The sequence below is a fragment of the Eulemur rufifrons genome, chromosome 2, assembly GCF_041146395.1.
Source record: "Eulemur rufifrons isolate Redbay chromosome 2, OSU_ERuf_1, whole genome shotgun sequence".
NCBI classification, from domain to species: Eukaryota; Metazoa; Chordata; class Mammalia; order Primates; family Lemuridae; genus Eulemur; species Eulemur rufifrons.
Genome location: NC_090984.1, coordinates 18,310,020 through 18,371,769, shown reverse-complemented (window position 1 = coordinate 18,371,769; position 61,750 = coordinate 18,310,020). Strand labels below are relative to the sequence as shown.

General features: G+C 58.8%; 2 protein-coding genes, 1 long non-coding RNA gene and 1 other non-coding gene across 9 annotated transcripts; all 4 read right to left on the bottom strand.

The window, feature by feature from the left end:
• Window positions 1-5,658: 5,658 nt before the first annotated feature.
• Window positions 5,659-15,459, bottom strand: MBD3 (methyl-CpG binding domain protein 3). 3 transcript variants are annotated; one of them, XM_069480930.1, is made up of 7 exons: window positions 15,400-15,459; window positions 10,313-10,472; window positions 9,969-10,106; window positions 9,316-9,406; window positions 8,652-8,829; window positions 6,499-6,699; window positions 5,659-6,214 (listed from the first exon to the last, which is right to left on the bottom strand). In XM_069480930.1, the coding sequence occupies exons 1-6, from the start codon at window positions 15,411-15,413 to the stop codon at window positions 6,504-6,506; spliced, it is 777 nt and encodes a 258-aa protein (XP_069337031.1). In that variant the 5' UTR covers window positions 15,414-15,459; the 3' UTR covers window positions 5,659-6,214; window positions 6,499-6,503. The 3 variants fall into 3 exon arrangements, with proteins under 3 accessions (XP_069337031.1, XP_069337029.1, XP_069337032.1); XM_069480928.1 differs by having other exon boundaries at window positions 15,304-15,452; XM_069480931.1 differs by lacking the exon at window positions 15,400-15,459 and having other exon boundaries at window positions 10,313-10,474.
• A 6,486-nt stretch (window positions 15,460-21,945) lies between these two features.
• On the bottom strand, window positions 21,946-23,800 carry LOC138373763 (uncharacterized). The gene is made up of 3 exons (XR_011231285.1): window positions 23,736-23,800; window positions 23,010-23,103; window positions 21,946-22,007 (listed from the first exon to the last, which is right to left on the bottom strand). It is a non-coding gene; the product is annotated as an uncharacterized lncRNA (long non-coding RNA).
• A 1,738-nt stretch (window positions 23,801-25,538) lies between these two features.
• TCF3 (transcription factor 3) lies at window positions 25,539-57,881 on the bottom strand. Of its 4 annotated transcripts, none has more exons than XM_069480924.1 (19): window positions 57,730-57,881; window positions 55,844-55,975; window positions 52,369-52,441; window positions 42,991-43,064; window positions 42,680-42,758; window positions 40,188-40,255; window positions 38,794-38,923; window positions 37,723-37,772; window positions 36,334-36,436; window positions 36,085-36,257; window positions 35,872-36,004; window positions 35,440-35,498; window positions 35,277-35,355; window positions 34,312-34,385; window positions 33,919-34,077; window positions 33,711-33,834; window positions 31,169-31,304; window positions 30,767-31,002; window positions 25,539-28,020 (listed from the first exon to the last, which is right to left on the bottom strand). In XM_069480924.1, exons 2-19 carry the CDS (start codon window positions 55,913-55,915, stop codon window positions 27,878-27,880), a joined length of 1,965 nt encoding a protein of 654 aa, XP_069337025.1. In that variant the 5' UTR covers window positions 55,916-55,975; window positions 57,730-57,881; the 3' UTR covers window positions 25,539-27,877. The 4 variants fall into 4 exon arrangements, with proteins under 4 accessions (XP_069337025.1, XP_069337027.1, XP_069337028.1 ...); XM_069480926.1 differs by lacking the exon at window positions 30,767-31,002 and adding an exon at window positions 28,345-28,571; XM_069480927.1 differs by lacking the exon at window positions 30,767-31,002 and adding an exon at window positions 28,345-28,568.
• Window positions 31,839-31,941, bottom strand: LOC138381102 (U6 spliceosomal RNA). Its single transcript, XR_011233041.1, has one exon. It is a non-coding gene; the product is annotated as a U6 spliceosomal RNA (small nuclear RNA).
• Window positions 57,882-61,750: the final 3,869 nt, after the last annotated feature.

The window sequence follows — 61,750 nt, the reverse complement described above, 5'->3', positions numbered from 1 at the left end:
ACTCTCTTCTGGGGGCCCCGCCTCCCATCCATGCTGTCTCTCCGCCACAGCTGTCCCTGCTCAACGTCCTTCACTTGCAATCACTTCTCTGCCCACTTATACCAGGCGGGGCTGGTCAGACCCAGGGAAAAGCCCTCAGCCTGCCTGGGTCATCCCTCTGTCCAGGGCCCTTACTCACCCTAAAATGTCTCTCCTGACCCCAGACCCACCAGTGCCACTTCCTCTCTTGAGGTCCTGGACTTCTCTTTGTGCACTCGAATGCTTGGAATTATTTATTAGTTTTTTTTTCTATTTTCTTTTAGAGATAGGGTCTGGCTATGCTGCCCAGGCTGGAGTGCAGTGGCTATTCACAGACGCTATCCCACCCCTGATCAGCACAGGAGCTTTGACCTACTCTGGTTCTGACCTGGGGCGGTTCACCCCTCCCTGGGCTGGTACACCCCTCCCTGGGCAGCCTGCTGGTCCCTTGCTCCTGGGGATCACCATATCAACCCTGAACTCAGTGCAGACATCCGCTCGGCACAGCACATGACAGCCCAGAGCTTGGGCTCAAGTGATCCTCCTGCCTCATCCTCTGGAGTAGCTGGGACGACAGACAGACCCGTGCCACCATGCCCAGCTGCCTGGAATTGTTAATTGCTTTGTAATAATGGATGCTTGGACCCCTCCTCATGGAACCGAGCTCTGGCAGGGCAGTTCTGGATCTGCTGGGCTCCACTGGGCTCCCAGGAAACACATAGTTTGGGATTGATGGGCCCCTGCCGTCTCTGGGTTCCAGCCACAGGCCTTGACTTTGTCTCCCCGCAGAGCAGAAACCTCCACCTTAGCTGGTATTCAAGGCCTGAGGCTGGGCATGACCTCCTCAAGTCCCCCTAGGGCTCCCCAAGCCATGCACCTGAGAGCACCTAGCGCCAGGCCTTTGCAGGTGGTGACCTGGTGGGTGGGCTGCCTGCAAGCTGGGGCGGAGGGAAGCATACAGATTCCGTGGTGAGTGCTGAGACATCGACGTGCAGGGACTCAGGATGGGAGAAGGGAGTGGGGAAGGGGTGGGGCACGGGGAGGAGAAAGGAAGAGCAACATCAGGGCTGTTGGTGGTGACAGATGGGGAAACTGAGGCCAGAGAGGGGCTTGCCTCGGGACGCATCTTTGTGGGCATTCATGTGCCCCTGACCCCACACTAGTCCCTGCGGAGCGGTGTTCACACAAGCTGGGTATTGGGTGGCTTGTGTCCTGGGCCTGCCCCTTTCTCCTCCCCGTCCCCACTCATGCCACTTCCCTCTGCTGGGCGAGGAAACTGGACTACAGAGAGGTCTGGGGGGCACGGCACCCAGCCCAGCTCATCCCAGCCCACCGCCACCATCTGGCAACACTGGGACACTGGGGGCATGGGTGGGGCAGGTGGGTCTGGTGGCTCAGCACCCACGTGTCCAGCCAACAGGAGTCTGGAACAAGAGAGGGCATAGGAGCTAAAAAAAACCCAGGAAGATTCAAAGCAGAGGAAATCTGGAACAATGTGAAGCAAAAAGACCAGAGCTGGGAACTGCAAGAGGAAAAGAGAAAACAGATTCCACGTTGGAGAGAGGAAAATGGAAGGAAGTTGTCAAAGAAATAATAGGAGGCACCTTCCAACCCATGAAGAAGCATGGAAAAAAAAAAAGAAAAGAAAAGAAATAATAGGCGGGGATGCCCAGGACTGTGGGACCAGAGTCTCCAACGAGCTAGGACCCTACAGCTTGTCCTGGGGACACATGTCTGGGATCCAGGGACCCCTAAATGCTTCCAGGTCACACTCCAGAGGATTAGGAGGGAGAACACCTCTGGTCCCAGGGAAGGTGATGGGGGATCCCCGAGTGTGTGTCAAGTGAGAGGGAAGAATCGTGTTTCAGGCTTTGAGGTTTTTCACTAATTAGCTTAGCGTACTGGAGGATGCGCTTCAGCAGAACAAGGGAGTCAGTCAGTAAATGAAGAAAGAAACAGGTTCTGCCCCAGGAATGTCCTGGGGAGGCCCGAGGGTGGTGGCGGAAAGTTTGGCTGTGATGAACTGTTGGGGGCATCTGCCATCAGGAGCAGAGGCAACTGCCAGTGTCAACATGCAATCAGGGATACGTGAACACTGGCCTGTTAATGTTTGCAAGGATTTATTGATAACGGCCCCTGCAGCCATGTATTTTTAAAGTCTTAGCTGGGCGCAGAGGCTCATGCCTCTAGCCCCAGCACTTTGGGAGGCCGAGGTGGGAGGATTACCTGAGGCTAAGAGTTCAAGACTAGCTAAGGCAACATAGCGAGACCTTGTCTCTACCAAAACAAATTTTAAAAATTAGCCTCACAGACACTAAATCTGCTGGTGCTTCTGCCTTGGACTAACAGCCTCCAGAAATGTGATATATAAATTTCTGTTGCTTCTAAGGCACCCAGTTTATGCTATTTTGTTATATCAGCCGGAACAGACTAAGACAACCCTAGAACAAAGTTTCTCCCCCTAAATACTATTTTCATCTATAGCTGGGTCTTTCTCTGGGGTGGGGCCATCCTGGGTGCTGCTGGGCCGTGTCCCTGCTCCCACCCACCTCATGCCAGGGGAACTCCTCCACCACGTGTCCCACACCCCATATTAGTTTCTGGTGACTGTTGTGACAAACTATCACAAACTGGGTGGTTTAAAGCAATGAGTATTTAGTTCTTCCCACTTCTGGAGCCCAGAAGTGGAAAATCAAGGGCCAGTTCCGTCGGAAGGCACCAGGGGAGGCTCCTTCCTGCCTCTTCCAGCATCCGGGGCTCCAGGTAGTTGCCTTGTGCCGCATTGTGGCAGTCTCAGCCTCCATCTCCACACGGCCTCTTTCCCTGAGTCTCTGTGTCCAAATGTCCCTCTTCCCACCGGGACGCGTCCTCCATTGTGAGCTCATGTTAACTTGATCATGTCTGCAGAGACTGTTTCCAAGTAAAATCTTGTCCACAGGTTCCAGGGTTTAGGACATGGACCTATCTTTGTGGGGGTGTGATTGAATCTGTGACACACCTCCAGGCATGGCAACCAAATGTGTCTCCAGGTGTGTCCGCTGGGTGCAGAAATGGCTTGTTTGGGAGCTGCTGGTGTAGTTGGTGGGTGCATGGTGGTCCGTGTAAGGTTCTTTTAACTCTGCAAATGTCGGAGACTTGTTTACAGTAGAATGTCGGAATAAAACGAGGAATCAGAGGTAGTTTGGGGAGCAGTGGTTTATGGGAGACATCGTGGGTCTGGGTCCTGCTGATAAGCTGTGGTTGGCATGTTATGTGTGGCCGGTATATGTTTGAAACCTTCTGTAATACAAAAATACATTTTAAGGCCAGGCGCACTGGCTCACACCTGTAACCCCAGCACTCTGGGAGACCAAGGTGGGAGGATCGCTTGAGACCAGGAGTTTAAGACCAGCCTGAGCAAGAGTGAGACCCCTTCTCTACTAAAAGTGGCACCTGTAGTCCCAGCTACTCAGGAGGCCAAGGTGGGAGAATCACTTGAGCCTAGGAGTTGGAGGCTGCAGTGAGCTGTGATGACCCCACTGCACTCCAGCTGCGGCAATAGAGCGAGACCCCGTCTCCGAAACACATAAATAAAAGAAGGCTGCTCTGCCTTCCTGGGGCCGGGGCACTGGGCATCTCAGGTAGTGTCTCGGATGCCCCTGAGCTGCTGGCACTGGGCAGGGACCCAGCTGGGGGGAAGGGTGCCACGGCCCGGCGGGCTCCTGGTCTGCAGGGAGATGGCAACACAAGAAGCCCTTGCTGGTGGTGCTGGAAAGTGCAAGGTCGCAAAGGCTGAGACATGGGGGGCTGTCAGTCAGGGGGTCCCCGAGCCAACAGCCCAGGAGCAGGGTTCTCCAGCTCCCCACCCCCACCACTCCTGGGGCGGATGGGACAGACAGTGGGGGGCGGGGGCCATGTGCTCCTGGGCTCAGCCTGGGGAACGGGGAGTCTGACAGAAGCCTGACTACCTGGGGCCCCACCCCCACCAGCCCACCTCCTGCCCGCATGTGGCCTCTGCCACTTCACTGCATCTCTGGGGCTGCTGGCGTCCCTGAGGTTTCAGGGAGGGAAGAAAGAATTTAGGAGAGACCCTGAAGCCTGGACAGTTGGCCACAGCCTAGGGTCTGGACTGGCCTTGAGTGCAGACAGCCCTGCAGCAGGGTGGGGGTCATTTCATTCTCAGGCCAGGCCCCGCCCTGTCTCAGGGCCACTAACACATCCTGAGGTCGGAGTGACTGTTTGGGGTCTCTCAGCGGCAGGTGGCTGGGCTCACAGACCCCAACACGTGAGGGGTGAGGAGGCCCCCAAGGCCCTGACACTGCGGTGAGGACAGGCAGCCAGTCCTGGGTGCCCCCAGGGCAGGACAGACCCTCCAAAGGTGGCCCGGGCAGGGATGGCTGTTGAGTGGGAACCCCAGGGCCCTGGGGCTGACCTCGTCCTCCCTGGAATGCCCCTCCTGCCTCACCTCTCTAGGTGACAGGCGGGTGGCTCTGACCTCAAGCCCGTCTGTCCTCCCTCCAGGCAGCGGGGCCACGACCTACGTCGGGTGCCGCTCTGGGTCCCTCCCAGGACGAGGTGCACCCCCCACCCCCATCACCGCTGACAAAACCGGCACAGGCTGAAGTCTGGAGAACTCATGCTGGGGGCCACTCAGCGCTCCAGGACACGTCAGAGCTCTCGGTCCTCAGGATTAACTAAAGGTCTGACACATTCCACCTGAGTGGCTTTATTCCACCGTGGGTACAGAACACCCCACTGCCCCCCCCATCCCTCCTCCCCCAGGACCCTCCACCAGGCAGGGAACAGGCCGAGGTCACTCTACAGACAGCACCTGGGGACCTCGGCCAGGCAAAGGGTCACAGTTGGGGACACCAAACTATTGCCATGGGGAACCGAGAGCGTCCCCCACCAGAGATGCCCTCAGCCGCCTCAGCCGGCAGGAGGCTGAGCCCTCCCAGGCCCAGGACATGGAGAACACAGAGCCCACCCGCAGCTCCGGCAGCCGTCGTCCTCTAAGAATTGTGCTTTGACTTGACACAGAACAAAAGGAAAGCCGTCAGCGCCAACCAGGTCAGCATCTGTGGAGGGCCAGGGGACACCTGGGCCCCCAGTGACCTCATTAGAGATCAGTGCCAACCCACCCGGCATCCAGCCACGGCTCAGCCCACGACACCCCCCGCCACACGGGGCAGAGCAGACACAGGAGGAGGGGTGCAGCCAGAGATGACGCACCAGAGGTGCTCCTGGGCTGGGCACTGGCACAGAGTCCCTGAGGGGCAGGGTCGGTGGGTGAGGAAGCAGCCCCCAGGCTGGGGTTGGGGGTATTCGAGTGACATGTCATTCAGATGACCTTGGTGCCAAAGGGTCTGCTCCGTTGCATTTACTGAGAGCACCCACTCTGTCCCAAAAGCCAAGCACCTGTCCCCGCTCTACAGATGGGGAAACTGAGGCACAGGGGTTAGCGACAGCAGAGCTGCCTGGAGCCCTGCCCTGGCACATCGGTGCCCGAGCCCTCTTTAAGGCGGTTTCAGGCGCAGGGGGGGCTCCCCTCAGGGCCTGAACCTCAGACCAGGGTGCAGCAGTGGGAGAGAGTCTGGTTTTCAGAAGCCAAGGCCGGAGTTCACGTCCAAGTGCAGCCTGTACGAAAGCTCACACAGCTGGGAACATCCACCTTCCTGTGTATCATGGGTTTATTGAAGGGACGGGACCTCCTAGGTGTGCCCTGTTGTGCCTCTGCCCTGCCGGGTGGCCGTGCACAAGCAGGGCCGAGGTTCAGAGCGTCGTCCCATGCACTGCATGGGGAGGCGACCGGTTCCAGAAGTATTTCTCCAGCCTCGTGGAGACGCGGCAACCGAAGAATCCTCACAGGTGGTCCCGGTCCCTGGGTGCAGCCCAGGTGGGCACTTGCAGGTGGCTTTTCTGTCTCCAGGGGCTGGGGCGGCAGCCATAGGAGGGGCCTCCTGCCAGGCAGGGCCCAGGATCGACCGGCAGTTCCGGAACGCAGGCCCTTCCCAGAGCAGGTGTGGAGGGTCCGTCAGGTGGGGGGCTGTCCCCAGCTGTGCCCGAGGCCCGGGACACAGAGGATGGAGCGGGCAGGGGCAGCCTTCCTCCCTGGCTGGGCCTGGCTCCCGAACCTGGTCCCAAGCACGGCCGAGGGCCGAGTCTGCAGGTGGCTCGTGGCTGGTGCCCCCACAGCGTGGGGCTCTCGGCAGGATATCTGGAAGAGGACAGGGAGGGACACCATTAGAGACGGATGGGGACAGGGTGCCTGGACTCTCCCAGGGAGACATCACCCAGCACAGCCCTCAGGGTTGCAGGGAGACGGCCCTGGGCTCAGGGGCCCCCTAGGCAAAGGGGATCCATTTCAAGTGACCCTAACACTGCGGCCTCACCCCACAACCCACCCGCGGTCACTGCCCACGTGTGCGCTGCCGCCTGGAACCTGTTCCAGCCACAGGCTTGGCCCTCAGCTCCCCTGCCAACCATGGGCCCGGACAGCACCTGCCCTAGACGTGCTCCATCTCCTGGTCCTGGTCAGGCTCCTCCTCCTCCTCCTCTTCCTCCTCCTCCTCCTCATCCCCGCAGGCCTTGTCCAGCGGTGCCTCGCCATCACGGGCCAGCTCCTCCACGTGTGCCAGCATGTCAGCCATCAGCGCCTCCTCCAGCCGCTTCCGCACCTGCTGCACCAGCTCCTCCTGCTTCCTGGGGACACAGGCCACGCTCGCTGGGGAAGGGGAGGCCCCGGGGCATCCCCAGGACAGCCCCTGCCTGCCTCCTGCCCCCGCCCCTCTCAGTCAACGTTCCAGGTCACACACCTTCCGCCCTGCCAGGGGCTGAGGGACTCCCTGCCTGGCCAGGTCTCCCAGCGCTCAGCAGCTCCAGCCCCTAGCCTCTGCCACCAACCCCGCAGGCACGCGGGAGAAGCTTCTTCAAAACCAGTTACAACCTGCTGGCGACGCGCCACCCTCTGGGCCTGAGGCACCTGTCCGCTCAGGCCTCTGCCTCCATCCTGTGGCACTGGTGTGCGCTTTCTTTTACCATCATTTATTAAAAGGGTTTCTTCTACAAAACTCGGATTCAGTCAAAAGGCCGCACCCAAGGATCTGGAAGGCAGGCCACATGTGGCCCGGGGGCTGCAGGGTCCCCACCCCTGGCTTAGGGGGTTTGGAAAAGAAAAAGGACACCTGTGTGTTCAATCCGGCTGTCCAACCAGAGGGTCTCTCCTAACTCCCCGACAGTGAGCTCAGTGAATCCTGGGGACACGACTCTGTCCACCATCTCTGGGCTCCGGGAGCTGCGCCAGCTCCGCAAAGGCGGCCGCGTCCCTCTCTGGCTGCTCCCAGACCCTCTCCTGGTCCCCCATGTCTCTCACACTGCTCTTGCCGACCCTGTGCCAGTCCTGCCCCTCCTGTCCCCAGAGGCACATTGGGGCTAACTCGATCCCATGTCTCTAGGACCAAATCTGCTGCTTAACCCACAGCTGAGTTCTTCATTTCAGCAGCTTTTTCTACTTCTAGACTACCCACAGAGCTTTTAAACCTCTGTCTAGTGTTTCCTGACAGTCTTGCACTTTTCTTCTGTTTTCTCTTCTATCTATCATACCTTTCCTCATCGTAGGGAGTTTCTAGACCTTGTGCAGAGTACAGACTAGTCCTGACACCACGGTCAGGGGCTGCCCCTGCCCGTCAGCACCTGGCGGGGCCACCAGCACGGAGCCCGCGGGAGCCCCGTGTCCCGTCTGCGTGGGGTGCTGGTGTCTGTGGGCCATCTCCTCAACCCTGCACAGGATGCAGGGTCTCCGCTCTCCTGCCACGTGGCTTTCAGACCCTTGGCTGCTGAGCAGGAAGCCCACACAGCCTGAGCCCCCTCCCTGCCCACCCACACTACTCAGAGTGTGAGGTTCCCTCTGTCCCGGACTCCTGCAGAGGTCCCTTCCCTCCTTTGACCTAAGACGTGCACTCACAAATAGAGCTAAGAGACGTGTTTTCTCCTGGCACTTCTAGATGCTTCCTGCATGTGCACAACAGTCTGAGGTGACCCTTTCGCACCAGGAGGCCTTTGCGGACGGTCCCAGCACATGCACCTCTCCTGGCCGTGGCATCACCCTGTGCACTGGACCCTGGTTCTGCCCTGAAACGCCACCCGAGGGCCCTTTGCCCACGGCTGCGGCCCAAACCCTGAGCCCCAGCATCCAGAGCCCCTGGGGACCCGGCTGGGAGCCTCGCCCCGCCATTTCCCACTGCCGCAGCAGCCACAGGCCCTGCTGCTCTGAGTGCTACACACGCTGCCACTTCTGCCGGGAATGCCAGCCCCCCCCACCCCCTTGCAGGAACCTCCAGAGTCACATGCCCCTGAGGACAGGAGGCCTGGGCAACCCACCCCCACATGCCCAGGGCTCAGCTTGGAGCCCACACAGCGCACGCCGGTCAACACGGGCAGAAAGAACCACGCTTCCTTTTCAAGAACATCCTTCAGGAGGCGCCTGACTGGCCTACCCCGAACTTAAAACTCAGGTGAACAAGTTCAAGCTGCCACTTTAACAGGTGGTTCCCTTGTAGCCGGTGCTCAGGGACACCCACGAATGCTTTACCAAGACCCTGAGAGACGGGGCAGAGGGATGGGGAGTGCAGGGGAAGGCCAGGCTGGCTACTTACCTGATGTCCTCGTCGGTTACCATGAAGGCCTTGCACAGGGGCTGTGTCGTGTTGAGCCACACGCCGGGGTTCTTCTCCACTGCGGCCGAGAGTTGCCCGGTGATGGGCATGGTGCTGGTGTGCAGGGCGCTGGCGATGGCCGACAGCAGGGTCTCGTCTGTGCAGCCAGGCCCCACCCCTACCAGGGCAGCAGGAGAAACAGCCCCAGGCGGCAGGGTCACCACGGACAGCTGTGACCCAGGAAGAGGCCCCCACTGGCCCCCCAGAAGCTGGGCCAGGCCTCGGGAAATGCCCCCAAAACAGGGCTTCTCCCTCTTCAGCCTCGGGTTTAGTTTCCAGATTTCCTCCCGCCTGTGCCATTATTTTAACAATAAGCCACAAGCTCTGCACTGTGTGTGCACCGTGCGCGTGTTTTAGGCTGTGGGAGTAAAACTGAACATTCTTGTTCGTCTTTTTAGGATCCCCAAGGTAGAGCCCTGCCTCCTGCGGGTCAAATCACCCCTCCCCCCATGCCTGGGCTGCACCTGGAAGCTCCAAAGTCCAACACCCACAGAGTCTCCAAGGTCAAGCAAGAAGAGCCTGGCCTGAGAGCCTCCCCCCCAACCCCCACCAGCTCCAGCAGCCCTGCCCTCAGGGTACACAGCTTGAACACTCTTCCAGTCACCTTGCAGGCCCTTGGGGAGGTCCATGGTCTTGACCAGCTCCTCCGCGATGTCAAAGGCATTCAGGCCACTCAGCTTCTTCTCCCAGAAGAGCTGCAAGCACACAGACGTGAGCCTCCAGGGTGATGGCCCTGGCGGAGCCAGCCCCCCACCCCCCCACCCCCGCCTCCTGCTCAGGGCCTGCCACACCCATGTCCCTCCCCAGTGTGTGTAAATGACTGTGGAAAACACAAATGGTGCTCAGTTTTTTTAAAAACCAGATTATAAAAGCATACATGCACAGTTGGCCTTCCTGCCGGTTCCACGTCCAGAGATTCAACCAACCGCAGATGTGAAATATTTGGGGGGGGAAAAGACCCCAAATAACAATACACGACTACAAAATGACACGAAAAGCCCAAACAGTATCATGATTGTTTACATTCACTCTAGAGATGCCTCAAAGTATGCGGAGGACACGTGCAGGCCACAGCAAGCACCAGGACATTGTCTATAGGGACCCGAGCACCCCACTCGATGCCAAGGGACGACCCGCAACACCAAGGGACAACTGTATGGCTGTATTGCAAGCCTCCACCTGCAGGGTGGGCGACACCGAAAACACAGGCGAGGGAGCCCATGCGGCAGGGCAGTGGACGCGCATGCCCACACTCACCTGCCGCGGCTGGTCCACCGCCTTCTGCGGGTCGCTCTTCACCTTGTTGCTGGGGTGGTTGGTGATCTTGGTCACCGGCTGCTTGAAGATGGACGCCGTCTGACGCACGGGGAGCGCCGTGTTCAGGTCGGGCTTGCCCTGCGGGGACCAGGTGCTGCAGGCCGAGGCCAGGGAACCCCTACCTGCGTCCCCGCGCTCCCACAGCCCCGGGCTGGGCCCCGCCAGCTCCAGGGCCAGCAGCCGCGTCCGCGCCATGCCCGATCTCTGCCCTCCGCCCCCGCCGGCGTCACCACGTCACCGCCCAGCGACATGACGTCATGCAGCGCAAGCGGGACGCGGCTCACCTTGACCTGGTTGGACGAGTCATAGCGCACGCGCTGGCGGCTCTTGTTCATCTTGCTCATGAGCATCTTCCCCGTGCGGAAGTCAAAGGTGCTCAGGTCCATGGAGCCGCCCAGGTAGCGCGCCAGCTGCGGCTTGCTGCGGAACTTCTTCCCGCTTGGGCTGCGGCGGGAGGGCGGCGGTGGGCCGGCCGGACCGGGACCGCCACCCACCCAGACCCTGGCCCAACCCTAGCCCCCAGCCCTGGACCCCCAACCCTGCCCCGGACACACAACCTGGCCCCGGAACCCAGCTCTGGACCCCCGACCTGGATCTGGACCCCAGCCCTGGACCTCCAACCACAACCCTGACCCGGACCTGGACCCCAACCCCAATCCAGCCATGAACCTCAGCCCTGGATCCCCGACCTCGACCTGGACCCCCTACCAGACCTGGACCCCGACCTGGGCAGCCAGCGCGGGACCCACGCTGTTACCTACAGGATTGTGGGTCCCGGCTGGGGAGGCTGGCTGACGTGTCCAGAACATTCCAAAAACAGAATTAGCTCATGCTTAAGAGAAGACTCCGAGGAGAGTAGGTTTGGAGGGACAGCTCTGAAAGCGGCCTCCTCGCCTTGGGGAAGGTGTGAAGAGATCCCTCGCAAGATTCAGGGCCAGGACCCTGAAAAGTTGCCCGGGGTGCCCTGGATTGGGTGAAGGCGAATGCAAAGCTCTGCCCTCAGTGCTCTCTGGGAAACACAGACACCGATCCGTAGGATTGCCCTGCGTGCTGAGTGTCATACCACAACATGACTACACCTGACCGGCACATTGTCACCATGGTAGTGGGTTGTGAAAGGGAGCAGCAGTTTTGAAAAACGGTCTGGCAGCTCCTCCAACAGTGAAAAGTTCCCTACAGCCCAGCCATTGCAATCCTGGGTATCTACCCGAGAGAAACGAAAACACGCGTCCACATGGTAACTTCTATGCGAATGTTCCCAGCAGCACTGTCACAACAGCTGAAAGGCGGAAATAGCCCAAATGCCCAGACACACACAACATGTTCCACCCACATGTGGAAAATTACTCAGCCATGTAAAGGACCAAGGCTCTGACACAGGCTACAGCGTGGATGGACCTTGAGGACATCATGCTCAGTGAGAGACGCCAGACACAGGACACACAGCGTGTGACTCCATTTATATGAAATGCCCAGAATAGGCAGATCCACATAGACGGGACGTGGATTCATGGGTGCCAGGGGCTGGGGAGCAACTGCTCATTGGGACAGGGCATCTTTTGGGGGTGATGAAAATGTTTTGACATTAGATAGTGCTGATGATTGCACAACTCTGTGAATATCCTAAAAACCACTGAATTGCACACCTTAAGTGGATAAATTGCATGCTATATGAATTATATCTCAATACAGTTGTCTAAAATTAATAGCACTTCTATGGTGCTTACTATGCCAGGTACCTTAAGCACATTACTTCTACAGACTCAATGTACAGTCCCTCTTATTAGTGACTGCTCAGTCTGAGAGACTGGTGAGTGGCTCTATTTTGTTGGTTTTCCCTGGAAACCTCTAGGACAAGCTCCTCCTGTCCCTGCTGCAGATGTCCTGGCCCATGGCAGACACAGGACAATAAAGAGAACGTGGGATGCGTCACAGCCAGAAGGAAACCCAATCCTGCGATGTCTGCACAGAAATGTGTGGTCATACGCTTAGTTCAATCTCCCCGAGCTGGGATCTATACACTAGGTTAGTACACAGACTGCAGGAAGTTAAACTTCCCTCTCTGCTGGGCAAATTCAGTGTTACACAAGGGCACGGATACATCCACTGGGACACGGCACCCATGGAGGGCACCAGAGGACAAGTGCCTGGGGCCCTGAAGCCACCGAGGACTCCTATGGAAGAGTTACTTTCCTAATTACGCTCTGGGCTGGCTGATGTTAAATCTGGGCCCACTCGCCCAGGGCAGTGAAAACAAACCCAAGGCCATGACTCAGCCTTCAAATACAGCCACAAAGGAAGAAGGGACCCCCCACCCCCACCCCAACAGAGGCTGCTCTGCCTTTTATGATACAGGCCAACAGGGACACACAGAGGCACAGAATGCACATTGGTGGTTGCTCAGGGCTGGGGCAATGGGTACATAAAGTAGTTTTTTCCTGGGATGAGGAAACTCTAAGCTTGAATCTGATCATAGCTGTATGTATCTACGAACATGCTAACAAAACCCCACTGACTTGCACACTCTGAGTGAACTGTATGGTATGTGAACCACATCTTAATAAAGCTGTCTCAAAAAAATAAATGCAAGACAGAAAGTGGATGAGTGCATACCAAGGTCTGGGGGAGAGTGAAATGGGCAGCTACTGCTAATGGCGACAGCCTTCTTTTTGGGATGATGACAGTGTTCTGGAATTAGTGGTGATGGTTGCACAGCTTTGTGAATGTATTAAAACCACTGAAAAGAGAGTCCAGGTGTGGTGGCTCACACCTGTAATCCTAGCACTCTGGGAGAGAGAGGCAGGAGGATCACATGAGGTCAGGAGTCTGAGACTAGCCTGGACAACATAGCAAGATCCTGTCTCTACAAAAAATAGAAAAATTAGCCAGGTATAGTGGTATGCACCTGTGGTCCCAGCTACTTGGGAGGCTGAGGAAGGAGGATCGCTTGAGCCCTGGAGTTGGAGGCTACAGTGAGCTATGATAACACTGCACTCTACCCAGGGCAACAAAGCGAGACCCTGTCTCAAAAAACAAACAGCACCCCCCCCCCCACTGAATTGTATACTTTAAAAGGGTAACTTTTATGGAATGTGAATTATATCTCAATTTTCAGAAAAGGTTATGCAAATCTGTATTGACACAGAAAAATGTCCCTGATATTTTATTGAATGAAAAATGATCAGACTCAATACAACCGAACATATACAACAAAATGGGCCCTGCAACCCGAGCGGTCTCAGGCTTACCCGAGAGCAGACAGGGAACAAGGAGCCCAGGATCAAAGCCTCGGGCAAGGAACACCCCAGTTCTGCAGTGGGCTGCTCTGGGCTGAGTCTGAATCACCCCTCACAACAGGAAACCTGAAATTTCTCCAGCCTTTTTAGAGCTTTTCCCTGCTCTTCTCCACTGCCAGACTCCTATGCTCAGGGTGGGGGGCTCAGAGTCGGATCTCCCATGGCTGAGGCCCTGAGAAGCTCCCAAGCAGACGGGGACTAGAGAGAGGCAGGGTGACGACAGTCTCAGGACTCTCTCGCCAAACTGGCCTTGGTTCGGATCCCAAGCCGCAGCCAGCTCTGAGCCTCCCTGGGGCCTTTGCACAGGCAATTCCCAGCTCCACTCCATGTCACCTCCTTAGAGAAGGCCTCCCCACTCTCAGCCAGGCACTGTTATCTGCTCTCACAGACCTCGGCATGTCACCACCTCCAACACCATGGCTGTAAGGGGAGATGGCTGGTGCCCTGGCTGTCACCCGTGAGGGGAGGGCCCAATCTCACTCCCAGATGAAAGACCAGGATCCATCCAGGCAGTGCCTGACATACTGGCATTTGTTATATTAACAAAGAACTAGAGAGGCAGACACAGACCTGCCATCCACTTTTAGAAGGATGAAGCATGCAGGTGTGACTGGAGTTAGCATGACAAGCGTGCTTGGAGTAAGCATGCTGGCAGATCCCAGCCGGAGGACAGAGACACAAGGTTCTTAGGAAGACGAAGTGTGTGTGTGTGTGTGTGTGTGTGTGTGTGTGTTGGGGGGGGGGTTGGGCAGCAAAGGGGAATGTACGGATTTATTCCTAAGTGACACTGCTTGCAGTCCCACTATTTCAATGCCTGAAATTACACGGTTCCAGCTAATTACAGCATTCATTGAGGCACCAAGTCTCTCCTCCGCTTTGCAGCTCTCACACTTTTTGGAAATCAAAACCTGAGCTTGTCCTAGAAGACCAGACCCACACGCAACTACACAAGCCGTCCCTTCCCGGCTCACTTTATCTCTCTAAACGGGGACAGTGGAGAACCACAGGCCACGGAAGTGCTCAGTGGGTGCAGCGGTGGTCCTGCCGATTCTGGGCTCATGAAAACTACTGGCCTTCACAGGAATGGGGGAAGGACGGGAACCAGCAGCACCCAGGCTGGAGCACACGGCGGGCGTCCGGCAGCTTTCCTTTGGAGGGGGACCTGAGGGCACTGCGGGATACCTAAGCACAGGGGCCGGCGCATTCAAAGCTGGCTCAGATTTAAGTGTCTTTCCTTTCGACAGCCAGGGAGGGGGAGGAAAAAAAAGGAGGAAGACAAACAGCAGGTGGCCGACTGTCTGGGGCTGGGCTGCACGCCAGCGACTCACTCTTTGTTCCACGGAAAGGCCTCCCCGCCACCTTTCCCAGGCCAAGAGCGGCACCTCCTTGTAATTTAGGGGAGGGGGCTCTGAAAGCCTCCCACCACCAGCGACAGAGACGTAAAGACTACAGTTTCCTGGACTCAATGTCGCGTGTCTAGGTCTCCACGACCTGCCAGGGGCAGTGGCCTTCGAATGTGTCCGAGAGTGGAAAAGTGGGGTCCGGCCACCCTGGGGGGTCCATTCTCAGCACCTGGGCGGGCCCGGGGACCTGCGTGTCCAGGACGCCCTCCCGATCGCCCCAAGAGAGCCCTGCATCCCGCTCCCCGGCTGGCCGCCCCCCGCGGACCCCGCGCGCACCGAAGGGCGAGCCCGCCCCCACCCCCGCCTCCCAGCAGCGTCAGGACGCGGCCGGGCGCCCCTCGCCCAGCGCCCGCGAACAAAAGTGGCCGCCGCCCGCGCGCCCCGGGCTGGCCTGGGCGCCATGAGGCCGCGCGAGAGGCGCACGCGCATTGGGCCTCCGGCGGGCACGCACGCACGCACGCACGCACGTCGCACGCGGCGCAGGCGCAGGCGCGGGGCGGCCGGGCAGGGCGCCGGCCGCGGGGAGGCCGCTGGGAGGCGCCCGCTGGGCCCTGCGCGGCCGGCGCGCTCATTCACCTATAGTAAAAGACATCCCTGTGGCCGGCCGACAGCCCCGACCTTCTGGGCACTTCTTCCCTCTCCCAGCCCTGCGGGAGCGCCGGGCACTCCCACCTCTTCCGCTCCATCGCGCCCGGTTCCTCGGCCCGCCTCGGGGCCCGCCGCCGCCGCTGCCGCCGCCGCCCGGACCCCCGCTCGCTGCCGCCGCCGCTGCCTCCGCCGCCGCCGCCGCCGCCACTCGCCGCGGCTGTTCCGGCCCGCGGGCCCCCACCCTCCGCCCCCAGCCGGGCGCGCGCCGGCTCTGCCGCCCTCTCGGCCCCCTCCCCGCGCTCGCCAGCCCCCGCTCGGGGGGCCCGCTCCGCCCACCCGCCCGCGCGGGGCCCCGTGCTGCGCAGCCGCGGCGCCAGGCACCTCCCCGCCCTCGCAGGCCCCGCTCCGCGGCGGGTACCGCCAATCAGCGAGTGGTCGGGGGTGGGGCCTGCGCACTGGGCCCGTCCGCGCGGAGTGGCTGCGCCCGGAGGCTGAGTGGCCGCCACGCGAGCAGCCCGGCTCGGGGGCTGCTGCGGCGCCGCCTCCTGCCGGCCGCGCGCGGGAAAACACCGGGGGAGGGGGCCGCCGCCTCTCGGCCCGGGGTCCAGTGCCTCACTACGCCTTACACCGACTTCTCCCCGCGTCCGGGGACTCCTGTGACCCCCGCATCCACACCCAGGGCCCCACTCGACACTCTGATCCCTCTCCCCGTCTCCCCTCCTAGGCCTCCGTCCAGCCATTGTCCGCCGCTGGGAGGATCCCAGGACCTTCTTACGGAATCACCCATCCCCCATCCCTTCTGTACCCAGACGAGGACCCAGGGACACAAAAGTGGGGCCGCCCTCGCTCAGCCCGCGCCGGCTGCACCGCTCCCCAAGGCACGGGCTGCCCGGCCCAGAGCAGGTGTTTAAGACAAAACTGATCTTCCCTCTGCCTTTCTCTTGTGCCTCTGGCTGGAGAAGGTTCATGGTTTTAAGGACCCCTGTGTTGACATTTTGGGCCCACCCAAGTAATCCAGGATGATCTCCCATCTCAAGGTCTTTAATCCCATTTGCAAAGTCCTTTTTGACATGGTAGGTGAAATGCCCACAGGTGCCAGGGATTAGAATGCAGACGCTGTTGAGTGGTGTTTTGCTGACCATACAAACTCTGGGTGGATGGTGGGCAGGAGGGGACTGATTTATGCCCCCACTCCTCCGACCTCACCTGTGTTCCCAGCATCCCCCACCCAGGACACCTGCTGTGGGGTAGGTGGGTTCTCGCCCTCCCACCTGACCCCGGCCACACGACTGTCTCCTGAGAAGCTCAGTAACCGTGGGATTACATGTGTATGTCACTGAACCCTGTAGTTTTTTAATGGTTACATTTTTCCCCAGAGCATTAAAGTGATTGAAAAAGTATTGAAATATTGAAAAGTAGTTGTATGAAAACTCACAATATTTGAATACACTACTTCTATCCCAACCTGGATGTATTAGAATTGTACTTTTCTGGCTTCTTTCTTGCGTTAAGACCACTAACTGTTACAAAAACACGTAAAAATGTGCCTGTTTTCCTTTTGCTCTGGGGACAGTAGGCCTGGGCTCAGTACAGGACCTGGAGGATGGGTGGTGATGCCACCATGTGGGTTAGCAATGTGTGATAAGAAATGATAAGCGTAAGGCCAGGCACAGTGGCTTACTCTGGGAGGCCAAGGCCGATGGATTCTTTGAGCTGGGGAGTTCCAGACCAGCCTGAGCAAGAGCGAGACCCTGTCTCTACTAAAAATAGAAATTACCTGGACAACTAAAAATATATAGAAAAAAATCGGCCAGACATGGTAGCACATTCCTGTAGTCCCAGCTACTCGGGAGGCTGAGGCAGTAGGATTGCTTGAGCCCAGGAGTTTGAGATTGCTGTGAGCTAGGCTGACGCCACGGCACTCTAGCCGGGACAACAAAGTGAGACTCTGTTTCAAAAAAAAAAAAAAAAAAAAATGGTAAGAGTAATTAATTCGCCTCACAATTGATCACTTACAGGTAGGTATTCATCTGACAGATACATTCACATAGGTCTGAAATTGCATTACTACAAGGGCATTATTTTAATAGCAAATAACAGGAAATGAGCATCCCTTGGTAACAGAGTGGCTGATAAATGTTGGTGCGGCCCCACTTTGGAATACTAGGCAGCTGCCTAAAAACTGGATAAGCTCTGTGTTTACTGAAGTGGAAGGACTCCTCCGGGAAACAAGCCTTAAGTGAAAAAAGCAGGCATACAATGGTGTGTAGCAAATACCACTATTTCTATTTAAAAAAAAAATATATGGCCATGGCTGGGCTCCGTGGCTCACACCTGTAATCCCTGCACTTAGGGAGGCCAAGGCAGGAGGATCACTTGAGCCCAGGAGTTTCAGTCTAGCCTGAGCAAGAGCGAGATCCTGTCTCTATAAAAAACAGAAAAAATTAGGCGGGCGTGGTGGTGCGTGTCTGTAGTCCCAGGTACTTGGGAGGCTGAGGCAGGAGGATCGCTTGAGCCTAGGAGTTGGAGGCTGCAGTGAGCTGTGATGCCACCACTACACTCCATCCTGGGCCACAGAGCAAGACCCTGTCTCAAGGGGGAAAAAAAAAGGCCACTATGGATTAAATGTCTGTGTCCCCCACAAATTTGTATGTTGAAGTTCTAAACTCCAATGTGACTGTATTTGGAGGTGGGGTCCCTGAGGAAGTATTTAATTATTAATAATTAAAGTTAAATGAGGGCTGGGCGAGGTAGCTGTGACCCTAGCACTCTGGGAGGCCAAGGCAGGAGGATCGTTTGAGCTCAGGAGTTCGAGACCAGCTTGAGCAAGAGCAAGACCCCCTTCTCCACTAAAAAAAATAGAAAGAAATTAGCTAGACAACTAAAAATATATAGAAAAAATTAGCCGGGCACAGTGGCACATGCCTGTAGTCCCAGCTACTCGGGAGGCTGAGGCAGAAGGATTGCTTGAGCCCAGGAGTTTGAGGTTGCTGTGAGCTAGGCTGACACCATGGCACTCTAGCCCAGGCAACAGAGTGAGACTCCGTCTCAAAAAATAAATAAATAAATAAATAAAAAATAAAAAAGGTTAAATGAGGTCACAAGAGTGGGACCCTGATCAGACAGGATTAGTGTTCTTATCCCAAGAGGCACCACAGGGCCCACTCCTGTCCACAACGTTTGCACACAGTTGTAAGCCAGGGGAGCCTCACTGGGAGTCCGGGAGTCCACCCTGCCCAACTTCAGCCTCCAGAATTGTGAGAAGGTAAAGTTCCTTTGTTTAAGCCTCGAAAAATCTGTGGTATTCTGTCATGGCAGCCCTTGCAGACTAATACCATAGTTGTTTCCACAATATGCTTACATATGCCTAGAACGTTTCTAGAAGAATTCTCAAGAAATTGGCAAGAGTCAGGGAGAATGACAGGTGCACTGGGGAGGGGGACTGACTTGGTCCCATAGACCTTTCTGTGCCCCTCGTGATGGTGTTGAAGGCGGGAAGCAGGTGCCATCCCAAAAGGGCTGCCTAGTTGACATATTATTTTTTTTTTTTTTTTTTTTTTTTTTTTTTTTTTTTTTGTTGAGACAGAGTCTCACTTTGTTGCCCAGGCTAGAGTGAGTGCCGTGGCGTCAGCTTAGCTCACAGCAACCTCAGACTCCTCGGCTTAAGCGATCCTACTGCCTCAGCCTCCCGAGTAGCTGGGACTACAGGCATGCGCCACTATGCCCGGCTAATTTTTTCTATATAGATTTTTTTAGTTGTCCATATAATGTCTTTCTATTTTTTAGTAGAGACGGGGTCTCGCTCAGGCTGGTCTCGAACTCCTGACCTTGAGCAATCCACCCGCCTCGGCCTCCCAGAGTGCTAGGATTACAGGCGTGAGCCACCGCGCCCGGCCGACATATTATTTTTGACACCGTCTCCATCTGTTGCCTGGGCTGGAGTGCAGTGACATCATTATAGCTCACTGCAGGCTCCAACTCCTGTGCTCAAGTGATCCTCCTGCCTCAGCCTCCCAAGTACCTTGGACTACAGGTGTGTGCCACCATACCTGGCTAATTTTCTATTTTTAGTAGACACAGGGTCTTGCTCTTGTCCAGGCTGGTCTCGAACTCCTGAGCTCAAGTGATCCTCCCACATTAGCCTATATTGATTATTTCAAGTTGAAAACATTAGAGACATTTTAGTTTCAGAAAGGGTAAGATGATCTGTCTCTTCTTGAAAGCAACAAGCCATAAAGATTCTGCTGGGAGGGGTACCCTGTCTGTACCAGGGTGAGAAAACAGCCCTTGTCACCAGAGACATGGAGGTGATTGGACCTGAATCAACCAAAACCACATCTTCCACTGGTTTTACACCTCCCCATGTAGCTCCTAAGGACGCCCCTAGAAAACTTTCTGTCTCTAGCCAGATTTTCTTTATCTTGTCATTTCTTCTCTACTTTTTCATTTTTTGTTTAGAAAGTACAAAAACATCTTGCTTTGGCCACTTCTTCGGGAATTACTCTCCTGTGAAATCCCCATGTACATGTAAAAGTACTGAAATTTGTATGCTTTCCTCATTAATCTGTTTGGTGTCAATTTGGTTTCTAGATCTAGCTGAAAAGCCCATTCATTAAGAGATACAAGGTGGGTTAGAGGTGAACTCTGGTTTCCTTACAGTTTAAAATGTCTACACACTCTGGGAAGCCAAAGTGGGAGGATCGCTTAAGGCGAGGAGTTCGAGACCAGCCTGAGCAAGAGCAAGACCTCATCTCTACAAAAAATAGGAAAAAAATGAGCCAGGCGTGGTGGCGCCTGTAGTCCCAGTTACTCGGGAGGCTGAGGCAGGAGAATCGCTTGAGCCCAGGAGTTTGAGGTTGCTGTGAGCTAAGCTGACGCCACAGCACTCTAGCCTGGGCAACAGAGTGAGACTATGTCTCCAAAAAAAAAAAAAAAAAAGGAAAAAAAAAAAGGGTCAGGCCTGGTTAGTACTTGGATGGGAAATAAAATGTCTACACATTCTGATAGCCAGTTTTCCTTTTAAAACTCAGAGCCAAATTTTCCCTTTGAGTGTGGGCTGGGTGTAGGGCTTATTTCTAACAAGCTAGACGTGGAGGAAGTGACAGCATGAGAGTTATGAGGTTAGCTCATAAAAGCACATGGCCTTCTCCTTGCTCTCCCTTGGATCAATTGCTCTGGGGAAGCCTGTGGCCATGTTGTGAGGATGCTCAAGAGGCTCTGTGTCAGGCTTCCGATGGGGAGGAACTGAAGCTTTCACCCATCAGCCACGAGAGGGTGCCAGCTTGAGGGTGGCTCAAACCCCTAGCTGAAGCTTCAACTGCAACCTCACAGGACCCTGAGCCAGAACCACCCAGATAAACCATTCTCAAACTCGAGCCACAGAAACCGTGAGATAATGAATGTTTGTTGCTTTAAGCCACTAAGTTGTGCGGTAACTTGTTCAGGCAGCAACAAACATGCTGAGCAGCAGTTATCCATGAAACTTTTTAAATAGTCAAACAATTTCTGCCAGCCACTGGACAACTTGCTTAGATTTGCAACATTTTGGAGCTGAAGGGACCCCCGGGTCACCTGAGCCACTGGGGCTGCAGCCAAAGTAACTGCGTCACCAGCATGATCAACACCCAGGTGGGGGGCAGGTTTCACAGTGAGGTTTAATGCTACACGCATTAAAACATCCAAGCTGTTTTCGAAACATGAGACATCTTAAGTAACGCTGTGGATTTCCTCGGGGTCCATCCGGAGGGCTTGGGCTGTTCCTGATGCAGCAGGTGCTACCATGGCAGAAGCTGGCACCACCAGACCACCGGATGCCTGGAGGGGAAGGGGACAAGGCAGGGTAAGCAGAGATGTCCCTTCCACCAGAAGCTGGCTGTGCCAGTGTCATGGGGACGCCAGTTCACCAGACACTGAAATGGCACAGGCTCTGGGCTGCAAGTGGTGACAAGGACAGACCCCGTAGCCAGATTCTGTGGCCCGTGTCCACACTGAGCTGTGTAGCCTTGGGCCTCAGGTTCCCATCTGCAACATGGGGGTGTGAGAGTCGTGCCCACGTGGGACTGTCAGGTGGGCAACGAGCTCTGACACAGGCCAAGTGGCTGGCACGGCACCCGCACCATGTAGAAACATACGGGTGAGTCTAAGTCCTCGAGTGATGCCCAAGGCAGCTCCTCGGGACAGTGGCCGTGGAACATCCTTAACCTTCCCCATCTGCAGAACGGGCATCCATCCTGCCAGGGCTGGGGTACAGACTGAGGTGGCCAGCACTGCTGAGGCTCCAAGACTGCCAGGAGCCGTCCAGCAGGAAGGGGCCAGGCCCACTCCCTAGTCACACAGACCAAGGCTGCTGGGCTGGCAGCTCTGTGCCGATGGGTGGAAGGTGCCAGAAGGTGCCTCATGCGGAGGCCCGCCCTCATGTAGTACTCTCCAGGTGAATGATCCAGGGGAGTCCCTGAGACCTGCCAGCCCTAGCTCTGGAAGCTCAGGGAACCGCCTTGTGCATCATCTGGCAGCCACGACTTTAACATGCTTGCTGGGACTTACCAGAGGGGTCCATGGACGGTCATTTTGATTAATCGTCCTTCTTAAACTTGCCATTGATGTAAGGCACCCAGTCCAGAATCAGCCGCCAGTCGGTCATCCATACCAGCCCCACAGCACCCACGGTGCCCCACGTGCCCGCCGTGGGCATCCTGCCAGAGGGAGTGGGCAGTCAGGCCCCACTCGGGGCTCACCCTCTGGGGGGCCTCTCCTGCCCCCACAGCTGGTGCCCCCCACCCCCAGCCCGGAGCTACTCTGACTAGTGCTGTGGGCTCTGCAGGACTCAGGGAGGCGCCATGATCAAAGTACCTGTTTTAAACAACAGAGGGGGCGAGTCACTCCCTGAAGACACACAGCCAGGGTGGCAGAGAGTGGCGATGGGAACTGAGGCATCAGGGTCCGAGTCCACACCCTTGCCCACCACAGCACACACTGGGAAAGTCCAGGATGGCCCAGCAATCCCACCCCCTGGCATTCACACCCCCGTAGAGTGTGAACCAAGGCACTCGCTTCTAGTGTACTCCCAACCTGGGTGCCCCATTGTGTCCTCTCACTTGCTTTGGGGAAAGCCAGCTGCCACTGCCACATTGTGACCTGTGCTATAGAGGAGCCCATGTGGCAGAGAACGGAGAGCAGCCTCCAGCCAACAGCCACGGGGAACCAAATCCCGCTGACAAACACGTGAATGAGCTTGGAAACTGACCTGCCCCAGCCAAACCTGACCTCCACCAGGCACTGAGGAAGGACTTACCATGACCACACTGATCGCCCCGCAACCACATTGTCTCCCCTTTCTCAGCCTGAGACACCAGGGCCCAGAGAAGGTGTGATCTGTGGGGTACCCAGTTAGTGAGGAGGGACCCTCCGAGCCCCGAGTCTGAGACACAACCCCAAAGTGCCCCCGGGAAGGGGACTGAAACCTGCTTCCTGGTCTACCAAAGCCATGGTCTGGTGGGACAGGGCTGCACCCCAGTCCCCTACTTTATTAATTCAGGCCAACCACACCCCACAGATCTCACTGGTCTACTTTGTCTTGCAACTAGTGTCAGCCCACAGGGTTCTGTTTATTACTGCGTGTCGAGCACACAGTGGGTGCTCAATAAATGCTTGTTGACTGAACGAAAACACGGATGGGGGCGGGTCACTGCACTTACCAGGCAGAGATGGGAGTGGACCCACCACACCTGGGAGAGGCAGCACTGACTGCCCCGGGCCGCTGTGTTCTCCCAGGCCGGAGAGTCACCCAAACTGTAAAGTGCCACCATCGCGGTCCACCTGAAGGTCCCCGCCAGCTCCAGACCCCCCACCCCCAACTCCCACTTCTGCCTCCCTGTCTGGGGTGGAGAAGCATGTTCCAGCGCGGGGACACGCCGCCAGGCACAACCGCTTGTTTCTTAGCGCGCCACATGGGGACACCGGTCAGCGCCTGCCCGCTAAGGCCACCCCCACCCCGTCCCGCCGCCCGCGAGCAGGTGCAGCTGCAGGTTTCACGCTCCTTGGCAAAAATCACTAAAAAATAATAATAAAAGCAAAGCCAGAGGCTTAGAGGTTTAGTTTCAGGCCCAAACACCTGAGCCGAGGGCGCCGGGCGCAGGTGGGCGTCCGCGGGCGGCAGAGCTGCGCACCTTCCGGGCGACTCCGTCCAGGTGGGCACCAGTGGGATCCCCACGTAGAGACGGGGAAACTGAGGCTCTGGGCGACTCAACCACGGAGCCGGGGATGCTAGGCTTTGCCCTCGGACCCGCCGCGTCCCGCGCGCCCCGGGACACACCGCCAACCACTCTGGGCCTCAGTTTCCTCTTCTGTAACCGGGCGCAACAGGGGGCCCCGACCCGGCCAGAGGTGGGAGCCAGGGGGAACAGCGGGGGAGGCGTCCTCACCAGTTCCTCGCCAGCTCACGGTAGCGCGGGCCCAGGAACCTGGTTAGCATCTCGGCGCCGTCCACACCGTCAGGGTGACCCGTTCGGGTCTGTCCAGCCGCACTGCGCAGGCGCGGGCGCACTGCGCAGGCGCACAGGGGAACCCCGCCCCGGCATGCTTGGCGCGGGCCGCCGCTGCGCGCGCAGACTCGGAAACTCATTGCAGTCACTTCCGGGGAGGGCCTTATTGGGGCGGGCGTGGCTTCTTGACCTCGTGATCTGGCGGCTACCGCTTGTTGTCTCTGCGTCCGGTGGTCAGAGTGGCCCACAGCCACACGGCCATCTGTAACTCAGTCCAGCCCGGAATACTGGGCTGGTGACTTTGTGCCCCTAGTATGTGCCAGGACATTATTTACAAGGAAGGAAGCTGCGACCCGACGGGGAAGGTACTTGCCCAGAGGCGCACATAAGGGAAGGGCTGGGACTTAAACCCCTGTGGGAGGCGTCCCGGGTTCTCACCGCCGCGCTGCTGGATTATTATTACAAATCTCTCTCCATCTCTGCTGTGTCTGGCGTCTCACTGAACACGATGTCCTCAAGGTCCAGCCACACTGCAGCCTGTGTCATAGCCTCATCCCTTTTCATGGCTGAGTGATACTCCACTGTGTGGATGGACCACGTTGTGTTTATCCATCCATCTGTTGGTGGACACTTGGGTTGTTTCCAAAATATATTTATTTTCACCGTAGAAACAAAACAGAATGGGGTGACAAAGGCAGCCTCCTCGACCCTCCGGGCAGAGCTGGGCTTCTTTCCCCGTCCCCACCGTGCTATTTCCTGATTACTGCAGAGCAAACCCCAACATGAGCTTCATTGCTAAGTAGCCACTGCACCCGGCCAAAGGAATCTTTTTTATAAAAGGAACAGCTACGATTCCATTACCGAACCAAAGCAGTTCTAAAAATAATTGTTTGAAGTCACCAAGTATCCAATGCTTGTATTTTCCATTGTGTCCAAAGTCATAACTTGTCTTTACGCTTTGACACGGAACCCAGGGAAAGCCCAGAATCCAAGATCGATTGCTACATCTCTTGAATCTCTTTCCACTGACTTCATCTCTTTAATTTTCCTTGCAATTTATTCACAGAAGAAACAGGATGGAGTTTCCTTGGCCGGGTCTTGCTGGTAACCTTGTGGCCTTCTGTCCCCCCGGGAGACTTGGTGATGTTGGGGGACATGTGTTGTCACGACTGGGTTGGGGGTGCTCCTGGCGTGGAGTGGGTGGAGGCCAGGGGTACTACAGTCCCTTCTCCCCTGGGAGCTGTGCCCATGATTTGCAGGGGACTGGTTGTGGGGGTACATCGCAAAGGCCCCACTCGGGAGCCGAGTTTCCCCCACAGGAACAGGGAGCCATGGACGGTTTCAGAGGGGAAGTGACGTGAGCAGATTTGGGCAGCAAGGCTGGAGGCAGGGAGGTCAGTGAGAAGCCAGTTCCACCGGCCCAGGACACGGGGAGTTCTGGAGCCCTGGGGGTGGGAGGACGGAAGGTCCAGGTCGTCCCTATACTCAGGGCTGCCCTGCAAAGTGCAGCACCCCAGGAAGGGGCTTTTCCCCTGAGAGTCAATCCTGCTTCCAGATCCGCTGGAGCCCTTGTTCCAAGTGCAGGTTCCTGGCCTCCCCCGCGGAGCTGTGGACCCAGAAGTTCCCTTTGCTGCAAACAGCACAGGTGCACGCACCTCCTACCCACCCCCCCGGCAGGCTGCACTCCATGACGCGTGTGTTGAACCTCAGACTCCTCCCTCCGTTCACACATAAGCACCCAACACCTGAAGGACTCTGTGGAGTATTGTTGGTATAAAATGTCACATTTATTGCTACACTGCTGTTATATACAGGTCACCAAATCGACTTCAGAGAGGATCGTTTAAAAATCCCAAATAATCCAGCCAGCTGTGTTGACACGTACAAAATTATTTTTCTTAAAAAAAAAAAAAAAAACAAAAGACTTTGTTTTGAAAACCAGTTATCTTGAGGCACTCAGAGCACAATGTCCCCCAGCAACTGCAGTTCTTCCCCCTGCTCACCTGCTATGTATTCTCTTCCTTCTCATGCTGGGTTAATCTTATTACATATATATAACTTAAATTATGTATATAATACACAGTTCCAGAGTCTACGGGGCCTTGGGGGTTCATGGCAGCTTCTCGGCCGCTGCCTGTCTGGATGTATGGACAGGACTAGAGCAAAGAGGGAAATAAAGGCAGGTTCCCTAAGAGACAAAACCCACACGGACCAGGGGGAAGTGTCCACAGAAGGCGAACTGGCCCCTAGACCAGACAGCTCTGTCCTGTGCCCACTGTCCTTGGCAGACCCCACGGGACACCAGAGGTCAGGGGGCAGCCCCCAGGCTGTGGATCGCCCCACCTCGAGCTGGCCTTGGGGCTCTCCTCGAACCTCCCGTTGGGCCTCAGGTGGGGAGGGAAGTCAGACAGCCCTGGCTCTCCTAGGGGCAGACGTCTGAGCTGCTGTTGGGTGAACACAGCCAGCCTGGGGTCCGTAAGGCCTCTATGTGGGGGTAAGGAAAATGAAGGCACCCGGCAGACCTGACCCCACACCTGGGTGACACAGTGACCAACCACCCTGGTGGCCCTGGGACAAGTTTGGTCTCCTCACAACATGAGACCACAAAAGGGGGTTTGGAGAGAGACCTGAGTGCTGGGAACACAGCACAGATGGCCCCAGGAGTGGCCCAGCTCTTGGTTTTGCAGTGGGGACAAATGGGAGGCCTGGGGGCCTTTATGGGGTCCGCCCTGGCCCTCCTCCCTGTTCCAGCCATTCTCGGCCCCAGGCCCTGCATAGAAGGGCAGCAGGTGTGGCCCCAGGGCCCAGGAGTGCTCCCTGGGGTAGGGTGTGTTCTGTGCTGGCCCCCTAGCCACAGCCCCCCTGCCAGGGCCCAGAAAATGGGCTTGGGTCCCTGGGTGGAAGGAATGAAGGGTGGGGTGTCTGGGGAGGCCCCCAGCATGCATCAGGGATCGTTGGTCCCAACAAAATGCCCCCTTTCGGAGAGGTGTGCAGGGTCCCAGGGAAGGCAGCTGGTGAGGAGGGGGGCAGGTGCCTTGGGAGCAGCTTCACCTGGGAGGAATGTCCCCTTCCCTGCAGAAGTCCCTTCCCCACAAGGCCAGGAACGGCGGGAGCCTGTGCCCTCCCTGAGTGGGGCAGAGGACGGCCGGGACAGCCCCAGGAGGTCCCCCACCGGGGCAAGGCCCATCCGCTTCACTCTCCACAACACTAAGAAACCCCAGCACCCAAGGAACACAACAGGTGACTACATGCCTGCCTGTCCCTGCGCCGTCTGTGTGCAGTGGCTTCGGGAGTGGAGGGGTGTGGGCACCTCAGGTTTACATTGGGTCTTTTTAATGCAACTTTTAATAATCTGGTTGATCATGAAATGCAAAACTCAGTTCTAGAAACAGCAGCAGAAATAGCAAGAGACACGAGACTTTTATACAAAAAAATTTGTTGCTTACAAAACATATGCCAAAAAAGCTTTAAAAAAAAAAACAAAAAAGATAGACCAAGACCATCCTTACTAGTTTTCTTCTACATTAAGGAAAAAAAAAAATCTCATAACTAATGTTCTTTTTATTTTCCTTAAAAAAAAATAGGCTTAGGCACGATTTGCTGGCAGCTTCTGAACAAGCTGCGTTTGCACAGCATCTCCCTCGAGTGATATGTTTCGGTTCTCGTTTTAGAGTTAAGGCATTTTCTTTCCTTTATGACAAAGTGTATATTTTGTTGCTTGCTTTCGGTTTTGTTCCCCCCCACCCCAAAATGCTCCTTTCGGCCCAGGCAACGGGGCCCAGACACAACTCGGGGTCCAGGGGGCATGTCACAGGTGCCACAGCGGCTGAGACTTGGGGCAGGGGGTGGAGGCCAGTGGGGGGTGGGCCAGGGAGCCGGGCAGATCCCCCACATGGTATCGCCTGCCCAGCTCCGTCATTTGGAACCTCAGTGGGTCAGGTGTTGGCTCAATGCTGGCGATGGCGTGTGAGGCGCCACATCCAGCCCACCGAGCAGCTGAACAGCCAGCGCCTGGTGTTGACTGTTCCTCAGCCTAGGACGCAGGGCCAGACCAGATCACTTGTCCCACGACGGCGTACCTTTCACATATGCCCGGAGGGGTTGTGGGCCTCGCTCAGGCCGGGGTGGGCAGCAGAAAGCACCATCTGGGGGTCTCCAACCACACCGGACACCTTCTCCTCTTCTCGCCGCTTCAGGCAGGCAGCTTTGGGGTTCAGGTTACGCTCTGGGGGGGGAGGGGAGAGCACTGTGGAGGAGGGTCCCCGGAGAAGAATGGGAGGTGGCAGCATGGGGGGAGGGTGGGGACAAGGGCCCTGCACAGATGGCCCCTCCGTTTCTCACGTCATCTCCTTCCCAAAGAAGGCCATGGAAGGTTTAGGGTGTTGCAAAGAGACTTAGGTGTCCAGGGGTGTCTGGGGGACGTCATGGGGTCTGAATCCAGCCACTGGGAGATGCGGACAGAGACCAGGAGCCCACGCACACAGATGTCCCAGCAGAGCATGCTGCAGGGCGGGGGACGGCCGCCTGGGGACCTGGCCCGGGAGCCTACCTCGCACCTGCTGCTCCAGGCCCAGGATGACCTGCACGGCCTGCTGCAGGATGAGCAGTTTGGTCTGCGCTTTGTCCGACTTGAGGTGCAGCTGGCACATGCGCCCCAGCTCCCGGAAGGCCTCGTTAATATCGCGCACGCGCACCCGCTCCCGTGCGTTATTGGCCATGCGCCTCTCCCGGTCCCTCAGGTCTTTCTCCTCCAGGGACAGCACCTCCTCTGTACTGCTGGGTCACAGCACGGGGCCTCAGTTAGTGACGGGCCAGGGGTGGGCGGGAGGGCGGGGATGGGCTGTAAGGAGGCGATCCGGCAGGCTGTGTTTGTGCTGGTGTGGGTGGCAGTGCAGGCACACTGCTGGTGTCAGTGTGGGCACACAGCTGGTGTGGGTGGCAGTGCGTGTACACAGTTGGTGCCAGTGTGGGTGGCAATGCGTATACACAGCTGGTGGCAGTGTGGGTGACAGTGTCAGTGCATGTGCTGTTCGTGTGCTCAAATCCATAAAAATGTGCTCATCCGCGTGCACAGGGAACATGTCCCGTGCTGCGTGGAGACCGCAGCTGCACTCTCCCGTGTGTCTGCGTGGCTGCCCACTTGCACGTGTGCTCGCACCCAGCTCTAGGGGAGGCTGCGTACATGGTTGTACCCAAGACGGACCAATGCCTCACTGCTCCCAGATATTTATGTGGAGGGAGGTAGGGCCTCGGTTTCCCCATCTGGAAATCTGTGGGGGGGCTGGTCCCCTTGCCCCGAGCTTGCGACACATGCCCGGGGTGGGCTGGGGAGCAAGGGAGGCCCAGCGCCCTACCCCAGTTCCTCCTTCTCGAGGAGACGACCTTCCCCACTCAGAGCAGTGCCTGCTGGGTGATGGAGAGCTAGGCCTGGCCACAGCACCGTGGGGGGTGCCAAGAAGGCCTGGCCCCCTAAGCCCAGGACTGGGGAGTCAGGGACTCTGGGTCGGCACCCACAGGAGCAAACCCGCTCAAACCCTGTGAGACCCCCATGCTCCAAGGGGCCTCAGGAAAGTGTCTGTTCCTCACAGTGACCTCTGGCTGCCCAGGCGGGCCCCTGGCCTCCACGTACCAGCCCCCACCCCACCCCCCCGAGGACCTGCCTGGCTAGAAGCGGCTCTAAGGCCTCCAGGAAAGCAGCTGTCATTGCCACAGCGAAGAGTCCCTGGGGCAGCTGCAGCCCACCGGGCACACAGCCCGTGCCATGCGCAATGCTGAGACCCTTTTCTGTCTCCTGCAAATCCCAGCTCGGGCCCTTCTAGCTGTGGGCTCTGGACAAGCGACTCCAGCCCTGGACAAGTCTCCTCCTCAGCATAAATGCTAATCGCCATCATCACCCTCCGCTCTGGGTGGTGCCAAGACAAGACACAGGTAAGGCCTTGGGCCAATGGCCTGTCCCTCCTCCTCCCTCGCCTCACCTGCCTGCCTGCCTGCCCTGCCCCTCGGGTGGCGGTGGTGGCGGCCTCTGGAGCCCAGGACAAGCGCGCAGACCAAACTGACAGTGGGGACTGGGGGCCGGCGTGTTCCCTGGGTCTCCTTTCTTCCCTCAAGTCCCACTGGGGGATTTGGGGAGGAAGGTCCCCCGAGGGTGCAGCCCTGGCCATTCCAGGCGTCGGGCAGCAAGTGCGAGGTGAGGGAGGGCCGCCGGGGAAGCAGCGGGGACAGCGGGGACAGCCGCAGACGGGGCGGGGGACAGCGCAAGAGGCAGAGAGCAGCGCAAGAGGCAGAGAGAAGAGAGGTGGGGACACAGGCAGGACACACACACCGCTGTACAGATGTTCAGAGCTGAGGGACAGTGGGCGGGACAGGGCGGGCCGGGGCTTGGCTCCGGTCCAAGCGACAGCGCTGCAGGAGAGAAAGGGTTAACGGCGCAGGATGGGGAGGAGTTAAGGAAGCAGTTGCCAGCAGGAGGGGAGGAGGGAGCCAAGTCACATTTGGGGACTGGTGGGGACGTCTGTCTGCATGTCTGCATCCTTCATCCTCACCCAGCCCTGGGAAATGGGTGTGGTTAACACCCACCTACAGACGGGGAAACTGAGTCAGAGAGTGAGATGGGCTCATGCGGCCCCATGTGGCACCTGCTCAAGGTGAACAGTCGGTGCCAGCTCCTGCCTCTGGGCTCCAGGAGCACTGGCTCTGCGCCCCAGGCTCTGGGCTTCCTGGGAAGGAAGTGCCTGGGTGCATGGGGGCCGCTGGGGGCTGGGGACACGGTTCTGAGCCAAAGGGCCCAGGTCTGCAGGGCTGGAGCACAGAGACAGGCTGGTCCTCTGCCCCAGAGGGGGACGAGGAGGCGGCCAGACGAGGGGACATCACTGCAGGGTGAGGGCGGGTGGGGGGGGGGGCGGACAGCAGGGCAGGAGCGGCGGGAGGGTGGCGCACTGCGGGGACGGCTGGTGGCCCGCGCCCCCACTGACCTCGCACTTGCTGCTCCAAGTTCAGGATGACCGACACGGCCTGGTGCAGGATGAGCAGTTTGGTCTGGGGCTTCTCACTGTTGAGGTGCAGCTGGCACATGCGCCCCAGCTCCTTAAACGCCTCATTGATGTCGCGCACCCGCAGCCGCTCCCGGGCATTATTGGCCACCCGGCGCTCCTTCTCCCGCTCGGCCTTCTGCTCTGGGGGGAGAAGGTCGTCCTCGTCCTCGTCTGGGCTATGGGGGAGGGGCCAGGAGGGGCCAAAGGGAGACAGTGAGGTGGGGGACGGGTGCGGGGCCCGCCACAGCCTCCCGGTGCGGGCATGGGTGCAGGCACGTGTGCGTGTGCGAGTGTGAGTCCTGCCGGGGTGGGGGGCGGGTGGGGCCGAGGAAGAGCTGGCACCTGGTCCTCGTCCGGGGGGCCTTCAGCTCCTTCTTGTCCTCCTCCGAGTTATCAGCCACCGATGTGTTCTCCTCATCCTCCTTCTCCTCCCGCTTGATCTCGCCGGCGCTAGCTGCTGCGCCTGCACGCCCGAGCCCTGCAATGGGCCTGGGTCAGGGGTTGTGGCTGGCATCTAAGGCCACCTGACAAATCCTTCTTTGACCTTCTGATGAGGGGCAAGAGCTCTCCTGGGGCAATCAGGTCTTCATTTCCCAGAAACAAAACAAAACAAAACAAAAACCCCAAACACAGCCAGAATGCAACGCCTACCTCACACCATACACGGCACCAATTCCAGATAGATTAAAGACTGAAAGGTGAAAGGCAAAACGTTACAGCCTTTAAAATAAAGATACAGAAATTCTGTTGCAATTCTGGGCAGGCAGCCTTTTCTTTTTCTATTTTTGTTTTTGTGAGACAGGGTCCCACTGTCACACAGGCTAGAGTGCAGTGACGTCATCACAGCTCACTGAAGCCGTGAACTCCTGGCCTCAAGTGATCCTCCTGCCTCAGCTTCCCAAAATGCTGGGATTACAGGCGTGAGCTACGGCACCCAGCCAAAACTTTTTCTTAAAGTATTAAATGAGCTGTTTCCTTTTGGGGGGCAGAAAATTAGTTAAGTCATTTATTTAAAAATATGGAAGGCTTCACAAATTTCCATGCCACCCTTGCCCAGGTGCTCTGCCAATCTCCGTATCGTTCTCATTTCAGTCTGCGTGCTTTCTAAAGAAACAAATCAATAAACTTGACCGTATAAAATTTGAGAATTTCTGACAACCAAAAGATAACACCAAGAAAGGCTGGGCGCAGTGGCTCATGACTGTAGTCCCAGCACTTTGGGAGGCTGAGGTGGGAAGATTGAGCCCAGGTGTTTGAGACCAGCCTGGGCAACATAGTGAGACCCTGTCTCTATCAAAAACACAACAAAATGTTAAGGTCAGGGTCTCTCTCCCAGCACTGGGGACACTGGGGCCAGATGGTCCTCTGCAGTGGGGTGTCCTGGGCACTGCAGGTGCTGAGCAGCGTCCCTGCCTCCACCCACCCCATGCCAGGAGCACCTCCAGTGTGACAACCACAGATGTCCCCAGACATGACCAATGTCCTTGTGGGGGCAGAACTGCCCAGGATGAGACACTGCCCTGGGGCTAATAAAATCTGGGAAGTCAGAGAATCCAACAGCACTGTGGCTTTGGGAAACACACACACACACACACGAACGAAACCTCAGGGAAGGGTTGATTTGAAAAATCAGGCTGGGTTTTGGGGGTGGAGGGGTGTGGGGCTAGGATGGGGCCCGTGATGACCCAACTTTCTCTTCGACTTGTCATGGGTGTGCCGGGTGGTTAGCAAGGCCTGGACTTCCCCACCCATCCCCTTCCTTACTGCACATCCCAGCACCATTCTCACCTCCTCTCCCTGCCCACGTCCGGTCCACATGCAGACCCTGTGGGCTCCACCTTCACAATACCCAGAACCTACCCACTTCTCACCCCACCATGGCCCCCGCGGGGCAGGGCCTTATCTGTCCTGGGCCAGCCAGTCCCCTCCACCCTGGACCCCAGATCCCACCCTCGCCCCACATAGCCCATCCTCCCCACAGCAGCCACCAGAGGGTGCCTGTGAGCACCGAGTCAGGGTCCATCCTTCCTCTGCCCACAGCCCTCCATGGCTCCCAACTCCCCCAGAGCCCAGGTCCTCTCTGCGGCCCACCAGGCCCTGCACGAGCTGCCCTGTCCCCTCCTCACCCTCTTCTCCTCCCTGTCTCCCCCTCCTTACTCTGCTCTGGCCACACGTGCCTCCTCGCTATTCCTCCAACATACCAGGCACATCCTGCCCCAGGGCTTTTACACAGGCTGTGCCCCTGCCTGGATGCCCTTCCCTCAGGTTCCTGCCTCTTCCCGCCTCCTCCCAGGCTCTGCTCACAGGCCACCTTCTTGCCTCTGGACCAGCTTTAAACTGAGCAAAAGCTCCTGACGCCCCCGCCCGGCATCCTATACTTCTCCCGTGTGCAGAGCTATGTCCAAGGGAGGGCTGTGTTCCGCTTGGCTCTGTTGTTCCCCAGCACCAGGATGGTGCCAGGCACACGGCGGATCCTCCAAGTGTGCCCACTGGATAATCTCAACCCACTGTCAACTTGAGAACCAAGGGGCAGCGGTCCAGAAGCTGCCAGCATCACCCGCTCAGAGGCCAAGGCCAGACCCCTCTGGTCCCTCCCACAAAAGCTGACTGGGCACCATGTCCCAGGAGCCCCCATGGTGACTGCACCTGCCCCCGGGTCCCACCCTCAGATTCTTCACCTGCAAGGCAGGTGGGATGCCCCCTACTCTGCACCCTGCCCCGATGGGACCCGTCTCCCTATCCCAGGCCTTACCCTCATAGGGCCCCTGTGAGGTTAAAGAACGGGGTGACATCATGTCACTGACAATCCCAGGTGGACTCCCACCATGCCTCAGTTTCTCCAGCTGGAACCAGGGGGCTGGACAGTCCTGTGCCAAGGGCTTACCGCTATAGGAGTCGGGCGGCCGAGAGAGGTCAGGGAGGGCACCCGGCTGGCTGGGCAGTGCTGCGTGGTTGTGCAGGAGGCTGGCGCTGCCCGCGAGGCTGTCCTCTGAATGGCCACCTCCGACCTGCAGGTGTGGGGAGGTGGGCATATCAGGGCTGGGCTGGGTCCCCACCTGCCCCTGTCCTGACCGGCCTCACCCGGTGCTCACCAGGCCGACGTGCCGCCCACCGAGTGGCATGGAGCCGGCAAAGCCCGAGGCCAACGCCCCGTGGCCAGGCAGCAGTCCATGCATGTCGCCGGCTGTGCCCACGGCGTGGCTGCGGAGCACATGGATCGCTTCGTCCAGGTGGTCCTCCATCTTGTTCTGCTGCGGGAGGTGGGGCGGTGAGAGGCCGCCAGGACCCCCACACGGCCCCACACACGTCCCCTCTGCACACAGGCAGCAAGAGGTCACACCTCCCCTTCTCTGGGAAACCTCTGTCGGCCTGGCTTTGGGGGCTCCCGAGAAATTAACTGAAAGGTTTCTTCCCAGGGAGTGTGTCCCAGTGCACACTCTGCGGGCTGCAAGACCCCTGGGCCGTGGGAGGGCAGGGGTGCTCACCAGGCCGTGGAGACCCCCGTCGTAGCTGGGGGATAAGGCACCGGGGGCTCCTGCGCGGGGCCACTGTGACGTCCCTGGAAGACATAGGAGGCGTGTGAGTGGGGGCTCAAGAGGCAGAGATGGGCACAGCCTGACCTGCTGGGTCCTTGGGAAGGGAACTGTTAACAGCTGTGCTGCCTGGTATGGCCACACGGGGGCGCCTGTCACAGGCAACGCTGTGCTCAGCCCTGCGAGGCAGGTCCCCCACCTGAACCTCAGTTTCCCCACCTGCAACACCCCCCCCCAACCCCGCACAAGTGGAAGATGGCTCAGGGACACACAGTAGGTGCTCCAGAAAGTGGCTCCGCCCACCTGCCCCAGGGACCAAACAGGCCACAGTGCAGTGAGAATCCCCAGGCGTCCCAGGCAGAGGTGTGGACTCAGCTGCCCAGGCCGTCCAGAAACTCAGCTCCCCCTGCCCGTCCTTGTAGGGACAGGGTCTGTCCCCCTCACCAGAGCCAGGCATGGGACACACAGCTGGGACCTGATAAATATCTGTCAGGGAACAAATGACAATGCGCACAGAGGCTAGAGGCCAGGCGGCCCCGGCCCTGCTGCTCTGGCCTCGCCCCACTGGCTCCGGTCTGCCCTGGATCTGCTGGGTAAGTGAGCATCCCCTCGTGTCCACAAGCCACAAATTGCGGGCCCTGCCTCCCAGCCTCTGCCTGCGCTGTGACCCAACCCAGATGCCACCACCCAGCCCCTGACACTGCCTGGCTACGTGCTGTGGCTTTGGAGGAGTAATGTGGAGATCACCTCCTCCAAGGAGCCTTCCTCAATTGTTCACTGGAGCACATGCCTGTGGGGGGTCCTGTCCGGCTGCCTGGCTCTGGCTGCCTGGCTCTGTGATGTGAGATGCCACAAGCCCCCTGGGGCTCCCCAATCCCTCCCCCACCTGCCTGCCAGCCCCAGCACCCTTCACAGACCTGCCAGACCCTGTGGCGAGCCCACAGGGGAGGAGGGGCTGGAGGAGAAGTTATTGCTTGAGTGATCTGGGGAGTAGATCTGCGAGGGACAAGAGATATGGGCAGTCAGGGGCCGGCCTCTCGGTCCTTGGCCCAGCCCCCCACCTCCTGCCCTGAGCCTCACCGAGGCCAGTGCCTTCCCAAGGGCGTCCCCGGAGCTGCTGGCTGTGGTCCCTCGAGAGACTGTGGGAGGAGAAAGGTGAGGCCCAAACTCAGGGGTGCCACCCTCTGATGTGGCCTGGCTTGGATGCCCTGGTTGATGGGGAGCTCCTTCCTGCACCCGGCCACCATGCAGACATCCCACCCCAGGGGCTCCCTGCCCCTGACGCCTTGACCCGGCTCCACAGGGGCCGAGGCTCTGGGGATGGGCAGATCACAGGACCCTGGGTGTGCAAGACCCTTCTCTGAGCCTAGGTTTTCCCATATAATGTGGGAAACCCACTCCTTAGAGAGCTGTTTCCAAACCACCCCCATGCCCACTGGGCAGGGTGGGCCCATGGGAAGGTGGGTGATATTACTGACAGTGACAATGGCTCCCTCGGGGCAGGGGCCGTACCCATCAGGCTGTCGGCCCCGCTGACGGGCGGCGTGTGGCTGGAGACGCTGCCGTATGCGACTCCGGGGGCTGAGGAGAAGGTGGACACAGCTGGGAGCCCCCCATTCACCTCCGCCCCGTGCAGCTGGTAGCCCTGGGGGACAGGGAGAGCAGCGTTGGTCAGAGGGTGCTGTCCCTGAGCCACCCGCCCCGCCCCGCCCCCCGTGGTCCTACCATGCGCTCGTGCTGGTGCAGGCCACCGAATGTACCACCACTGCTGCTGCTACTCACGGAGCTGCTGCCGCTTGCGGGGAGGGGCAAGGGGGACGAGCCCCCGCCCAGCATGGGCCCAAAGCCTGCCTGGCCGGTAGGGCTCCAGAGCTCAGTGGAGGGGTGCAGGCTGCCGTCTGCAGAGAGGGGGACGGTGAGGCGGGGCTGGCGAACCCCAGGCCCTGCCCGGCTGTAGGGAGAGCCCCCATGCACCTGCCATGTAGAAGGGGCTGGGGTAGGCGCTGCCGGGGGTCTTGGCAGACGGGTAGGCGGTGGTGTCCCTGCCATAGTCGTCACCTGAGCTGGGTGGGTACACCTGCAGGCAGGCGGGCATGGTCAGGGGGGAGGGGCCTGGTGGGGGATCCACCAGCCCCAGCCTCAGCGCCCCCTGGCTTAGTCCACCCACCACCCAACTTCCCTGCCTTGCTCCATACCCTGCCCTCTAAACCACCCTCGCTCTGGGTAAACCCAGGCCCAGTGCTTGAGGTGGTTCTGCAGGTGCCCTGTCTCTCTTGCTCCCTTGCCAGCCCCCACCACCTCTTGCCACCCTCCCACCTGCTAATATTCTGGCCTTTTTGCCTAAAGCCTTTGAGACTGGTCTCTGTCCAGAGTATCTCTTCCCTCCTTAATCCAGCAAACTCCCATTGACCCATCAAAGCCCTAGCTGTGATGCCCCCAGCCCTTCCTTCTCCCTTGCGCCCTGTATGAGATACCCCAGTGATGGAACTTTGCTTGACCCAGCCCAGATCACAAGAGACCCTGGGGCCTCAGAGTCAGTGCCCTGGAATGACATGCGTCTGCGGCTGGCCCCAGAGGCAACTCTAATGGGCTGGCACTGCCTGAAACTGGGTGGCTGGGCTCAGCAGGAAAGCGCTGGGATCGATTGGTAATGTCTACCCTCAGCCTGGGGCAGAGAGCAGGGCAGGGTGGGCCGGGGGACTCTCAGCTCTGATGCTGGGGTGTCAGGAGAAGAGGGCCCTGGGGAAGCAGGGAGGGCAGTGGTACTGTCACACGTGGAGCCTTAAAACTGCTCGAGCCTGACTGCGCCTCCAGCCCGGGACCCAAACCCAGGCCTGCCGTGAGCTTGGCCGGCCGGAGTGCGAGCCCAGCCTGGGCGTGGCAGCCAAGCTGGGAACCAGTAAATTGCCTTTGCTTCCAGCGTGATTGCATCGCGAGAGTGCGGCACTGTGAGCTGCCGATAGGCCGCCACCATCTGCCGGGCCTGGCACCCTGCCAACTGCCAGGCAGCAGGCAGAGACACAGGCAGACACAGGGCAACGGGGAGGGGGCCCTTCTGGACTGCCCGGACCCCTGGGAGCTCCATCCTGGCCCCAGTGAATGAGGCCTCAGCCACAGGGCCTGGCTTCCTCTAAGAGCAAGAAAGATGCAGGCCGGACTGAGGAAGGACTTCCCTGCCTGCCCCGCAGAACTGGGGGCTTGGGGCAGATTCTGGCTCAGAACCCAGGAGGGGCCAGCAACCCCCTGGTGAGTGGTGGCAGCTGGTGTGTGTGTGTGGGGGGGGTACCTAAGCCTCAGGGTCTCAAGAGGCACTCAGCTGTGGGGTCCCCCCCACCCCACCCCCTCTCCTGTCCCACAACTCACCGAGGATGGAAGACCCGGTGGGACCTTTCGGACCTTCTTGGGCTGCGTGTCTGCCGGGAGCAAGAGGAGTGAGTGACGCCGTCTGGTGCCCCCGCACCAGCTGGCACAGTGCTGTCTCCCCCCACCCTGGGGACACCTCTCACTGCCCCACGCCGCCCCCCCCGCCCCACTCCTGAGAAGAGACCCTCCAGCTTTCCATTTGATAAAACTGTTAAAAACCTCAGGTCTGACTTGGGGGGAAAGGCGGTACAGGAGCAACGTATGTAACCTGCAATTCTGTATCCCCCATAACAAGATGAAATAAAAAAAAAAAAAAAAAACAAAAAAAAAACCTCAGGTCTACACAGGCCCAAAGGTGCAAAAAAATCATTTCCCCCCACCTCATGGAGGAGTTTGGGAAACGAGCTGTTCACGGTATTTGCGCCAAGTCCCCCGACTGTCCCCACCCTCCTCAGTAGCGGACACACGCAGACCAGGAAAAGATCCGAGAGGCAGACGCCCACGTCTCCAGCGAGGCCAAACGAGGCCGCACCCTCGTCCTGCTTTGCCAATGCTCTCAGCAGTGTCCTTTTCTCAGTCAGCTCAGAGCCACCACTTTCCACACTTGTGTGCATGTTGCCAGGGACATCCCTGTTTAAAAAATGATCCAGCACGGTGCTGACGTTGCCTTGTGCCCCTGCCGGCAGGCAAGGAGGCGGCGGGGACCTGTGGCAGAGAAGCCTCGCAGGCGACACCATGCTGGCCACCAGCTTGGTGTGCGGGAGTCAACATCAGACCTTCAAAGGTTTCTTTACGTGGAAACACACACGCAAGCGTGAGCTAAGACCACCAGCTGACACACATGTAGTGATCAGACACTCACAGGAACCTGAACCCGGATACCCGGGGAGCAGTGACCCACACAAACCCTGTGCAACCACGTTTGGGACAGAGCCACCTCTTGGTTTAGCGACCATCCCAGCGTCCAGCCAGGATGTGCGGGGTGAAGCACAGGGGTCTGCCCCGCCTGTCCCCTCAGCTAAGGACACCCCACTTCCCTCCCACAGCCTCCCCGACCCAGACACCACTTACCCAGGCTGCTGTCCGCGGCTCTCCGCCGGGGGTTGCCAGGGTAGGAGTAGAACTGGGAGCTGCCCTTGAGGCCTGATGGGGACAGCGGCCCGGGGCTGCCGAGAGCCAGCTCACCTGGCAGGAAGCCGGCCTGGGCGGGGAGGCAGGGGTCAGGAGGCGCCCAAGCCAATCCCAGCTGGAAGGCCAGAGCCCCTCGGACCGTCCACGGGGAGCCCTGACCATCAGGGTGTGGTGGGAGAGGGAGCATCCCCTCTGCTCACTCGCCATATTTCTTTCCCGACACCTGCCATTCCCTGAGACTGTGGGCCGCGAGCTGCACACTTATTTTCATAAAGAAAACTCGGAGAAAGAAAAACTGTTGATACCAAACGTGATCACGTGTTTTGGTGACAATGGAATCTGGTCCTTCGACCTGGTGGGTGCCTTTTTGTTTCGTTACAGCTGAAGGAAATGGTTAATTCTGCACGTGCTGGTCTCACACGGGCTCTACTCCTGGGGATCAGGCCCCCCCCCCCCCCGGCCAGGTCCTACAAGCTGGCTCCAGTGCCTGAGCTGTGGGTCTGTGCCCTGCCATGTTCCCATCGTGGATGACCCGGCACGGGCAGCCTTTTGCTCTGAAGACCTGCACGTCCTGAACCCGGGACACCTCAACCTTCCCATCTGTGCAATGAGCACGCTGGCTGTTCCCTGGCCCAGGGGGGAGTTCTACCCTCGGCACAGGGCCTGGTATCCAGCTGGCGCTCAATAGCTGCAGCAGCTGCTACTGTGGCTCCAGCACAGACGGGACAATGCCCTGAGATCCAGAGTCACTGGCAGGGGCAGAGGTAAATCCTGCTGCTGCCCAGGATGGGAGCCCACACAAGGGCCGCTGGGGCCGGTCGCTGCCCCCACCCCCCAGGCCTCTCAACCGGGCCCAGCAAGGGTGAGAATTTCACCTGGGCTGCCATGTTGCCTCAGTTTCCCTCTCTGCCACTCGGTCTGCATGTTGGCCCCCCCAGGCTTGGACCTGGGGGTGGGGCAGCCGTGGGGCCAGGGGCTGTGGCCTGCCTGGGTCCCACCTGCCTCTCTCCCTCCCCATCCACACCCAGCCAGCCAGGCCTGGCCCAGGGCCTGACCTATTTTAGCTGCTACCAGGGAGTGGACAGAACTTGGCCGGGCCGGGAAAGCTCCCGCAGATCAGAAGAGGAAATTGTGCCAAATTTGTTTAAAATTAAAACACACAAAAAAAATAACAGGTGAGGGCAGGGAAGGGAGCTGAGCTGGCCATACCCCCCAGCTGGGTCACCCAAGCAAGTCCCTGCCCACTGGTGCCTGCCACCCCACCCCCGCCTGGGAAACAGGTGGCACCCGCCCCGCACTCAGCCTGCCCCACCAGGCCCGCCAGTGTCCCTCACCTGAGTCAAGCCGCCAACACCCGTGTCTCTCCCGAAGGGGGCGTACGTGCTCCGCTCACCGCCCTTGCCTGCAGGGGAGGAAGCAAGGTCACTGACTCCAAGTAGCACCCTGAGGGGCTGTTGGGGTCAACCCAGCACCTGGCACAGGGCTGCACACAGCAGGCTCTCAGTAAGTGCATAAGACAGAGAACAGGGCCTGTCTCCCCGTCCACCAGTAAAGGGGTCCCCAGATGATCTTGGGCTGACTCAAAACACAAAACACTCTGCAACCAACACGTCCGCTGTCCGGGAGCTGGGACTACTGAGGTTAGGGTGGCCTCTGCCCTTCCAGAGCCTCAGTTTCCTCTGTTCAAGGTCGTAAGCTGAGGCCCGGGGCTCACACGAGGCATCTGTCCGTCCCCGTGGCCTGCGTATGTGGCGTCTGCCAGGCTCAGCGCCAGGCCCTGCAGCTCCCCAACCTGCACAGCACAGACTTCTGCCAGCATCAGCTCAGGAAGGAGCGTGCGGCCCACATGACAAGCAGCACCTCCCCCGGATGATTCCCACTACTCAGTGACAAGGGGATGATTCCCACTACTCAGTGACAAGGAGCAGTCGGGGCCTGAGAGAGCCCCTGGGGAGGACAACTGCAGACTCCCCGGACTGCTCAGACCCAGAGCCATTTAAATCCCCTTTTGGCTTAAACTGGGCGCTGAACTTGACAGGAGGAGTCAGGATGCTCAACTGACTAATTTATGTTCAAACCAGGAAAAAAGAATCTACTGGTTTCTTTATTTTAAAATTAAGACCACAGCTAGACTCCCAGAGCAAATGCTCCCGGACTCTGGTGTTTTTTTCCCTCCCGTGTCATTATGGCGACCTCGAGGGGAACAGGCCATGCTCACAGGCCCCCTGGCCACACCCCACAGCAGCGGCCGCTGGCCCCATCCCATGGGTGAGAAAACGGAGGCGGAAGGATGTGCAGGTGCCTGAGCCGTGGGGAGGCTGAGGCCGCTCCAAACTCCCACCTGCCTGCCCTGTCCTCGGCTGAGCCTGGGCATGGGGGCCCAAGTGGGACACAGCTGGGCTCCGGCGCTGCTGGACAACCAGCCGTGGGAACCACCCAAGTCAGCCTCGGGCCCAGCAGGAGCAAGAGGAAGAGGCCATGAGGAAGGAACAGCCAGAGGGGAACCTAGTGTCCGGCAGGTGCAGGGGCCACCCCGGACTATGGGGGGCACTGGGCTTCACCTTCTCCACCCAAGAAATGGGCACAAAACTCAGACGAGCCCTCCCCTCCCCTCCCCACTGCACACAATTTGTTTCCTGCCCAGGCCACCCACCTATTGTGCACCAAATCCCAGCATGGGCAAAGTGACACATGACCCACCCATGGGGCCTCAGCCAGGGGCTGCCCCCTCAAGGTCCAGCATGAAGGCCAAGGTCCTCAAAGTCCTCCAGCCTCAGTTTCCCCACTGGCCAATAACGCTCTGGGCCACATAGTTCACAACTGAGCAGAGCACCTGAACCCAGTCACACATCGAAGCACCCAAGGCAGACGCACCGACCACACCACATGCTGTTTTCTCACGAACGCGAACAGAAACACTGCTGGCTACCCGCCCGCTGCCCAGACCCTGGAGACGTGCAGGGAACCCATGTCCCAGGGTCGCTGGGGGACGGCACAATCTCCGTGTTTAGCAGACAAGGCACCATGGGGGAGCTGCCCCAGGCCCCTCTCCAGGGAGGAGCCCCAGAGAAGCCAGCCCTTCCCACTGCCCCAGCCCCTGAGTCCCCAGGTGCCAGACTCTCGCAGGAGGGGGTCATGAATGTGGGGGGGGGCTGCAGGGGTCACCCGGCGGGAGGGAGGGCTCTGGGGATGACCGCTCAGGCAAGCCCCTGCCCAGCCACAGGCTCCAGACAGGTCACTTCTCTCGGAGCCTTGGTTTGCTGTGCAGGACGGGCTGGGGCAGTGACGATGACAGACACTGATGGCACCGTGCACACAGCAGGGCCTGGCAAGCTGCGCATGTCCTCACTGCCTCCTACAGGGATGGTTCCGGGGGGAAACTGAGGCTCGAAAGGGGAGTCAACGGTGGAGCAAGACTCGATCCCAGGCCCGTCTGAGTCCTGATTTTTTCGGTTACAATGACGAGGGCCACAGAAGGGTGCAGGTGGGCTCTGACCCCTCGAGGAGTCTCCAGGGCTCCCTAAGTCTACCTCCCCACAGGCACCCGGAACCCCAAAGCAACCCTGGGCAGGCAGTGGGTCCAGAACCGCCTTCCTGTCCCCAAATTGCAGGAAGGGAAGCTGAGTCGCAGAGTGCCATACCGGGGGGCCAGGACTGCGTCCACCTGCACCCTGGGGATCGGCAGAGGCTTCGGCCGCCAGTGACCTCTGGGCGAATGTTCAGGAGGTGCCACTGCCCTGCGTGCACTGACCGTGCCTGGAAGCCTACCGCACGTGCACGTGTGCGTAGCAGCGGGACCGGTGGCGGCACCACCCCGGGCACTCACCTCCAAGCCCGGGTCCCAGGAATGTGGACGAAGAGAGGCTGCCATGGGACTCGCTGAAGTGGGCGCCTTCGCTGTAGGTCTAGAAGAGATAGGTGATGAGGAGTGCTGGGGCTCTGGGGCCTTGGGCCCACCCCTCTATGATGGCTACTTCCAAGGGCCAGGCTCAGAACTCGAACCCACGTCTCTCAGTCCAGCCCCCTGGGAAGCCGGTTGGCATCTGATTTCCTCCTCCTCTCGGCCTCAGTTTCCCTGTGTGCCCCCACCCCAGGAAAAGGACACCCAGGGACTGGGACCCCGCAGGGCCTCCTCACCCGGCTGGGGTCGAAGGAGGAACTGTTCTGGTCACTGGTGCCCCAGGAGCCGGGGCTGGGCCGGTCCTCAAGACCTGCAGGGCAGGAAGGACAGAGTTAGTGTCACCCTCGCCCCTGTCTGGCTCTGATGCCAGCTTTGGGTCCCACTGCCTTGGGGGAAGCCTCACCAGATGCAGAGGGCTCTGGGAGCCCCTTCCCACCTAGCCTCACACCACCCAGCCCACACGACACCACAGTTAGCAGCAAATGCCACAGACACCTGGGACTCAGGGTGCCTGGAGGTCTGTAAGCTCAAATAACCCTTCCATCAGCTATCTCTGCTGGCAAACTCCTGCCCATCTGCCAAAGCCCCAGCCATCATGCCAACCCTGGGCAGAGCCCTCACGCTCACACTGAGCCTCCTCCTCCCAGATTCAGGTCCCCGCCTCTGACCCAATCCTAATCACATGGGGCTGAGGTATCTCCGCCTCAGGTGCAGGCTCTTCTGACCCTGCCAGCTCTGAGGAAGCTGGAGTCTCCCTCTTCCTAATTCTGCCAACGCAGGAGGCAGGGCCATCCCGTTGTTGGAAGAGCAGCAGCAGCTGCCAGGGACCATCCTCCAGGCACAAGGCTGGTGGCCCAGCCAGGCAGAAGTGAATCCCTATCACACAGGAGCAAGGCTGGCCCTGGCGGCAGGAAGGCCTGTGGCAGGGCAGGAGTTAACCAGCATGGGGCCTAGGACCTTGGTCCCAAGGGTGGGGCAGGGCAGGGTGGGGCCCCTATCTCCTAGAACACTCTCACTCAAGGCACCCGAATCTTCTGCCCCGGGAAGTGCCTGATTGGACCCTTCCCGGGGCTGGGGACTATGTCCCCCTTCATGGGGCCATGAGCCACTCCCTGTGCCTCAGTTTCCCTCCTCCACAGATGGGGCTACAAACAGACTGAACTTTGCTGGACTGACGTATCCATGCCCAAGTCTTGAGACTGAGTGCCAGGCCGGGGAGCCCCTGCCCTGATGCCTGTGCCGGGCATCAGCTCGGGCTGCCGCCACCTGCCACCACAGCCAGGATGGACACTTTGGGTACACCATGCACCCCAGCCTGGCTCCCTCGCCCCACCCCTGCTCATCCACACCATAAACTTATTCCAAATTGCATCCTTCTATTTTGGTGCCTTTGTGTTAATCATTCCCCCCAGAGAATTGGTGTTTAATTGCTGTCTAATCTGCATAATTATGCATATTAATCTCTCAGTGTGATGAATATTCATACCACTCATTTAGATTTTGTTTTCTAATCAAAAATTTCCAATGGGATTATGGGGTGGGGTGGGGGGCTGGGCAGGGGGCTCTCATAGTCTCCAGGAAGCCACTCAGCATTTGTTGCTGGGTTGGGGTGCCTGCTCCCCAAGATGCTGGCCTTAGCTAACTTGGACCTTGGGGGAGCGGGCTGGGTGCATGAGCTTGGGCACAGCACCAGTACCTGCTGGGCCTCAGTTTCCCTCAACAGGCACCTGCCTACTATCTGTTCCCCACTGGCCACAGCCCCCACCTTAGGCAAGGGCATCCCTGCGCTGGGCAACCCCATCCCAGTGGGCACCTATAACACACCCACAGGTGCCAGGGCCCTGGAGTGAGCAAGGGGAAGCCCCGTATCAGCCAGGGTGCCCGGCAAGGACACACACCCAGCCCCACAGCCCTTGGCTCCCAGACTGGCCCCACAAGCCCCCAACAGAGGCGACGGCCCCGCTCTGCCCCTTCGGGAAACCCCCCTTGCCCGGCTCTCAGCCTCCCCACTTCCACCAATGACAAAAATAGGGACAGCTCCCCCCACGTTAATACAGTTATTAAAATCCCCACCGATTAATTATGCATTTTAATAACCCAGTCATGAATATTCATAATACATCCCTTGCTCGTGTTCTAATTAAAACGTACTAATAGAATAAGATGTTGCTGTTGGAGTGTAATTTTTTTTGTGATTTTTTTTTTTTAAACGTTAGAGGTGAAATCCTCACAAGCAGTGCCCAGGAAGGATGCTGCCTGCTCTGGACCGCCTGGCCACCGAGCGGCCCGGAAGTGGACATGCAGAGGGTGGTGGGGAGGGGGCACGGCTAACCCTCGGGGCTTCAGCTCCAACTCCAGAGGACTGGATGGCAGAGCCGCCCACCTGCCCAGGTTGCCGCTAGGATGACAATGAACACAGTGCTCAACGAACCCTCACCATCCCTGGCTTCCTGGGCCTGGTCGCCGGTGACTGTGGCCCATTTGCGAATGAGGGAACAGGTTCCACAGGCACTCAGTACTGAGCAGGACCCAGTGGCCCATGGACAAGTCTGGCCCCCTGCTTGTTTCTGTAAATAAAGTTTTATTGGCACGTGGCCACACCCCGTCTGTTCCCACACTGTCCACAGCAGTCTCGGCAGAACCAAGCGGTGGTGGCAGTAAGCAACTGGCCGGCACAGTCAAGACAGTCACGACAGTCACGACCTGGCCCTTTATGGAGAGAGTGGGCTGACTGCTGCGCAGGAAGACTGGCATAGAAACTGCCAGAGCCCGAGCCCCAGAGTTCAGGACCCGGAGTAGGTCCCAGAGCCCGACAGGTAAAACCCTGCTGGGTATCGGCCCTGCCCCAAGCCCTCGGACACACCAGCAGGGGTTGGCTTCAGATCCACCTGGAAACGTCATCGTGCAGCCCCAGTTCTGCAGTGTGCCCCGACCCAGGGGTCTCAGGCCAGAGTCCTGGGAACCATTCCCCTCCTATGCTGTACCCCAGGTGGCCTCACCAGATCAGAACCCCAGCTCTAGTCCCCGCAGCTATGCCTGGGCACGTGAGCTTTTAGAAGCAAAAACTTGCTGTCCCCCCCTCCCTCTAACACCTCCCAGCACCCTCGGGGTAGAGACCAAACTCCTCCCTGACCTCAGCCCTCTCCGGTCCTTCCAATGCACCCCTGTCTGGGCCTGCCCCTACCCCATCCCAGCCCAGGTCCCCCACACACTTGCCTCCCACTTCTTTATTTTGCTCAGAAATGACTGTTTCTCCAATGGAACTAACTATCCGCCACAACCAAAAAGCTCTCCAGCCACGCTGTCCAACAAGCTTGAAATGTGGCCAGAGACATTGGAGGGAAAGAACTTCCAATTCCATGTGACTCCAACGAGTGAGAACGCAGACAGCCATCCGCGGCTGGTGGCTGCCGTGCTGGACGACGCAGCCCCCAAAGATAACGACTAAACTACTAGTGACGATAATCACAACCACCACCGACCACGATTGCACCTGACAAATAAAACAAACAGCAACGCCTTAACACAAGTGCCCCGGCAGTGCTTGCTCACGTTCTGCTCCACTCAGGCCCGTGTGGGGCCATCCCCAGCACGCGTGGTCAATGAGACCTCCGAGCTGGCCAGCTCTCCCTCCTTCTTTTGTTATAATTAAAAATCTTAAAGAAACCGACCTACCCCACTGCCCCGCAGGCCAAGACGCTTCTCTGACCCACTTCTAGTCACCTGGGGGCTCACGAGGGGCAAGATCAGACGCTGGTTTGGGGGTAGGGGGCAGCTTTCAATTTTTATAGAAGCAAAAACTGAGGGAGGGGCTACAGGGAGGGAGGATGTGCCCTCTGCCCAGACTAACTTATGCCCCTTTTATCTTCCTGTTTTGCTTTTCTGGTCTGCAGAATTTGGAACCTTATTGACTCTCCCAGGGCAGCCAGTGGCCAGAGGGTGCAGCTGAGACGCTCCCAGTGTCCTGCAGAGGACTGGACTGTGGGGAAGAAAGTGTCGCCGGAGCAGCCTGGAGCCCTTCCCTGTAGGGGCTGGGCATCCCGGGAAACCCTCCTACGTCCGCCCCTGGTGTCTGGGGCGCAGGAGAGTGGGGCCTGAGGCCCACCCCTGGCGAGCAGAGAACGTTGAGTGGAGCCCCGAAGTGGCAGGATGTACCCTGCAGCGGAGTAGCCGTGAGGCCGTGCAGGCAACACGTCAGCCTCCTCTGGCAGAAACCAGGGGCTCCTCCGAACCCAACCTCTCCCCGGACCCCAGAGAGTCAGCCCCAAGCCCTGGGGGCTTCCCCGGTGAGCAGAGCTGTCCTGACAAATATGTAAACAATAATTAACAGAGAAACAGAACCCCCCCTTTCCACTGCAAATTTCACATCAGTGACAACAGTGACAACAGAAACCCCCCCACCTCCCCCTATTGGTGTCTAGGAGTACCCAGGCAGCAGCCAAGAATGCCCCCAAAACCTGCAACCTCTCTGCAAGCAACAGACATGTGAGGGAAACACACACAACAGAAAGAAAAGACGAAGTCTGGGGATTAGAGAATGATTTATCCCAGGACAGATGACTATGAAGACAGCAATCACCACATGTCCTCGAGGAAATTACAAAGCACATGGCATCTACAGAAGGACCATGCCCAGGAGTGTTCTACATCATCGAATCCTTGCCATGGCCACAATTATCCCCATTTTACAGATAAGAAAACTGAAGCATAAAAGAAAAGTTGTTTGCTCGGGCCCTCACAGTAAGCGGCAGGGTCACCATCGCAACGATACAAATGTTTCCCAGTAAAATACAAATAATATACAACCCACAAACGAAGAGACACAATGTTTTTTAAAAGTGGCGATTTACTGACACCAAACACCAGGGTGGAAGAGACAGAGCAGCTCGCTCTTCCTCTGCCCTGCAAAAGGGGGAGATGCGATTTCACTTCTGAAGCGCAAAGAGCGAGAAACGGAGCGTTTACACTCGTTATTCACAACTAGGAAAATAATCGCTGCTAGAGCCACAAACTGGCACAGACCTTCCAAGAACGGTTCAGGGAGACGCGCTGGACAGAAGTCATCGCAGGCACAAAGACGGGAACCGGAAAACGAGAGAGTATGGAGGGAAGGCTGAGAGGTAAGATGGACCTGGACTCGATTTACTTAAATCTAAAGACACAGCACCTGCAATAGACAGTTCTGGAACAAGTGACCCGGTCAGACCATAACCAGGTACACATGGACACACCAGGCCGTGCGCACAAAAGCAGAGGCTGTGACAGGCACATACAGTGTGAATCCGGGGGACGGGTTCTCACCATGGCACAAGGTGCTTTGCCGTGAAGACGCCCGACCCACAACGCATCCTGCTGTCTGTGGCCTCCACACGCCCAATAACCCGGCATCGGAATACGCAGAAACAGACACCAGCAAACACGAGGGTGGGGGAACAGCCCTGCTCGTCGTCCTCGACATCTAACAGATTAAACATCTAAACACGGTGCAGCTACGGGCTAAAGACCTCACAGCCCCACGTCAAACTACCTCCCAAGTACTCAGGAAAGATCCCACTGCTCAAGTGGCCCATCCACCGGCCAGAGCACGACACACATGGCTTCCAAACAGCAGCCACCACTGAAGCCACATCTGATTTCTGACACTGGAGGCCAAGAAATCAAGAAACAAACACTCCACACCCAATTTGGAACTCAGAAATCATCTTTTTAAAAAAATCAAATATCAGGCTGGGTGTGGTGACTCACACCTGTAATCCCAGCTCTTTGGGAGGCCGAGGCAGGAGGATCACTTGAGGCCAGGAGTTCGAGACCAGCCTGAGCAAGAGAGAGACCCCATCTCTACTAAAAATATAAAAATTGGCCACGTATGGTGGTGGCACCTATGGTCCTAGCTACTCGGGAGGCTGAGGCAGGAGGATCGCTTGAGCCCAGGAATTGGAGGCTGCAGTGAGCTGTGATGACATCACTGCACTCCAGCCTCGGCGACAGAGCGAGACTTTGTCCATTAAAAAAAAAAAAAAATTATCAAGTACCTAATACAACAAAAATGCATATTGTTGGCAGTGATGGAGTAAGACTAACATGGTCCTCAGAAGAAAATTTATAATCCTCAACACTCCGGCTACTGAACAAGAGAACAGATGTAAACAAATGAGGATTTCGATTCAAAAGTCGGGGAGGGGGGGGAAAGCTTTAAAAAAAGGAGAAATTAAGATAAAAGAGAAAAGCAGTCAATTAATTGATAAGTATTGATCCACCAATGAAGCAAATTTCTTGGAAGAACAATCAATAAAGTAGATAAAGCCCAGGCAGCTGAATCAAGGACAGAGGAACAAAGAGGAACAAACATAAGTAAAGGTCAGCCGAGACACACTGCAGATCCTTGTGAGCAAACAGACAAACGAGAGGTGACTCCACGTGTTCTTAAAGAACAGAACCCTCGAGGCATTTTAATACGTGGCTGAGATGATTTTTTTTCCCTAAGAAAATGCTAAAATGAACAAGAGGCGTGGACCAGATCTCCACAAGCAGGGAGGTAAGGACACCCCCAGGAAAAGCGTCAGATGGAGTCACTTGCTGCGCCCACTCAGAGGCTGTTCCCGAGAGAGGAGAGAGACACGACCTGCCCGGGGGTCAGAAACGCAGCCTCTGACGGCACCACTCCAGAACACACACAGGCAATCGCAAGTGAACGACGCTGCTGGCGGAGCTGATTCAGCGGCTAAAACAGGATGCCTGAAATTCAAGGGGTCTCTAGTATGAGAAACTGTTAACAAGAAACATCACTGGCCGGGCACGGTGGCTCAGACCTGTGGTCCCAGCTACTCAGGAGGCTGAGACAGGAGGATCACTTGAGCCCAGGAATTGGAGGTTGCTGTGAGCTAGGCCGATGCCACGGCACTCTAGCATTTGGGACATCCTGACAGATGGCGGTGTCCCCCGAAAACCGACTGAGCCCGTCTGAAAGAAAGCTGTACCCCTCTGGGGCCTGGCAGGGGTCCCACAGCCCCGGGGCTACCCCACCCTGCTGATGGACTGCCACACTCCCCGCCACCCAGGGTCCTCTGAGTTCAGGGTGACTGCAGTCCTGGGGTCCCCTTCACCACGAGGTCCGGGCAGGGCCAAGAGGACTCCGTCAAGATGTGCCCCACAGCTTACAGACCCCTCTCACACCCACTGACTCCAGAGTCCTCTGAGGACAGGGCAGACACCTATTGTGCAGATAAGGAAACTGAGGCTCAGAAAAATAACATTGCCCGACACAGGTGACACAGCTTGTCTGGGGCCTGGAGCTCCAAGAAGCGAGGGGGAGTGTGGTGTCTAAGCTCAGACCTTAGGGCTCCCTGTCCTGTGCCACCCCAGGGCTCAGGCTGGTGTTAGCTGCTGGAACTGAACCAGGGGAAGGGGACAGGGGTGTCCCAGGCCAGACCAACTACACTACATCCCTCAAAGGCAGTAAATGCAGCATGATGGGCCTCACAAGCCCCCTGAAAACTCAGCATGATGCATTTGGGGGCCCGTGGCTACCAAAACATCCATCTGCAAGTGGTTACAGGGCTCCTGCCAGGGCCAGGCATGGCCGGCCCGGAGGGAATGTTCTCTGAGCCAAGCCCACCACCACGGCTCAGGCTGTTCAGGGTCAGCAGGAGGGGAGGGAGAATGAGGGAGGACAGTGGATGAGGAAAGACAGAGACCCCCCTCCAAGCCAGCCTCCCTGCCAGGCACTGCTGTAAGCTTGGGGCAGAGGTCTGGGGGGACAACAGGAGACTGCTGCTGTGTCTGTACTACCTCCTCCAGGAAGTCCCTAGCCCTGACCCTCTGCCGAGGCAGGGAAGTGTCAGCACCTCCAGTTCCTGGGGGCTGCTTCCGGGGGGATGGCAGGAGGCCATGGGGATTTCCAGGCCTCCGGGAGCACTCCGGCCACCCTGCAGTGACTTCCTCAGGCCGACGAGAAGGCCAGTGGGGCAGGAACGTGATGTCCCTCCTTTGGGGGTGGGGGTGCCAACATGAAACACCCTGGGCACCCCTCAAAACTCCTCCTCCCCCAGGTGGAGCCCAAAGGTCATCCCCAGTAGCTTTTGGAGACAACTGTAAGACGGAACTGTCCACCCTGATCCCAGAGTCGGGGATGGACACAGCCTAAGGGGCCCCAAACCCAAGACACCCAGGAAGACATTCAAGTCCAAGAAGATAACCAAAGGCACTGGAGACCCTAAAACAGCCTTGAAGATGTGCCTGCCCTGGCCTCCGCCAGGGGCTCCTGTAGACAGCCAGGGTGGGATTCCTGAAACATACGACAGACCACTCTCTGCCCACAACCCTCCGTGGCTCCCTGCTGCCTTTGGAACAGAGACAGGTGCCCCTCCGAGGCCCACGAGGACCACAGCAACCTGCCCCATCCCCTCCCTGTCCTTACCTCACAGCCTTCTGACCACACTGGCCTCCTCACTGTGCTTCCAACAGCTGGGCACCGCCTGGCCTCAGGGCCTCTGCACAGGCTGAGCCTGCTGCCTGGCACACTCTTCGCCCACACCCTCATGGCTACCTTCCTCATGTCCTCAGGTCTCTGCTCGAACACCCGCTCCCCGGAGACCTCCCCTCCCCGGGCTGCAGCCTGGCCCTGCCACGTGCTCCTCCCAAGCCTGCCCACATGCCATTTTTTTTAGACAGGGTTTCGCTCTGTTGCCCAGGCTGGAGTACAGTGACACAATCACAGCATACCGCAGTCTCCAGCTCCTGGGCTCAAGCCATCCTCCTGCCTCAGCCTCCCGAGGAGCTGGGACTATAGGCACATGCCGCTACAGTTCGCTAATTTTTAAAATTTTTTTTATAGAAACAGGGTCTTGTTGGGTTGCCTAGGCTGGTCTGGAACTCCTGGCCTCAAGTGATTCCTCCTGTCTCGGCCTCCCAGAGTGCTGGGATCACAGGCGAGAGCCACCATGCCTGGCTGAGCCTTCAGTCAATTCTCAGCCCTCCTCCCTGCTGGCTCCCAACCCCCAACACCGCCCACCCATGGCATCGGTCAGGGTGACAGACTTGTCGAGGTCAGCCTGGGAAGTCTACGGTTTTAGTGCTCAAAGTCCCAGATCCCATGGAGCCCCCAAGGCCACCTCAGTCCTGGGCACACCAGGAAAACTGGTCACCCTAGTGCTGGGCCTTGTATATGATAAGTGCTTAATACATAACTGGGTGAAAACAGTTGGGGCAGCTGGACCTCACCTGGGACTTACAAAGTGGGTGGGATCTGGGATCTGGGGCTCCATGTCACACCTCCTCTGAGCCTTAGCTTCCCCCTTGTGCACGGACTAGACACAAAGCCTCAAGCCCCCCATCTGCACATAGGCCAAGCCCCCACAAGCCCCCACCGCAAGGCCAGGGCCCAGACTCCAAACACGAGGGGTGGGGGGCCCGACAGGACAGCACACTGCCTGCTGGGTTCTGTCCGCCAGGCCCGGTCAGGTTGTGCGAAAGACAGTGGCAGCACCTGGGGGCTCTTAGGCTCATTGCCCCCACCTGATCTGCTCTGCCCACCCCCATCCCCTCCCCAGCCCCCGCACCCTACACTCTAACCCCAACAGATCCCTACAGGCAATGGCCGGGAGCTGTGGTCCTACCTGAACCTCCAAACTGCGCACCGGCCAGAGAGGTGGGCCGGCCCTTTCCGTTGGCCACCGGCAGTGGGAACATCTGCAGGGAGAGGAGGGAGAGGTGAGTGGGAGCAGGTGGCAAACTGAACCCCGCAATCCCAGGCTCAACACCAGGGGATAGGGCTTGGGGACATTTGGGGACCGGCAGCCTAGCTCCACCCAGGCACATCCTGTCCCACTGGAGACCCAAAGACCCCGAGGCCTGTCATGCCCCAAATCTGGGTGTACCGTGGGCCCCGACCCCCAGGGTGCAAAAAGGCCAGACAACGGCTCCCCTCCTCGATGCCTAAATGCGTCACCCTGTAGGTAACAGTATCTAGTAGAACTTCAGATTCTGCTGTTCACAGTGTGTTTTCTGCAGAACAATGGATACAACTTATCCTCTCCAAAAGCGATGCAAACTTGCCTTTGCTTTTCACCTTTAAAGAGTGAATATCACGTTCCCTCAACAGCGGTATACTGCAAAACTCTGAAGTGAGGCCCCAATGCACGAAAACTGGCTGGGGTCACCGACTGTGCCAATACTTCCCAACGGATCAGGAAGCATCGCCTGTGTGCACTGACACCAGATCCTGTGGGGCAGGCCCTGAAGCTGGGAACAGGGGTTGTGTCCCCTACCCCCTATGAGGGTAGGCATCAGCCCGCCTGGTAGAAAGAGAAACTGAGGCCCAAGGAGGCAGCAGGTTGAGGCAGGGGTGACATGGAGCAGCCCTGGGGCTGGCAGGAAGCTGGAGGGGCCGTGGAAGGCCACGCCACACAGCGATTCAGCTACAGCGATTCAGCTGTGCTCCCATGCTCCCAGGCGCTAAGGTGTGGGGCGCCTCCTTCCCAGCTCACCCATACCCAGGGCACTAAATCCCTAAAGATTAAACAGCTTAGCAGCATTAACCGGAAAAAACCAACATCAACAAACCTTTTTGCCACAGAAAAAACAAAGCACATCCCTGCCCTGCCCCAAGGGGCTGGGTTTAAAGATCCTGTCTGGGTCCCAAGTGATTCAAGCAGCTGGAATCCAGGCCAGGGGCTTGCTGGACAGAGTCACCCCAGCAGTCCCCAAGACCTCCCTGCCAGCTGGGGGGTGAAGGCAGGGTGCCTGGGGCCATGTAAGGGAGCAGGACCCCTCCCCCACACCCCCATTCTAGGGGAAACTGAGTCCACATTCTCATCTGCCCCGGGAGAACAACGCACTGGTTCACAGGGAGGGGTGGTATTGCCTGGAGGTAGGTTCCGACCCAGAACTGCATCCTCTGTGTCACATGGGAACTGGCCCAACCTCCCCCCAGAGAGAGGGAACAGGGCCGCTCTGCCATTTGGAAACTGAGGCCTGCTTTGGGGGAAGGGTGGCATGGCCAGGACCAGAACCAAATGGACCCCAGGCCTAGGGCTCAGCCAAGTGCATGGGGTGCAGGTTGCTTCTGTTTCTGTTCAGTCTGTCCTCTAGGACGCCAGAGGCTATGGTGACATGGCACCTGCCACAAAGGGGCACCAGGCCGTGTCCTGAGGGTCCTGCAGGCCTTGTGACCAGCCCAGACCACCCCCCACACCCTGTGGAGCCTCAGTTTTCTCATCTGTGAAATGGACTCAGGACTCTTGCAGGGTGGGGCCTCTGCGCAGCCTCGGGGCGGGTGGGGGGGGGGGACTGGTCCCAGGGCAATTGATTTGTGTTTGCTCATTTCAGAAAAAGCTGTTGTTTCAAAGACACAAATTGACTCGATGTCTGTGGGGCAGGTGGCACAGGAGCAGCTATGAAAGCACAGAGAGGACCTGGGCAGTAGTGGTGGCTGCCTCTGTGCCCCTAACCACCCAGGCAAGCCCCCCTCATGACATTGAGGAGGGAGAAATGGGGCTACATGCAAAGCCCAGGGGAAGACGTCTGGAGGGGCTGGCACCTCCCCTCGCCTCAGCCTCAGTTTCCTCATCTGTGAACTGGGCCAATGGCTCTGACCTCGGGTGGGGGAGACCTTCGCCTGGTGGCTTGGGGCTCGGAGTCCTGCAGGGCTGAACCTGGGCCCCCGCAACCCCCCAAAAGCTGGTCTGTTCCGGCCCAATAGTCTGTGACTTGTCAGTTTAACAAAAAAACAACCAAACCACCTCTGGTTACTCAGCCGGGGAGGCAAAAATAAAACGGAACTTAAAAATACCAGCGTGGCCCTTCCGGAGCTGCGGCCCCTCCGTCCTGGGGGCCGTGTTTTTCCGCACAGTGGCTGATGTTTCAGTTTGGGGACTTTTGTTTTTGACAGACCTCAGTGGCCTGCGCTTCGTACCGGGGGAGTGTTGAATTCAGACTGAAAGTGCCTCCCCTGACCTGTTTCAAACCAAAATGGTGCTTAGCAGGGTGGGGGTGGGGGGCAGGTTTAAGGGATCATCCACAGTCAAGCCCAAAGAAGGAAACCGAGGTCCCTGGGTTTTTCAAAGAGACACTGACTGGCCCCCGACACCCACAATGTGTGGCCCCACTGCACAGATAGACAAACTGAAGCCCTTGGGTCTCCAAGACACCCACCAGCTCGCAGCACCCAAGGGGGCTCCAGTTTTTGGCCTCACTGAGCCTGAGCTGTCTGACCTCCGGGAGCCAGCACCCTCTCTGTGCCTCCATCTGCCCAGCTGCAAAAGGGACCATTCAGACACAATCAAACCACCTAAGACATATATGGATGCGCACGCACTCCCCACGGGGCCTGCCTTCCCCCCAACCACCAGAACAGTAATAAGAGTGCTTCCTCCTGGCCAGGTGCTATCTGCGGACACCCACTCCTGGGACTCCTAACACGGTCTCCTCTTGCTCAGCCACACCCAGGCTCGTGGCAACGTGACCGCTCCACACTAGCCATCCAGTGTGACCGAAAAGTTGGTTTTATCATGGGTCCTCTGCCCACACGAGACGGGGAGCCCTGTGAAGGCCAGGACGTGGCAGCCCCATTCCCAGCACTTAGGTCCACTCAGCACTCCCTATTTTTTTCTTTTTTGCCTCCATCATGGTGCAAATGATCCCAACTGTACCCATTTCACAGATTGGAAGATCAAAACCACAATTTGCTCACCCAACCAAGCTGAGGCCTCAGGGCTGAGCGCTTGAGGCCAAGCCCCAGCCACCCCCCACCAGAAGCCAGAGGCCCAGGCAGTCCTTTCCTCTCTCTGGGCCTCAGTTTCCCCATCTGTAAAGTGGCAAGCTGTCCCCATGCTGTGGCTGGGCAAAACCCCTATGCTGCACACACTGCCATGGGGGCATCAGCCTGCCCAGCGGAGAGGACCCCAACTCCCCCAGCAACTCCCAGAAGACCTCCCACCCAAACAGACCGAGGCCCCATTGCTTGGAGTTTTTTCAGCCGACCTGGTCTTTCCCTTTAAAAGCCTGCCCATGGGTTCTGGGGGCAGAGGAGGTGTCCAGCAGGTAGACACAGGCTTGGGCCGGGCTAGGGGGAAAGCGGGGGTCCAAGCTTACCATGCTGAAGTCCAGGAGGTCACTGAGTTCCTTGTCCGTGCCCACGGGCGCCATCCTCTGCGGCTGGCTCATCCTCCAGCAGCAACAGTGGGTGCTGGGGCCGGGGTGGGCACCTCGGGTCTAGAAACAGCCCTGCAGGGTGGACACACGGACAGAAAACAGGAAGGGAAAGAAAAAGGTTGAGCGACCATGGCCTATGTGCTATGTGGACACAGGAGGAGTGGGGAAACCTTTAAAAAGCCCCCTGGACGGCCCTGAGGGTCTTGGGGAGGACAGGGAAGCTGGAACTCCAGAGTTGGGGGCCCTTCCTCAGACCCTTCCTCAGAGCCCACAGGGAGTTTGAAAAGCGGGGAGAATCCAAGTTTCCTCGATGCCCTTGGCAGCCACCAGGGAATCAAGTGCAAGCTTTAAACTGAACGCGGAGTGGCCAAAACCTCTCCTGGCTCCACATCTCCCCTTTCCAGCCACTTCCAGGCTTCCCCACCAGCCCCACCCCAAGGGAAATTTGGTAACCCCCCTAGCAGCTGTCACAGAACACTGAAGTCACCCCCAAATTCAAACTGAGAAATCCACCAGTCAGACAGCCTCGAAGCCCCTTCCTGGCTTTGCGACTCAGTGGGGGGGGGTGCCCTTCAGAGGGACCCATGAAGCTTCCCTCCACCCCCAGAGAAAACTCAAACGAATTCAGAAAAGGAAAAAAAAAAAAAAAAAACCACCCTAGGTTGCTTTATTGTCACGATGTATCCGGGAATTATTTTTAAGTAACTTTAAAAACATCCCTTGCCTCTGTCCCCTGGGGGGAAGGGAGTCCCAATACCCGCGGCCCCCCCCCTCCGCATGGTCCCCGGAGGCCTCCGTTCTACGATGGGGGGATCTACCTGCCAGGCCCCATCCCACCCACAGAAAAGGGAGCAAAGTCTCCTGCCCAAAAAAAGGCAGGCAGGTGGGGGCTGGGGGCGCGGAGTGGGGGTTCCGGGGTCGTGGAAGCCCTAACTTTGGCAGCAGGGAAGCCCCGCTCTTTGTCTGCCCACCAGGCCGGGTGTGAAACGGGCGCCCCTGCGCGCCCCCTCCCCCGCGAAGTTTTCTTTCTTTTTTTGGAGGGCGTGTGAAACTGATTTTTTTGACGAGTACGAAACTGCACTTTTTTGTGGGGTAGTTGAAACCGATTTTAACACAGACTGGAGTGGAGGGAGGAGGGGGAGCGCCGACTTCGGCTTTTATAGGGGAGCTGAAAGACTTGTGGGGCGTCACAAGGACTTTTGGGTACTCGAAAGGCGACCTGGACGACGTTTGAAACCACCGGGAGCTGGCAGCGTCTCTCTTTGGAGAGGGGGGGAGGAGCGGGAGGCGGCCGGGAAAGCCCCCCCCCACCCCTACCCCCGGCCGGTGCAGGCGGCGCGGCCCAGATCCTTTGAAGCGCGCGCCGCCGCCGTCCCGCACTAACGCGGAGCAGATGTTTCTCCCCCCGGTCCCCCCCCGCCGGCCGCCCCCACCCGCGCCCGCGGCCCGCGCGGCCGCCCGGTCCCCGCGCAGACAAAAGGCCTCTCCCGCCTCCCCACTGCCCGCACACTCCGCGCCCGCCGGGCCGCTCTGGGGAGGAGGCGCCCCGAGAGCCCCGCGCCCGAGCTGGGGGGGTCCCCACGACGCCCCCCGTGCCCCCGCCGAGCTCCGCAAAGTTTGTCCCGAGTGCGCGGCCGAGGCGGGGGGCGCGTGGGCCCCTCCACGTCGCCGCGCAAAGTTGAAGAACAATGACTGGGGCCCCGCCCGCCGGCCCCCCGCACCCCCGCGGCGCCCCCCGCCCACCCAGCCAACTTTGCACAAAGCGCGGGTCCCGGGTGCGCCCCTCCCCCTCCCCCCGCCCCCCCGGCCCGGCCCGGCGCGGTTACCTGCTCAGCGCGGCCAGGCGCGCGGCGCGCGAGGGGTGGCGGCATGAAGCGAGGCCCCCCCGGACAAAGGGGCGCCGCGCCCGGGCCCCCGAGGGTCGCGCGTGGGCGGCGGCGGCGCGTGGCCCGGGCCTCTCCCCCGCTCCGCCCCGCGGGGCCGGTGCGCGCGCGCAGCCAGCCGGGGCGCTGGGGCAGCGGCGTGCGCGGTGCCCGCGGTGCCCGCCGCCCGCGTCGGGTCCGGCTCGGCTCCGGCCCGCTACGTCCGCAGCCGCCGCCACTGCCTCATCTTCCTGCGGCGGGAGACATGTTCCGCCCCCCGCCCGCGCCCGCGCAGGCCACGCCCCGCGTAAGGCCCGCCCCGCCCCGCCCCGCCCCGTTTCGCGCCACGCCCGCCACGCCACAGATCCCTCCGCCGCGCCCGCGCCGCCCGCCTCCCGGCCTTGCGGCTCTGTCCCCGCGAGCGCCCGCGAGGGGACCCCTACGTCCCCCCCGGGGCCTGGAGCCTGGGAGCAGGGGCGCCCGGGTAGGGGCCTTCAGCCAACGGCGCGGGGACGCGGGAGGGACTATCTTCCTGCGCGGAGGCACATATGAACGTAGCGCACGTCCCCTGACGCAAGTGGGGAAAAGGGCCGTGAGATTGAAAGATAAGGCGGACGCACGTGGCCAATCGGAGGTCGCCAAAGCCTGATTGGCGAGGTCGCCGGCCATTTGCCACGAGGCCCCGCCCCCCTGTCCCCCCCCTCCCGCGGCGGAGGCGGGACTCTCTGAGAGAGACCGCGAGAAGGAGTGGGGGTGGGTGCGGGAGTTTTTTCTTAGGTTTGCATGGGCGCCCGCGCGGCCTCTGTGCCTAGGTCGTCTCTGAGTTTCTGGGGCCGGCCCCGGGTACTGAGTGTTGCAAGCGGGCATCCCAGGCCCGGATGGGACCCCATAGCCTCATTTTCCTGGCGGGGAAACCGAGGCTTGCTCCGCATCGGGGGTCACAGTGGAACCCGAGCTGTGTCTTTGCCTGCCGAAGCCTCCGTTTCCTCATCTGTGAAATGGAATTTGGATCTGAGTTGAGGCAGACCTGGGGCCAGATCTGGCTTTCTATATTTGGGTCAAAAGTTGCCCCGTGGCAAGGGGCCCTCCGGCTTTTGAGGACCATAGACACTGCAGAGTCAGAATAAAAGTAACAATAAATGAAAATACAATCTTCCAGGGCTCTCTGAGGCCACAGAGATAAATCTACACTCCCCTGAGCCTTAGTGACCTTCCATTCCCACCTGGGCCATTGCCCTCTGCCCTCTGCCCTCTGCCTGGAACGCTATTCCCACCGCCACCATCACATTGGGCTGACCCTGGCTGTGACCTTTTGTGGCCCAGAGAGCCCCCGACGAGGCGCAAGTCTGGAGAGAGGCCATGGGTGGGTCTTGGGGTCTGGGTTCCAATCCCTCATCCTTCCCCACCCCACTGTGACCTCCTCGGGCATGTTCTTGCTACTCTCTGGGCCTCAGTTTCCCCATAAGGAGAATGGAAAGTCAAAGTGAGGGGCACAGAGTAGACACCAACAGCTCACACCTGTGGCCCAGCCCTTCGCTGCAGACCAGCGCCGACCGGAGGGGTCTGAGGCCCTCTGTGGCTAGTTTCGGCCCCACTGCCCCAGCTAAGGGGTTTCTCGAAGGCTGGGCACACTCCCCACCCACACTCAAGACTAAGCCATAGATCGGGGGCCTGGGTTTCTAGACAGGACCTTCAGTTTCACCCACGGAAGGGAAGAAACCATCCATTCCTGGTCCATTCAATTACTGAGTGCTGACAGTATACCAGGCTTTGTGCCCAGCATTGCCACGCTGGTGACGGTGACCAATACAGTGCCTGCCCTCCAGGGCAAGATGAGCCATCAGAAAGCCCCCCCCCCCCGCCCCACCTTAGGCCTTTCAATATAGCTCTTTCCTTCCATGTCTTGACTTGCGAGGTCCTCATGCCTGAGTGGTTAAACCCATTGTATAGTCAGGGAAACTGAGGCTCAGAGAGCTCCTCCCTGGGGCTCACACCTGTCAGGAGGCTCTCCCAGCACCCACAAGCCACCATTGTCTTCCCAGGGGAGGCCCATGTTGGGGCTGAGTCACCGGGTGGAGCAGCCTGTGGGGGCCCCCCACTCAACCGCCACCTCTGCCCAGCCCCGAGGCCTGGGTGCTCCCTCCAGGGCCCTGGCACCAGGACAAGCAGCCGTGGCTGGTGCCAGGGGCCCCTAGGGGGCGGCCCACAGCCCGCCCACCCCTGCCCGCCTGACTGCGGCCTTTGTTCTCCTTGGGGTGTCTGCTGGGGCCTGGGCGGGCAGGAGGCCATGGCTTAGTGGCTTGGCCCCACCACCTGCTGCCCTTTCCTTCCATTCCAGCCACACCTTCCGTGTGCGCCTCCCACCCCCCATAGACCCATTTCTGGTGGAAAAACCAAGGCCAAGGACAAATTCCCACCAGCGGTGGGGGAAGGGGAGAGATATGGAACATGGGGACGTGGCACAAGCCTCCGGGAGACAGACACGGCTGTCCACGGGGAGAGTGGACTTGGACTTGGGACTTGGGGGACACCTCCTGACTTCCGTTTTCATTTGAATTCTCCTGGGGTGTGAACAAACTGCCCCCCCTTCTCCTCTTCGGACGCACCGCGGGAGGGAGGGGAGGGCGTGCAGGGCCCTTATCACAGGAGTCAGGCCTCAGCTCAGGCACTAACCTCATTTCATCATTCGGGACGTGGGGGTGATGGGCTGCCCTGGTGGGGGGGGCTCTGGCTCCACCCAGGCCCCCCGTGGAAGGGCCCAGAGTAGCCAACCCCACCATGAACCGCCCACAGAGCCCTGGCTTTGCTCCCCTGGGCTGGGCTCCTTCATTCATTCATTCTTCTCCCTGCTTTGGGGGAGGGGGTTTCTCCAGGCCTGCTGGACAGACGGGGCCTGGGAGTCTCCCAGGACTGGGGTGCTGGGGGGTGTTACTGTCCTCCCCCGGCGGAGGGAGGAGTCTCTGGCCAGGGCCCTGTTGGGCGTCAATCAGTCCTGACTTATCTGGCACCCCCAGCTGTGACACGGAGGGGGGAGGGGCAGTGCATGGGTAGACCCCTGCCCTCTACTCCTGGCATGTCCTGGGGAGCCCGTGGGTGGGAGAGGAGCCGCAGCCTCGCACCTCCTGCTGCCGGGGGCCCTGGAGGAGGGTCCAGGATGGGTTCTGAGCACGTCCGGCAGGACCCCCGGCCGTGCTGGGGGTGGGTCCCCTTGAGGGAGTGACCCTTGGGCTGTGAACACCCTGGTGGGTGAGGTTCAAGCTCTAGGCTGGGGGAACTGCAGGGCAAAGGCTGTGAGTGTGGCCTGTTTAACGTTCATCACCCAGAGAAACCCAGAGGAGCCAAGGTCGGAGAAAGGAGTTAGGTCTTTAGGGTGGGTGAGGGCACTAGGGAGCCATGGTGGGAGTTTGAGCGGGAGAGGGAGGTGATGGTGGGGGTGGAGGTGATGAGCGGGGTGGCCTGGAGGTGGATGCGGGGAATAACTGAAGGCTTGCCCTGGTGAGAGTGAGGAGGTGCAACCCACCAGTACTGGGTGTGGGTTAGGGACCTTGGTGTGTGAATGGTAGGGCCCATCTCTGCGTGGGGACAGCATAGAGCAGGTGAGGGGTGTGAATGGGGGACAGGAAGCCCAAGCCCTGGGGAGGTGTCCAGGCCCCATCAGCAGAGCAGGGCATGGCCAGGAGGGGCCACCCTGGACTGAGCCCCATCTGCCTCCTCCCCACCTGTCCCCGGGGAAGTCCCCGGGGCCCGTTCCACCTGCTGAGGATGCCCCACCCCTCCTGGCCAGGTGCCCACACCTCCTGACTCAGGGGCCCCCAGGGCCTGTCCCACCGCATTCTCGGGTGGCCTGTGCAAACATGGGGCACCTCCCTGTCAGCCCCCACGGGGCACTGTTCGGCCCAGTTACCCTGGGGTGGGGGGCGGGGAGGGAACTCAGCCAGATTCTGCCACCCACATGCCCGCCCACCTGGTGGCCCCGCTGACCTGT

Coding starts and splice junctions, on each gene's coding strand:
- MBD3 (XM_069480928.1), bottom strand. CDS start 15,413: ATGGAGCGGAAGAGGTGGGAGTGCCCGGCGCTCCCGCAGGGCTGGGAG. Junction 10,107..10,312: donor ACTCGTCCAACCAGGTCAAG/GTGAGCCGCGTC, acceptor TGGTCCCCGCAG/GGCAAGCCCGACCTGAACAC. Junction 8,830..9,315: donor CCTCCCCAAGGGCCTGCAAG/GTGACTGGAAGA, acceptor CTGCCCTGGTAG/GGGTGGGGCCTGGCTGCACA.
- TCF3 (XM_069480924.1), bottom strand. CDS start 55,915: ATGAGCCAGCCGCAGAGGATGGCGCCCGTGGGCACGGACAAGGAACTC. Junction 36,437..37,722: donor CACCGGGTCTTCCATCCTCG/GTGAGTTGTGGG, acceptor GCCTGCCTGCAG/GTGTACCCACCCAGCTCAGG. Junction 31,003..31,168: donor GCCCCCCGGACGAGGACCAG/GTGCCAGCTCTT, acceptor CCTCCCCCATAG/CCCAGACGAGGACGAGGACG.